Genomic DNA, 71,700 nt, shown 5'->3' with positions numbered 1-71,700 from the left:
TTTTCTCTCTCTTTAAGAAAAGGCTGCAGCTCGTGAGGGGCACGTGATACAGGTTGATTTGGAAAAGATTTCCGCAAGATTTTGAATATTATGGAACAAGATTATTTAAGTTTTTCAATCAAGTTGGGTGTCATGTGAAAAGTTTTTCCTGGATTCTAGAATGGCTTATGTCTTATTGGAAAACGCGCCATTTCTTGTTTAAATTGAACGGTGGATTCCATTTCCTTCCAAACGGGTAGAAATCACGGAATGCTCTTCATATTCCTTGTTCTTCACTGCACTGTCATGTGGTTTTCACGAGGAGATTAAAATCTAGAACGCAGCTCCTTCCTCCTGCCCCTCCTCACCTACCAAGAAAATTCCATCCATTTTAATTTTTTTTTTTGGGAGCAATTTGCATTTCAAAATTCAAGCATGCCTTGTGCTTCGGCCTAGTTGCCCATGCATGAGGATTTTGCAATCAAGGGCAATGATGAAGTGCCCAAGTTTCGCACTTTGATCAAAGTTTTGGACCATGTGTTATCTTGGAGTGCAAATGGATTGAATATAGTTTCTTGGTATATTATATTCTCTCCATTAGGATTATAACATTATAAAATTCAGTTTGTGAACCAATTTGCAAGCTAAATCGCCGATTTAGCTAAAACTTGACGTGGCGTTCTTGCATTGGCTATATAATCGAATCGATTTACCACCAACTTGATTTGAATCGATCAATTCATGCCGATTTTAGTGGCACTAATTTGATTCTAATCGTTTGATTTTTCACTGATTCTAGCAATGCCTATTTTTTGCAGACTCATTCTTACTAGAAGATTTGAATGTGTTTAGCTAGATCAAGATCGAGCTTGATCAATGAATTTCACTAAAGCAACATGGATTAGTGCCTTAATAAACTACAATAAGGTTTTTCAGACATTAGTAATTTACAATCTAAGTAGAAAGCGTCCTCAACATCAATCTAAAGGCGGTAGCATGCATGTGACCGCTTAGATCGTACGAGTGAATCGAAAGTTGGATGTACATTAGATTTCACCTGAAGCGCTCCATCTATCCTTCTGAAGAGAAGTTTGGTTTCAAACTCTAGTTCGAATGAGAGGACCACACCATGGTAATGTGCCTTGGATGATCAACATCTTCGGGTCAGGCGTTGATGAGCACATTGAACTATCCATGTTGCTTAGAGTCCTCACAGCTCAAGCACAACGACGCAATTATCAGGAGCACACTCTACCACTGAGCTAATACTCTGAGGGTTTCGTCTTTGTAGTAAATAAAACACATTCACTAAGTGAAGAAGTCCGGAAATTCATTCAATATAATTTGCTCTTTTTCATGTCAAAGCTGGCGAGCTTTTAATGTAATCGGCAGTCAAAGAATGAAACTTTGTGAATAAGCAATGTAAGTTGGTGTTGAGCATGCAATGCAGGCTTTGTAGAACGCGCTTCCATTAATAAGTGCAGCGCGTATGAGTGGGTAGAGAGATGAAAGAGAATGGTTAAATGGGTGTGTGTGGGCACTAAAGGCTCTGCAGCCTATCATTATGCTCATGTACAAAATTCGACCACATCATTGCCTCCCTGTACAAAGTATAAGAAACCAATGCACATGCATATATATACACACATATAAAATATGCATATGCATTTAAGGTGAAACTTTCACAATTGACTACCTATCTATCCATGTATTTACATATGCCTGCTTCATATTTAAAGAATTATAAATAACCGCATGAATTTAAATACTTAAAAGGTTATTTCGTATTATGTGGGTGACAATAATGAGGAGGATGGATAATTAGGTGGTACAGTCTTAAACGTACCGTAAGGACAACGGTTTAAGTATTCGATCCTCAGCACGAGACACGATGAGAGAGAGAGAGAGAAAGAGGTAGGGTAACAAAAACATCACCTCTCTTTGTCTTTCTCTCTCTAAGGAATCGAAGTACTGGGCACCAACAAACACAGCCTTTCATCTCGGACCATGCGTACAATGAAAGGGTCAACTTAGGGCACAGTGCCTCCCCCCCTCTAATGGTACATCAAATAATTTACTATGTGTCAGATTTGATTCTTTGACAACAAAACCAAGCCAATATCTGCCGTTGTTGACTTCATATACCCCACATATATATATATATATATAATATATATATATATATATATATATATATATATATATATATATATATATATATATATATATATATATATATATATATATATATATATATATATATATGGCCAACCCTATGCTGTTTCTCATGAACTGACCACATGAACGTCATATCCATGTTTAAAACTAAGGAACTTAGACAACAAAAATCATGATATTGACTTGCAGCAGATTTGATGAAGCAGACAGAGAAATTCAAACAGTTATTAAATTTCTCTGTAAAAGAGTGACCAACAAAACAATAACTTTTATATCATTTTCGTGTGTGCAAGCCTTGGGAAAGTTGGCTTCAACAAGAGGATACATGACACCTCAAAGAGGTCGAAACCCTTTTCGTGTAGGGTTTAGAGCTACTTCAAGACCCGAATGAACTTATAATTGCTTCATTTAACTCACGAGTAGTGTTTACCATCATTCGTAGTCTAGAACGATGAGAATAAAACTAATGATCGGCCATTTACCAACCCAGCAACCTGACCGGCTGTGTTACGCCCCTCGTGACATTGGCTTCAACTAGGGGATACAACCCATGGAAAAAGCAAATAATTTTTAAAAGATATATTGAGATAAATAATTTTATTTGACAAAAGAAATTAACATATTCCAACTACAAAAGGAAAAAAAGAATAATAATTGGCTTATCGCTATTACCACGTCTTTAATAAAGACAAGATTTTGCCTGGCTGCCATGTGCATCCCATCACAAGGAAAGGAAAGAGTGAGAATTGAAGACCAAAGGGGTCAGTAGCCCACCAAACCTTCTTAATTTGATATGTCCTATGAGTTGAAAATGCAGGTAAGCTGTCCAGTCGATGCCTTTGGTGGGCCAAAAAATCCCATGACTATAAGTAAGATTGATTTTCAACAAGACATGATTAGATTGAGTAAGACATGATTAGCATCAATTGATTGAATTTTTCTCAATTTTGAGCTGTAAGCGGTGATGCCCAAGGACTCAAGACTTCTTTTTCTTCCTGACTCCAGGGTTTAAAGATTGTTTTTGAATCTATGTGGGAGACGGTATACCCCATCAACTAAAGTGTCACACTCTTCACTATTTGCAGTTCAGGGTAATAGCGCCCTCAGTAATTGAACCGATGACTAAACTTTCACAAGCCTGTTAGTCGTCGTCTGATTGACTCTGCTATACCCTTGACACAATTTTGAACCATAGAGAACAGTTCCAATTAATTAATCACCTCAATGAAAGTAAATGTTTTAATGGTAGATCAACTCTTATATATGTTTATGTGGAGTTTGATAGTTTACATTATTGTCGTGTATGGTCTGAAAATACGAAGTTTTATCAATTCGAAAGTTAGTCATTATGCAACAAATTAAGCGTAAAGCAAGAGGGATGCAAAGGAAAAAAGATTATAAAAATTGCTTCACTTTTTAAGTTTTTACAAGAAATCATTAGTACATAAGTAAACCTCCTTTTATGTGTTTTTTGGATATGTAATCAAATCATCTTAAAAGATGTAGGTAGGGAATTTTGTTTGAACCATCTTTCATCAAAGGTAGAATAGGATCTGTTCGATGACATTTATCATTTCCAACACGTGAAGTGGTTATTTGTAAATCATTTTACTTAAACTCAAGCTGTTCTCCGTGATTTCTCAAATGTCAAGTCATCATTTCTTAATATACAACAATTTGTGCAGTCATTCGTAAATTTCTGAAAAGGGTGCCGCTACAGATCAGTTGGGCAGCCTTGAATTGCTCACTCGCTGTGTAAATGCTAAAGGCAAGAGGAGAGACATATACAATTCGGGCTCTACACAAGAAGCCAAAATGATAAGGCACTTCTCCTTATGATCTTAAAATATGGAATACTCCTTGGAGAACTGAAAATAAATTTTGATTACTGCTATTTTTCTTAAATAATTTTATTGTTATTTCTCTTGCAAGAACAAATGCCCATTGAAATTTTCTCCTCAACAAGTATGAGAAATCCACTATCATCTCTTTTCCTAAAGCTTCATAGTGATAGTTATGAATTATGATAAAAGAAAGACAAGTTCCTCAAAGATTTTGTACAAAGACTAGTGAAAACGATGCTTAGGAAATTCCTACATCGATCTCAAGTCAATTCAAGCTATAAATTATGTGGGGGCAGTCGTATCTTCCTCTGCTGATACCATCAATTATTTTGCAATAATTAGACAAATTTTTTCAATTTTTTTAAAGCGCCAAGATTGAGCAGAGTCAATGTTTGAAGAGGATGTCTCCTTCTTTTCAAGTTCCACTTAGATCATGGCACGCTATTGCCATCTACTGGAGTGCAAGTTTTTAAATAATAGTAGTTGAGAAAAAAAAACAGCATAGTGAAATAATAAAACTATAAGAAGTCGGTCAGGGTAGATGAGAGAGGTAGATCAACAAATTCGTTGCTCTTCTTTATGCATCTTTGTTTAAATTAATATTTTTTTACTTTTCTATTGTCATGACATCTTTATATTTCCATTTATACGTGCTGTTTCTTGTGCTGGCTTCTATTAATACATCTAAAAACATTAAAGAAGTTTTCTGACGAACAGTTTGCAATTCTATCAGGTGATTCAATACCCATAAAAGCGCTGCTTCCAAATCCACTGCCATTGATTAATATCATGATCATTATTATAGTCTCAATGGTAGTTGATTCTTTAATATAGGTATATGTAGATGAACCGTAAACCTGCTTACTGGAAGCTATGAATAGAAAACGAATAAAGAAGAGCAAAGATGAGCTCAATTCAAGGAAAAGTGAGGACGGGAGTAAGATCTCGTGATAATCAAATTATAATGTTAGCAAAAAATTTGGCTTTTTGGCAGTGGATTTTCGGTTTGTCTTACTAGGGGCCGAAGTATCTGCTTTTTTGTAAGAATGTGTCACGCTGACATCCGTGACTCACAGCCATGGCTGCACATTTCATCCTCATTTTCCAACTTAGAAAACTCCATCTGCATGCCGACAACTCATGGCGGTAAAATATTACTGTAAGATACATTTTCTTAGAGAGATTTACTCATAATATTAACTAAATTAGTAAATTATATTCCATTAAATGCATCATAGTCTATTTGCGACATACTATAAGTTTCAATTGCCCATAACTCATGAACATGGATATGCTTTAACGATAATGTATGTTAAAAAATTTACTGCAGTAAACTTTTTTCACGAGTAAAACCTATTAAACACGATTGAGAGCTCATAAGCAGAAGATTTCTGGAATTCCATGAACTCTAAGTCTCCATGTAATTGGACGAATATATATATATATATATATATATATTAGAAAAGATAAAAAAGAAGCTGCTTTATTTTCAAGAAGATGACGTGACCATGACCTTCCCCCCGACAAACGCTACCGGGCAAAAGGGAGACCTCGCTCCTTAGTGCCCTCCAACCTACAAGTCAATAGGGGCTAGACGACCTGCTGACGTGGCACATCGCTCTGGCAAGCATTCTCACTGACCTCCCTCCAAAAGCAGCCTTTCTCTCTCCGCCCCCAACCCTCTCTTCAATAATTATCTCTCTCTCTCTCTCTCTCTCTCTCTCTCTCTCTCTCTATATATATATATATATATATATATATATATATATATATATATATATATATATATATATATATATATGATCATGTATGAGAAAGAAACATTGCTCTTGCTTTTCACAATTTTCGTTTTCACAAAAGTAGAAGATGCAAAAATGCATTCAGTACACAAGGATTGAGAAAATATTTGCTTTATCATACAAATTGTGAAGGAGACAGAAAAAGAAAAAGAAGGAAAAAGTTAACGTGTATCATGAACACAGCCTAGGTAGTCTTGCACTGCCATGGCTACCAACTTTGCTCTTCATGATCTTAGACATGTCGGTCTGCATTTTCCTGCACATTTTCTCCAGCTCCATCACCTTCCACTGCATGCCCTGCAACCGAGCCTTCAGTTTCTCGTTTTCCGTCGACAGATCGAGCTTCTCCGCGAACAGGACGATTTGGTTGCCGGCATCTTTGTCGGGGACTTTGAACTCCTTCGGTTTGAGGGCAGGTGGGGAGCTCGTCATGGGTCTGTGTTGGTGATCGGAGGACTCGAGGAGGGTCTTGAGCTTTGATTGCTGACAGACGACGGCTTGAATTGCAGCTCTCGATGGGATCCTAGAGTTCTGCGCGATATGCTTGCAGACTTCTAGCGAGAGCTTTTCGTGATTCAAAACACTGCACACCTTCATCTTCTCTTCCTCTGATAATCCTGAATGTACCTGTTGTTATCCATCATCAAGAAGAAGAAGAAACTCGATTAAGACTGAATTCATGTTTTCAAGCAAGACTAGGGTCACAAAGCCCATTTACAGCTAGTTTCAATTAAGAAAAAAAAAAGGCAGAATCGGAAGTTTTACCTGAAGATACATATCAAGAGCTCTGTAAATCTCATCATATGATTCTCTTGCAGAATCCGGCAAGGCCCTCACTAGAGCAGCAAACTTTGAAGGCTTCAAGCAAGAATCAGGGGCTACTTCTGCAATGTATTTGTCCATTAAGAACCCCACCTTCTTCAGCTCGGCAGGGGAAACCTCATCTCCCCCAAGAAAGGATTTCAGAAATCGCAAAACCAAATTCACATCATAAAGAGATCCCATGCCAGTTGGTGCAGGAAGCAGTAGGTTATCCAACGATGCCTGGTCAAGCCGTGAACCAATCATGGCCACCAACTTGTCCCTACAACTCTTGTCCATTGCTAAACCAGAAGTCATTCTAAGAATAGCAAATAGTCCCTTAGAGGAAACAGAGCTCTTCTCAAGCAAAGACAACAGATTTACTACAGTCTCTGTAGCCTCCAATTTCTCAGTGGGCGTTGAAGAGGCGAGCTGGGACTTTAAGTAACCGAACAGAAACCTACTGAGGATGAGATGATCAAATTTATGGTTAACCATGGCGATGACCATTTTCCCAATAATTTTCGAGTTGAAAACATGCAAATCTTCGAACCACCAAACTCGACCACTGTTCTTTGAGAGTTCACTACTTTTTGTGTCGCAAGACAAACGAACTGAGCTCTCAGGTGAAGAATTAGAAGGACTCGATTCACTGTTTGAGGTGATTTTCAACAGCATGGAGTCGATGATCTTCTGCAGGATTCCTGATGAAGTTGCTGCAGGGATAAGCTCTTGGCATTGCTTCAGTGCCACCAAGTTCTCTGCCCAATTCCAGTAAGCCACTCCTCGAAGGGATCGTTCCGTCTGCTCAATTAAGTTGTTCGAATGCACCTCTTCCTTCATCTCCATGAAAGTTGCTGCCCAGTGAAGAAGGCACACGTTGGAAGGAATCATGTGCATTTTCCCCTTGTTGTAGCAGAACCTTGCCAATAGCTCAAACGCCTCTGAACCCCCCGGAAAATCATGTAGAATAATTTTCAGAGGCCGAGTGCAAATGCTGGCGACAGGCACCGATGATTTCTGGAATAGTTGACATAATTTTCCGGAGAAAGATGACAGGATTCTCTGCAAATATAGAGACCAAAAAACTCTGTATCAGTTATACAACAAGATGAATACCTTATGCCATGCTCTCCTTGTCGATAAAGACAGGTTCAGTCATGAAAATACAAGGAGTGGGAGGAACAACAATGTTCTTAAATAACAGCGGAACTCGCAAACAGAATGAAGATTGGCGATTGAAAAAGTTTGATGCAAAAAAGATTCTGACCATTTCAAGTAAGCGGTGAACACAGGGAACGTTCTTGAAATCATTTTCCTTATCAAAAGAGTAGGATTGAAGATAACTAAAAGACAATCCACAATAAATTGTGAAAACGAAATTCACTATGACAGAATAATCTAAAGTTGGAAGCTAACAAAGAAGAATAAGGAGATGACACAGGAGCTCTTGGCAAAACAGAGTAAAATGACAGAAGGCCACATTCAAGAGTCCTGCAGAAAATGGCAAACCAACAAAAGGTGATGTCTAGCCAATTTAATCCCCCACCGAAAAGATGAATGAAACATTAAGAGGTGCAACATTTAATCCTCATCAATTCAGAAATAAAACAAAAGGAGAAAATCCCAACCAAACTCAGAACTCCGCAGTAATTGGCAAAAAGAAACGGACAACAGGCTCCTCGACAAAAGAATAAACCAGAAACAAAATGAAGCAGAATGATCATTACTTCCCTTCCTTTTCAGGACGTGTGAAGATCATTCAGGAATGAAATTGGAAACCCCAACCGGTCTAATTTATAAACCTTTAACACCAATAAAAAGAAAGGCTTTAAATCACTCGGTCGTCTCCAACCAAGAGAAGAAAAGCCAAAAGTACCCACTTTGCAAATCTTCAGAACAAATAACAAAGCTTTTCAAAGAAACCAGTTTCAGATTATAAAACCAAACCAAAAGCAGAATTCATCGAAAAGAAGCGAGAAGGAAAAGGAAACAGGTTTGCTTGTTTGAAGAATAAACCTTTTCAATCACGGCAAGGGGAGAAAATGATAAAAACGAGTTGATAAATATCAAAAAACATAAAGGAAGATGGCAATTTGAATGAGAAAATCGGCACAACTCAAGAATCAGTTCATAAACCTCGCCAAAGAGAAGCAGCAGCAGCAGAAGAAGAAGAAGAAGAAGAAGAAGAAGAAACCAACCAACGCAACCAGACAAGACCAAATATCCCGCACTCAAAGGTAGGTAGAACTAGAGAAAAAAGAAAAACTTTACCTTGTCTACAAAGAACCTGCTCTCTCCATTAACATCCACCTCCAAATCACACACGACATCCATACTCCTCAACTTTCCACTCCTCTCCTCTCATCCACTCCACCTAATCGTGAATCCCGGCAAAAGATAAGAACAGACCTCAAAAGCCTGACAAGAATCAGAACAAGTTTCTATGTTCTGCCCTCCAACAACCGCCACCACCATGAATGAACAGAAGGACAAGAAGAAGGAGAAGAAAAAACTTGCTCAGTAAGGTCAGCATCGTCTGCTACTCTGAAACACGTCGAAGACACTGGCAGAGAAGCAACATTCCAAAGAAACAAAACAGCAGAGCTTGCAGGTTCCACCTCACTACCCCACTTTGGCAGAGACATATACATGAGCCCTATTCTGTATAACGAAAATCTGACATGTTCCTGTTGATTTTTCCTTCTCCTCCACTTCCTTTCCACTACGAGTCTATGATGTCTTGCCCAAATTCACTCAGAAGAGAGAGGAGGTCGTACTTCTCCATATAGTCGCTTCTTTTTCTCTTTTGTCTGCCTCCTCCTTGCCCTTTACCATGCTTTGCCGCATCCCATTTTATACGATGATTGCACTGTAGCAGATTTCGCGCACCCCCAAAAGAAAAAAGATAGAAAAATAGATTAAAAAAGGGAGAAAACGAACTCTCTTTTCCCCAGTTTTCTGTGTTTGCAAAATTTTTGCCTTTTCCTTTTTATCATGTTCCATAACCATTCATTCATGATTCTCATTTTCATTCATTAATTCCCTCCAGCTTTCTTGACGCAAGTCTTTTTCTAGCCCCTGTACCTCAAAACTCCCCGTTTACCCTTCTCTGGAAAATTCCAACTATGTCCTCTGCTCATGTGAACACTGCACTTCCCTGGCCTCTCTTTGTTCATACTTCATTCCCGTCTTAACAAGATAAATTTAAAATTTTCCAAGAGATCAGAGGTCAGCAGTTACCACGTTAGAATAAGTTTTAGGGTCCGCTTTAAGGGGTGTTTAGATGGCAGTTGAAATTAGGTTCGTGAAAATTTTAATTTTACTAAGATTGTGTCTTCAGAAAGACATCAATAACCTGATCTCCTAAAAAATTGTTTTGGATTTACCAAGTTCTAGAAACTGATTAGAAAAACAGTTTACCCTCTCTTCCGGGCGATGGGTTTTATAAACTCTCCGCTCATCCAAAACCCAAAAAAAGATTAAAAGAGAACGGTTTTATGCAAAATCTGTTTTTATAAAATAATGTTTTGTAAGGATGTCATGTACAGACGACCTTGGTCGTCACATGATCAAATAATAGATGAAAAGCATTGGCTGTTGCATGTTCAGGAAAGTTCTACAATACCAATAACCCTCTTTAAGTTTTTTTAAAAAATCCAGGATTACTTTTAAGAAATGCAAAATTATATGTTTCAAAATAATAGTTGTCACATTCTTGAAGAAAAGTAAGCGCCTATAAGAAGAATTTAATAATCGATGCTTATAAGTATTTACTGTATTTTCGAAATTAATGCAATAAATTAAAGATGCTTTTTTAAATAATAACCAAGATTTGTGCCTTTAACAGATCGCTTTTATTGCAGCTTGAGTCAATATTAAAAGAAAGGAGGGCGAATTTCGTAAACTGAGAGTTGATTATTATAAGCTCTGCTAACCACAGAAGGCATCATTTAATGCATGAAAATTATCAAAAACCGAAATCATTCTCTCATCACAATTCATTTATTTCGGTCCCTCTCATCATTAATTTATTTATTCTTTTTCTTTTTCCTATTTTATAATATATCCAGCTACTTTCCTCATCCAAATCTCCAATTATGTTAAAACGAAGCACCAATGCCACCATATTGCTCTTTCTTGTTCTTTTCAGTTAGATGTTATCTATATGCTTAACTAAATCGATTTTTGTCAAGTCAGACGGGGTCAACTAGGATTGAGTCTGAAGTTTAAAGTTGATTGTTGCCTTCAAGTGGATTTGAATCTCCAATAAATTCTCAAATGAAAGTTGCAAATCTCCAGTTCGTTTTCTTCATCTCTCCCTTGGCCTACTAAATCTGACTAAAGGGATTGATATTCATTTTGATGCCAAATTTTAATAAACTGACCATTTTTTTTAGTGAGCAATATGAATATGAATATCTCATCATTCAAATGACCTTGATAGACTATTGTTCATAAAGTTTAGGACTGCGTTATTGCCTAATATGCTACTAATATATAACAACAACGCGAACGCTAGTTCCACCTTAATGGTACAAAGGAATGATACCCATGTCATTCCACGAATGACTTGCTACCTATGAATCACTGGTTCTAGTCCGTGCTTATCCTTCTCGGGGCAACTCACTTATCCTTCTCGGGGCAACCCATCTGGTTTTAGATGCATGTCATTGGAATATGAATCACTGGCTCTAGCCATTGCCGATCCTTCTTGGGACAACCCGTTTCTTTTTTGGTATGACACTCACGGCATCTGGTTGGTTCTAGATGCATGTCATTCGAACCAATGACTGGCTGCCTATAAATTACTAGTTATAGTCAGTGCCGATCCTTCTTGGGACAACCCGTTTCTTTTTCGATGTGACACTCATGGCATATGGTTCTAGATGCCTGCCTAGTTAGTGATCAGCTTCTACTTGACGCATCTAATACTCGTGATTCTTCTTGCAAACAGGTCAATTTATAGTTTAGTGAGGGCTGGCTACCTAACTCACGCTTCACAATAAAAAAGAGGAAAAAGTTGCAGTTCAATTTCAACCATGTATCAACTTGACCTTTATTGGAGATTTTAGCAGGCACAAATATGATCCGGAAGGTACCTTTTTATCTGTTAAAAATTATAAAAAATCAGCTAAAATTAAAGAACTTTAATTTGTTCTCATGTTATGATAATCATTGAATTTGGAGACGTACGTCTCAAAAACATGACATCTTGAATCTCCCATCTTTGGTTGCTTGTGTACCAACCATAATTGGATATCCTGGACGAATCTGATGAGATTATTGATAGATATATAATATAACTGTATTATTTTTATGATATATTTCGTGAAATACACTTTCCGTAAATGAACTAATATTCTTCATTTGTGTTAACAAAATACATGTTCCCCTTTCTTTTGTGATATCTACTTAACAAGGGAGCTCAATAAAGAGGACGTTAAGAAAGAACCAAAGTCAGGTTCGTTGTAGGTTTGACTCCTTTAGACCTTAAACGTGTTAAGTTCATCCTCGGACAAGCAAAGTCTGGAGTAAAATGGAAGCTGAATACAACATAACAACATATACAATCAGTTTTTTTTAACATATAATCATATTTGAGCAAAAGGCAGGGACAGACCAATTGCCCCAGGATTCGTGCTTTTGTGCTCCGTGTGGCTGGTGTGGGCCACTGCCCATGCCAGCCCTTGATATCATGTATTGTGGACTAAGCTGGAGCTATATTCATCCAGTACAGCTACATATGGTGCCAACACTAGATCTAAGTCAAGCATTCATCCTCTTAAATGAAAGATCGGTTAGTGCCCATCAACAAAAAATTTCTGGCTCTGCCACTACCTGGTACCACCCCTATCTACTTCAACTTAAACATTAGTGATCCTTTCTTTTCAATATAAGGCGTCGAGGCCCTGACACTTGAACCAGAGACTGACAACTCGAACACTTGAATTGGAGACTAACTGCCTATTAGCCTCTGACCAAAGCTATTATATGAACCCCCTTAATTAGATTCTTTGAATTCACATTGGAATAATGACATTCCTTGACCAGTGAGTGCATTTTTCATGTCGTGCTATAGTTTGGTAAGGAAGCTTGCCTAAGGGATGAAATTTAGGGTGAAACTTTTTTCTTTGGGCAGCGCAAGAAGCTCAAACATGGCATATTTCTAGTGAAATCTAAAGGCTGGTAAGCAACCCAACAAGAAAATTGAGGACGAGGTCAACATTGTTTCTTTTACAATCTCTTGATGCCAATGTCAAAGGAGTTGGCAAGGTGGCGCTGGCAAATGATCCATCACAACTAAGTTCTCGTTGTCATTATCACTCTAGATGTGCTCAGGCCAAATTTAAGTGGACCTCTCTTCATGGCTCCAACATCAAAGGAATTGGTATGGTGGTGCAGACAAATGATCCCTCATAATCAAGTTTTCATTGTCATTATCACCCTCACAAGCCAAATTTAAGTAGACCTCTCTTAATGGACACGAAGCAGTGCTCTTACTAGGGGTTTAATACCAGGTTTCTCACCCCCGGTACTTTGATTTGTATATTAGTGGCCTTCCTTTTGTAGCACAAGTAGTTAACACCCGAAGATTTGATGGCCACCTACCAACCTCCCCTCGCCCTGTCCATTGCACCAATTTTCTCGGAGACATGTAAGCTCAAACTTGACTCACATATTTTTTCAAGCTCATTACTCCAAAAATGATCTGTCCAATGTTTGCATCGAATGTAAAAACATATGCCATTGACGGGCTTAGACAAGAGTTAGCTAATAAAGTTGTTCAATCTTATTTTTAAATTAAAAAGATGGAAAAGGCATAACATATATGAAGATTTCACAAGGGTGGCGCTTCATAGGGTCCGGAGGGCTCAATTCCTTATAGTGTGAACATGCCAAATCCGTGGGTCATGCCGCACCGAAGGACGTGCCACCACATGATCATTGCACCAATCATCCATTCTTTTCCAAGGCCACGTACCTTTACGTCCTTGGCGCCTACTTAATAACTTTACAGCTCAAATTAAAATTGAATCTGAAAAATCGTGCAATGTGGGTTGGAACAAGGGACACCTTGCATGAGCTTTGCAAGGGACAATTCATCCAAAGGTGAACTTTATCCAAGCAATCAAACCTACCCTTGAGTAATTGAAGGAAGCTAAAAATACGCTTTCCTTGGCAGTTGCCTTTGACTGGTAGTTGGTGTGCCTAGCTAGCCCATCTTGACTAACAGAAGAATTCCTCATGCTCCGAATCCGCCATCAACATCTCATCTGAAATCAATGTTGAAGAAGAGATGAGAATGATGGCGGGGATGAAACGATAAAATAATGAGGTCTCTCTTGAGAAGGCATTATCGCATTCTCGTATGAATAATGCAGTCGAAGCGTTGAGATCGGAGTCCGTCCGATCTGCACTCATCTTCACACCATTTCCTGAGTTTCTTAATGGAAAGGTGGAGTGTAGATCTAGTAAACGCTCATCTTGCTTCCCCATCTGCGTCTTGGATCCAGCTCTCAAGCATATCATTTGGACGTGCATGCCAATCGCATGAAAAGGTAAATCTGAAGCCGTAAGTTGGTGTTCCCAGGCAATCGATACGCCCTGCCCTTGAAACTTGAGAAAGTGGATTGCGAACTTGATCAATTTTCTAAAGTTGTGTCGAATATTGAGCATGAGTTCAACCCTTTACGTAAGAGATTGGTAGTTACCAATCCCTTAATACTTCAGACTTCACAGGAATATTCTATGACGTCAATTCTAAGGAGATCATATGATTGACATTAAGTTAAAACTCGGAAGTTAAGCTGTATTTCGAAGAGACTAAGATACTCTTCAAATGATGCAAAGGGTTTTGATTAAGGAAACTCATTTGTTTCTGATGGTATTTCAATCTCTTCAAAATATCATTTTTTTTCAATTTAATCTCATTCAAAATCAATTACTATATATATATATATATATGAAGTTTCTTCTGACCAAGCTTGACTGGAGCAACCCAGTAATTATATATATATAGACACGATAGAGAAAGTCTGTAGTAGCATAATTGCAGGCTCATTATGCATCGTACGCAGCATTTGAGTGCCTGAGTTTCCCCCAGCTTGCTGATTTGCAGCAGCACTGAGAAGTTTCCTGCTTGACACTCTGTAAAAGTTCAATTGGTTTCTGCCACACAGCTAAGTTCCACAAGCGTAAAGGAAGAATGTCACTGTGCCAACTAAGAGTTCAGAAAGAATGCTGCTGGCAATTGGGTCCTACAGCAATACGGAAGACTCTACAATTAATCTTAATTTGGGTTGGTTGGATGTAGAACAGCTAAGTAGATCATGATCCTGAACCAAAAATGCCATTATTTGCAAAACCCGCATCCTCAATCTGATCCGTCTACTTGTATATGTGCTCTCTTAGTAATGTTTTAAGTGGGTTACCATTACGCAAATTGGAAAACAGCAAAGATGACACACTGAGGCAGCGAAAGAACCCCATATACCCTAAGAGGACTAGAGATTGAGTGGAAGCTTCGGCTCTCTGCAAGGTGGTTGATCGTCCCTGTTTACCGAGAATTAACTTGCTCGATAATTTGATACATTATAACGAGACCAAAGTCACCATCTTTCAGTGGGTAGTTGGATGAGGTTGAAGGGCCCTTATGGTGGGCGTAGTTGGGTGCAGTCTGTGTTTGATTGAGTGCTGATTTGGAAGTTGGACCAACCAAGATGATTAAGAAAGTTCTCACCTACCAACTTCTTTTCCTAATGTCCAATGATGAATTGAAGTGTGTAGGTTGGACCATAACACAATCGAACCACTTATTCCTTAAGGACATAAACTGGTCGAACAGGAAGGTATGATCATCACCAGAGAATACTGACGCTTTTCTTCCTTTAAAAGGTTGTCAGTCCATAGTCATTAAGTGGAAGTTTTATGCCACCGGAGAAATGTTGACTGTCGCCACAGAAGAATGTAATAAAAGGTCTGCTGGGAAACACACACACACACACACTCTGCATGCTCACTCACGCAAACAGTTAGCTGGACGGTAAAAAAGAAGTCGTTTGGACATGTTTTCTTCACCAAACCAACTGGGTAGCAAGGCGGTTCACATTCAAAGGGTTTAGGTTTGAATTCCATGTTTTTTGTTATTCTTATGAACGGCAAACTATGAATTCGAGTTGAAAAAAATATTGTAGGTCCACCCAGACCCTGAGGGAAGACAAAACCTTGAAGGCGTGATGGTATGGCATGCATTAGGAGTTTTATGCTAAATGCAGTTTCTCTTAAGTATACATTAAAAAAAGTTGTAGGAAAGTTTTTTGGAGCTATAAGGGGTTCTGCTTTTGCTTACCGAAAAAACACATATAATCAAGAAAAATTTTTCAAGGTTGCAATTTTCCAAGATAAATTAATCATATGATTGCTTTACATGCCTAGGTTAAGTAAGCAAAAAGCATGCAAAACCATATAAAAAATGGGTGCGAGGGTCTTAGCTTATATATTCTAATGGGTGGCAAACCTTGATCTGTTTTCTCTTCAAAACAAAATGAGACAATTCACGCTTAATTTATTCCGGCTTTAGTTGGCGTTAAATTTAACATAAATGATCAAGATGCCCTCGATCAAAAGGTATTTGTTTTTTGCCTTTTTTCATGTTTTTTTTTTACATTTTTTAATTTCCAGATTTTTTATTTTCAAAATTTTCACATTTTATTCTTAATTTTTAAGCTTTTTAAAAGTTTAACGAGTTTTCCCAAAAAAGAAAATTGCCGTATTAAACCTGAATACCCCTTTTTATACTTGAAAACAATATTTGTGACAATGGTGAAAATGGTGGAAACTGTTTCACTGGCACTTTTACATGCCAGTCATATATCTTGTAACGACATACTTAGTTTTGAGCCACAAACTAATGCCTGTGCTTGTACATCATTCACACCATTTCTGTTTAAGAAATAGTTCAAAGCAGGAATGCTGCCAGACGTCTATTTTTGCCTCATTAACGAGGTGAACTACTCCTTCGAGCACTGCCATGCTCCGGAAGCACCAAATTCTCCAAATGACGATGTTGAAACAAAGTATCAAGCACAAAGAACATATATAATTATAACAGGTTTGTTGGAATAAAGACGCAACCTTCCTCGATAATGTGTTCCAAAAACAGAATGTTCTTCTTGTATGCCTTCATGCCTTATCCTGAAGTTATCGATTCAACATGAAGGCAACTGATTAGCGATAAATGAAGTAAAGTCTGGGCTATGATCCGTCAGACACCACTTAATCCCCGAAACACCTCAGTGTTATTTAACATTGAGCAAGTTTTGATCCATGGATAGTTAATTGGCGTGTCCTTCTGAAATTGATCTCCCTCGTCTCATTGTGCCGCAGCACCATGAGCTTCCATTTCACTTGAAAATTTAATCACTGTGAAGTCAGGATAACGCCTCTCCTTTTTTCTGAAACTTGCGTTCCCACTTCTGCCTAGTTCTCACTTTACTCAGTGCAGGAAACGTTGGTCACCTTCTTGTATGGAAATCTAAACGATCTGCCGTATTAACCACATGAAATTAAGCAAAAAATGAGAACTTATTTATTATAGTTATCTTGGTTAGTACAATGGCAATTGATAAAGGGATATTTATCTGCCAACCAGTTGTGGCTGGTTGCCAACGCCAGCCCACTAAATTTGCTTTATTTGCATGGTGATTTTTTTTTTTTTTGTTAACATAAGTGCAACTTAAAGGTTGAAACTTACAATAATAATATCCTTAGCTAGAAATTTATGGCTCCACCACTGCTACCAACATGGCCATATTTGGCTGATATTCTAAATCGGATGTGTGGACCAGCTTGTCCTTTCGTTTCCCCTCATTCCTTGGCCATTAGCCAACGGTGGAGCTCCTTCCCGGGAAGGCAAAAGCAGAAAACAGGGGGCAAACTGAACTGCCATGAAGGAGGGCCTGTTTTCTTAATGCTGCTATTGACGGATGAAATTAGTCCGTCTGAACTGGGGAAAGTATTCCTTTCCCTTTGAATCAAACAAGTTCTTAGAGTTAGTGATCGAACTTTTGCTTAGGAAGTTCAAGGACAAAAGGGAAAAGATACAGTAATGCTATTTACCTAGACTTAGTGAAAGCAACAAACTTTTTCTTTTTTGGTTTGCTGCTTTGTTACATGGAGAAATGATGAAGACTGAACGTTAAGGAAGCTGATATTTATTCAACACCTTGACATGCTCAGGTGGTCATGTTCAGCAAAGCAAGGGCCAGGCAAAGAAAACTTTGAAAGTTATAGTGCTAGGACTAGTAATTAACTTGGGGTAGAAATGACCCATTTTCTTTTCCCCATACTGTAAGTTCAACAATTAGTACCTTTTAGAGCAATGTATTTACACCCTCCAATAGCAAAAGGATTCAGCTTTCAAGAACAGCCCCAAGCAGAAGCAAATACAGCATTGTGTCCTTTCCATGTGAGCACCCAAATATCGTCTTCCTTCTTCATTCCCCACCCACTAGCATGCTCACCCAACAAGCACTTCACTTCTGCAAGAGTTTCCTCACCAAAGGGCACACTGTGGAAGTGAGCTCTTCTCATCCTTTCCACAAGCTCCCCGCTTGGCTCCAACCTCTCAATCCTCTGCAACCCTTCAAAGGCTATGATGTTCTCTATCTTGTACCCAATGTCAGCCTCATAATCCAGCCTTTGAGTGCTGTCTCTTGGTAAAAACGTCTCGAGGGCATCAAAAAGTATCCAAAGGTAATTGAAACAAGCAGAAATTCTAGAGGAGAGGCCAAGAGACCCCAGGTTAGAATCCTCATCTACCACGGTAACAATCTTGGGGTTTAACCCTCTGATTAGCTCCAAAAACCTATCTCTTGCAGATTGGTTATTTGTGGACAAGGGGTCCCCAACTTCATCTGGCAGATAATGCAGGAAATTCTGACAATTCACCACCAAAATCTCATCAGCAGCAAGCCCAAGGGCACAAACACTTATGTTGTTTATGATCGATTCATGGTATGGCTCAGTTCCTACTTCAGTGATACTGTCTCCAATGGGGATCACCCTGAACGCAAAAGGGACGTTCCTGGACTTGGCAAAGTTCGCTAGACGCTGGCCTACCTGCTCACATGACACGTTAAGCCAAGGGGGCACCTTGGGCCGGACGGACGGCACCGACAGCCGGACGAAGGGGGCAGCTCCCGGCTTCCTCGATAGCTCATCAATGAGAGTGGGCCACTGCATGCAGTGGGTGATGCTGAAATCCAGTATGTGAACCCTTGGGTGCCCTTGAATTGCGTTTGAGATTGCACTGTTAGAGGCAGAGAAGCCAAACCTATGCCAGGGGAGGAGGTCCACGTAGCCGGCTAGCTCGGTCACGGACATGGGCCTGCCCAAGAAGCTCAGATGCACGCCGCCTACCGAGCACCGCTGGAGGTTCATGGCTACGGGGCAGACCCTGGAGGCCCTGGTGATAAGGGCCCTGAGGAACCAGGAAGTGAGTCTCTGGTTGGGGTCGCCATGGGAGGAGGCAATGTTGTTGAGCACCCACATGATCTGCTGGGCCAGGGTGGAGTCCTTCTTCTCGAGGGCAGCCCCGCAGTGGAGGAGAAGCTTCTCTATGCAGTTGGCATCCAAGCTCCTCCCAAGACATCCCTTGAACAGGGAGGGCCCCTGCTCCCTGATGCCCGCCTGCAAAAGCGCAGGTGCCGCGCTTGCTGGAATGGATGACACACTTCTTCTTGGCCTCACTTCTGCCCTCATCTTAGAGAGAGAGAAAGGGAAATATGCAACAAGGAGTGCTGTTGAGTATCTTTGGCTAAATAGATCGTAACCATGGGAAGATTTAGGATACGTGTTAAATGGTTATTTGGCAGTAAAAATAACAGAGCTGGTGTTTTTATATAGAGAGCAAGAGAAGAAGATCTGGTTTAGTATAGGAATTGAGTCATATAGAAATTGATTCATATGCTGCATTTATCTTTGGCTTGTAGATGGTAGCCATGGGGAGCCTTAGGATACGTGTTAAATGGTTTTTGGGCAGTAAAAATAACAGAGCTGGTGTTTTTAGAGAGAGAGAAAAGAATCAGGTTTAGTATGGGAAATTATTCATATGCTGCATTTAGAAGTTCATTCTTTCTGTAAAGCACAGAGACTTAAATGTACACCAATTCTGCCATTAGCCACCCATTCCTTTGTTGAGTTCATGCATGGTCCCAGCCTCCAGGTGATTCCATAAAATATCAAAATTTCACATGCATACTCGTACACCTCTTTGCCTTTGGCTTCTTCTGTAAAGCCACCATGCCAAAGGACAGGGTTCCACCTTTCATCACTTGTGGGTGCTTTCTTAAGGCGAAAACATCGCTTGAGGTGAAATATGAGGAGGAATTTCCCTCACTGGATGAGACAAAGTTTGCTCCTTTCGTTCATTAATGGACGTCCTTTCCCGTTCCAACAGCAGTTGAAAAATGTCCCGTCTCCATAAGAACGTTGGCAGGTCCTCAGAAGCTTTGACATCGTGACCCTCGTGACAATGGGTCCCATACGCGTCGGTTATGACAGGGACCTCTTCATCTCATGACTTCTTTTTCTCCCTTTCACTGGCCGGCGGCGAAATCCGGCCTTAACAGCTTAACCGAAAGGCCTTCGTCTCCGTGAAAGAGAAAAATGAAACAACGAAACTTACATTGTATTAACTAAACTGCAAGCTTATTGCTAAATTGATCAAAAGGTACTGCAGTCTGTTTCTGAATTCATTTTAATAACTGATAACAAATGGTCGTGGTCGTCTCTTACATTGTTGATTGTTGGAGAGGCGACTGTACATATGGCAGATTGGCAGTACAACCAACAGAAGCGGGTCCAATGTTTTTAAGATTGAAAAAGAAAAATAATCAAATATATAGAGACAGAGAGAGCCGGCACTACACCAAATTGTACACAACAAAACGTTTTGCTTAGGCTTAAACTAGAAAAGAAATCTTTCTTTTCGAGCATCTGAACTTGGCTACAACAACTCTCCCCTTCCAGCCCAACAGAAGGGAAATCGTGGAACTCCATTCCAAGGAAATCCAGCAATCGTGGTTCAAATGCAGAAGACCAATTAATGATTCCTTCTTATAGCGATTGATATTTAGGGCATCATCCCAGGTATCCCTTCGAAAGGGCAACGAAGCAGTCCTTGGTGAGATGCGACGAACCAGTTCTTTCTTAAGGAAGAAGGCCTTGTTTAGAGGTTGGAGGGGATGGGAAGATAAATGGCCAACCAGTTTGATCAGCGGTTGAAGGATGCGTTTACAGAGCTGGTGAGTTGCCTGCCAAACTTCACGATTTTGAGTCTTTCGCTCTCTCTCTCTCTCTCTCTCTCTCTCTCTCTCTCTCTCACTGGGATAAAAGTAGAATGTAGAAGATGGGTTTGAATGAATGCCATTCATTTCTTCATTCTTTGTTTGGGAAGCTGCTTGTTATCAGCCATTCAATGGGTGCATATTGTTGTTGTTGCTTCTGGGTGAGACTGAGATTGCACATGGCACTTCCTGTATGTGTGCAATTAATGTTTTAAAAAATGTAGCTTGTTATTGTCTTGAAAAAGCAGCAAGTATTATCTACGTGTGGATATCAAAATTAAATATTGACCATATAAAAGCTATCTAAATATCTGGACAGCTTTTACTTAGATTCTGTCTCCCTTCTCCCTCTCTCTCTTTTGTGTGTGTGAGTAGAGATATATGTATGTGTGTGTATGTAACAAGTCTATCCGAGTTGGCTGCTCTTATTACTCTGTGAAGTCCAAAGATGCAGGGGAAGTGCTCCATATTTTTGTTTTTTTCCAACTGGATGGTCTAATACTCTGTTCACATCAAACCAGTATGTGGAGTATGGGGATGATTGCAGATGATAATGGTAGAGAGCAAGAACTTGTCTTGGGCTTAGATTATAGAAAAGTAAGACTCTATCGTTTGCAGTGATACCTTTACATGGGAAACTGGCTTTAAGGTGATCCTGCGGTAGCAATTTATATTACTGGTCAAGCTAACATTGGCTGTGATATAGGTCTCTGAAACAACGAAGTCGACCTTTTGGGGTGTTTAAATACCTATACATGACAAAAATCACAAAACCAAATGAGAATAGAGACTCAAGAAACCTTTTGAAGTTCATGTGGCTTCTGTTTTCACGTGAAATTTTCTGTTTGTTTCAATGTTACCTGCTAGTGTTCTCCTTGGAAAACCCTGGAGTATACTCTAAGAATTTAAACCTCCTCCAAGCTGTCTTAATTGGGAGCCATATCAATTTTATTAACTGGAGACGATAGCTGCCCTTTTCTCCAAAAGAATGGCATGCCAATGAAACTGAAATTTCAGAAGTTTCTGTTTAAGTTACAAAGACATGGCTTCAAAGTTCAATGTTTACAGTGATACCGTTTATTTCGATAGTAGCATGAAACATGGACTTCAATTGTTTCTTCCTTTACTGAGTGGTCCGCCTCGTCAGGTGACACAGACGATGACGATTTCTCTTTATTATGCAGAGGATATCATCGGTCAGATGAGATAACTGTTGAGATTAAAGGGAGTGCTTCCTAGGTTCAGACAGCCCAGATTCTGATTCAAGTAAGTGAGCTCATATATATATATATATATATATATATAGAGAGAGAGAGAGAGAGACGTCCCTGACTCCCTGCCCTTGGTTGGAGAAGTTCAGAACAGAGGTGTATACATGGTTGGTGAAGTTCACAGCATCACTTGTATATCATAACCATGAGTAGTTTGTTGGTGTCGGAGTTTGCAAGTTGAACGCTGTTCCATGACCTTGACCTGTAAACAGGTGCCGGAGATTGACACAACTTAAGTTTGAGGAAGAACACAAGTTATGCCTTGCCCTGTGAGAATAGGTGACGGAGATTGGCGAGTCCTAACCCTGCTTTATACTTTGAAAACTAATTTGTTTTTTTCTAATAAGACAATTAGACCAGCCAAAGGGAAAAAAACACGAACTTGGATCAAGTCTAGGTCTGAAAGCAAACATAATAATGTCGTATTTTTATGAAAATATCTATAAATGTGTATTTTCATGACAATTCAACTATAAGACGAACAAAGAAGTTTGTATATGCAAGTACTACAGAAACTGTTTAATTGGCAGTTTTATTTTTTTATATGTTTTTAAAATTTAAAAAATTCTATTTAAATAATTTAATTTGCTTCTATATTCAAAACATAAGAAAGCAGGTGGGGTGCCTAGACCATGGCCCCACCCTGACCAATGAAAAAAAAAATACATTGAAAAAAATATAATTTTTTAATTGCACTATGTATTTTTTTGATTTGAATTCAATTTAGCCCTACTCAAATTCAAAGGTTGGACTGTCGGCCCGCCCCTGTAAGAAAGTACACTGAGTAGTGCGACAAATGCGATCCCACTAATGACGTCAATTGCAACAATGGACCGACAAGAAAGAATGGAAGATTAACATCACTACTAAATCTATCTCCCACATCATCCTAATATTTAATCATCTTCCCTGAAGTCATTCAGAATCGTAACACTTAATTATCTTATATGAAGTCATTCAGGAGAAAGAGATGTCTCTCCTTGTATGTTATACCAGAGTGGCACAAGACCAAATTTAAGGGAACAACTTTAACAAAAGAACAGGCATGTCACTTTAGATGGTGGCGGCGTCAAAAATCTAATGTCTTTGGAGTCGGGAAAAATTCAGTGGGGGTTTACATAATTTTTAATTGGTGTGCAATTGTGACCCTTCAATAAAGTCCATACTCCCGGAAGTCGGATGATTATTAGATGGCAAAAATTTTAAAGTGTGGTTAAAAAGATCATAAATCCTGATTAAAACAACGAAAAACTATTATCGCATTGTAAAACTATTATCGTTGGGTGGCGTGTCATAGTATTAACAAATAGTGTTGACCTTGAAATTATGGGTGTCATTATTTTGTTTTATTATTTTTATTCTTTTATATATATATATATATATATAAAAGGAGATATCGTATAACATGTGCTCATTGCTCGTTTGACAGCCTTTACATTTAAAACACACACTTTTTCTTTTGTGTGACTTTTTAAATATGCTTTACTTATATTTAAAGCCACCATGTATTAACCGTTAAATTTTTACGAAGAAGTGATTTTTTTGGGTACAAAAGTAAAACCACATTAATTAACTATAGCACGAAGTCCAGTTACAACAATCAGATCGATGCAAATGATTAGTAAAAATGATCACTTTATTGCTAACTAAACTTAAACTAAACTAAATCGAAAGATACTTACACCCAACTCACATCCGCATTTTTATATTGGAAATGTGAGAAAAATTAAAGCGGGTGGCAAGTGGCAAGAGCAGAATAAGACGGGGCAGCCATCAAGTTGTTAAAATTTGACGGCTTTTTGCAAAGAACTTTTCTGAGGGCAACTCGCGTCAGAATATTGCATTATTGTCGGTCGAAGCATTTAAATGTGACGATGACGTTCATTTTTCATTTTTTATGATAAAGTTGCAAGTGTGCCTAAAGTGCAATGTACTAAGCAAAACCTGTGCTTCCAATAATGGAAATACCTTGTCATTATATCTTAAAATGATGAATGTCAAGCTAATTTAATTATTTTATTTAGTGTTCGAGTTGAAAAGAAGATCGAAACTTTCACCCAACCTTTCATTTTCAAGATACAGGACTTACGTCGATACTTCGAGATGCTGCTTCCACCATGCTTCAACTTGTTCATAAAAGACCTCTCGTTTGCAGGATAGAGAGTTGACCCTCAAAGAATTGAAAAGTAGATAGGTCATCTGCTAGCTCCTACTCAATCCCGTACACCGTCAATTCCCAATGACATAATATCTTAACCATAAGGTACTTATTTTAGGAGGTGTTAGATTTATCTTGAACTACTTTGTTTTAAAGATTCTCCTAATGTGATACATGTGTTCAAAATTAAAGCCTCCTTCATCTAATCTTATATCAAACTTTTTTGCCTTTGAAAAAAGTAAAATGGGGATTCAAGTTACATCTTAGAAAGGGATTTTAAAACAATTTTATGTGAAAAGAAAATAATAGATATCCAGAGGACGTGGGGAAGGAAATGAAGAATAATTCAGACTGTCACATAGACATGCCAAATTGGTCCAATATCACTGTCAATACAGCAATATTGGTACTTAGATCACATCGTGATACCTTTCGTTTTGGGTTTGGGACAGATCCAATCTAAAACACATTAAATCCTTTCTCGTTAACAAAAAGTGCATGAATTTTTCATGGGATTATGGTGCGAGTATATATATATCTTTCATATGATATTTTAATAACCAAGTACAAGATTATAACCTTTGGAAATTCAGGTCTTATTCATAATAAATAAATCAGGTCGATTTTGATCTACATTGGGTTTGGTGGAAGGGAGGAGAGTCATCATTTTCATCTCCTGCCAAGAAGGACCCCCTTGTTAGGCAGCTTCCTGTAAATTCCGGAGCCTCCAGTTTTGTCGTTTACGAAAACTACAAATGCAGGGCAATGGTTATCTATTTCCCAAAGGGTACTTTTGTCATGTCAGAAAATTCTTTGACCTGCTTTTTTTTTTTTTTTTTTTTTCCTTTTTTTCTTTATTTTGTCTTTGATAAATGCCCTTCACTTGCCACAAATCTACCAATCTCCTACAACGGTCGGTTTGATTGACCAAGAACAATAGCGGCTCGTTTAATTGTTCCTTATAAGATGGAGCCAGAAATTAAAATAATATGTTTAAAATTTGTATAGGTGCCAAACAAATATTTTTTAAAATTTTTACATTTTAAAAAATTTAAAATTATAAGTATAGTTTTATTTTGCAAAATTTAAGATTAAGACAATGACTTTTAACTCCTATTGGTTTTTTTTTATGTTTTACCGAAAGATAAGGCTGGACGAGGGCAGCTTAGACATTTCAAGTCACAGGAGACCATATAGGCCACCGGAAGCTGCAAAGTCCCCCACCCCAAGCTGAAACATGCCATCCGGCGAGCGGGGAACGGCCCATTCCCATTCCCATTCTATTCGGCCATTAGGTTCCCGCACTGTGCCTCCTTCTCCTGCTGACAGGAACACGTCCCGTCGGAGACATCCCCGGGGGCCACCGGCGTGGCCAACTCCGTGGTGGTTCCGGCGTCGCCGGGGCTTGTCACGTGGCACACTATAAGAATGGCGACCGTCGGAGTTCAGTGGCGCGCGGACACCGCCGGATGCGAGCGGAGGAGCCGTGGCGTCCGTCTCTCCAGGCGATCTAGGAGGACCGGGTGGTTCTCGTCCCAGAGGTAAAAAACTAAGTACTTAGTTTAAGACAATATTAAAAGGAGTCATACCCGTAGAACAGAAGCGCCTATCTCCTAATTTCCTTTCTTCTTCTTAGTTATATGCGTCGAGAGATGGCGTTTTCACGGTGTTTTCTCTTGGGTTTATTTCGTACGCATGAATGATCCAGCATGGTACTTCAATTTCAGCCTCCTATTCTTACACCGTATGCTTTTGTCTTATGCGTATCTACCTTTCAGTTTTAGCTTGCTTTGACTATATACATATATATAAAGTGCATCGTGATTTTTTCTTTTCAAGGGATGTTTCACTGTAGTTTTCTTTTAATCGGAAACATGTAGAAGAAAAAGTTTTTTTTTTTTTTTTTTTTAAAAAAAAGGAAAGCTAACCTTGAGGTTTTGGGCCAGCGCCGTGCTGCCGGTGACCTCGCTGGTTGCCGGAGGTGGCCAGCAATTGCCACTACATTTGCCGGCAGGACCGACACCCTTAAAATCGAAATAATGGTGAAAAAAAAAGACAAAGAGAGAGAAAACTTACTGCGCTGTCACACTCGAAGTCATCTGAGATCTTGCGGACGGCCGGCGATGGCCCAATGGCGGAGCCAGAAAAGTTTTCTGGAGGGGGCACTCATTCATAGATTTTCACGTACGAAGGGGCACTCACATATAGGACAAAGCAAATATTTGCATATATTAATGTAAAAATAAACAAACATTCAGGGATGTTTGGCGAAGCTTTGATCTCCTCATTCGTCAAGCGCGATTCAGATCGCCAAACAAAAATCCTTCATAAATTAGACAAATTTGAAAACTGAGATTCACTACTGGAAAAATCATATATGCTAAGTGCTATTAGATTCACCGCTTTCTCTTAAGTTCCTACAAATAGTTAAGAAAAGAAACAAAGAAGCATAGCAGGAGGCAGGAACAGCAAAGGCAGAGGAGACGGAAGCAAAGAGCTGCGCCGAAACAGAGAGATTAATTTAGTGAAAGCGGGCTGGAGGCAGAGGAAAGTGGTGGGGCGTGACCCAAGTGGAACGTATCGGGTTCTATCGAACTCGTCCTCGTGAAAGAGTAGAAGCAAAGCATGTGTTGTCGAGCACAGAGAACACATCAGAAGACAGAAATTAACATGACATGTCTTTTCAGATGCAGAGTCGAGATCTTTTTCTTTTTCTCTTATGAAAGTAATCGTAGATTCATAAATAAATAAGTAGCGAACTCAGAAAATTTTTGATTGTAGGGCACTAATATATACTGATTCAAATTTTAGATCATGGAAATTAAAGATCTTATAGTCGAGATTCGAGAGGCACGAACATGTAACAAACTAAATCAAGTGACTGTTCTAATATGTAAATGAACTAAATGCTTGGCTCCTTCACTGTCATAAATGGTGTTCATGTTTTCTTAGTTAACCTGTATTGTAAATCTAAAATTTGAAATAGATCTTGAAAATCAAATTAAGCACGATTAAGGCAAAAGCATATTGAAAAAAAAAATAGACTAAGTAATGCGTAAACGAATATAAAAAAAATCATATAAAGAGCAAAAAATAATTAGAACAATTGAACAAACATAAAATAAAACTAGTGAAATTCAAACACATATATGAATCTATATATATCTATCTTGGGCTGGCGTAGGCAAGCGCCCACGCTGGCTCCGCCACTGCGATGGCCTGATTGGTTGGGCCATAGAATTCTCGGTTTGAAGAGAAAGCTCGAGAGAAATTGAGGGGAGAGAGACAGCGAATGAAAATAAAGGGTCGGGCGTCAAAACGGGCTTCAACAAATGCTTTAAGAGAAAATTTCAAATCCACCCCATGGTTTCTTGTATTTTCATAAATATAGTTACAAATCATAAGATGTTAAGTCCGTCTTGTTCTCAATATTTTATTTGCCGAAAGATGCTCTCGACAGTAGTTTTGCAATTTTAGAAACCTTGCATGTTCAAAAAATTTGAAAAAGTTTTCCAGAGCCTGTAAAATCCGTTCCCTTTCTTTTCCCTGAAAAAATTCACAAATAGAACCTGCAATAGGTTTTCAGCAAAACCCAAGTTTTTAACTTTCATTTTATTACCAAAACAGGGCTCCCTAGTCCAAAATTGCTTTCACCTTGCAAAGCTATTGAAATTCAACTATGAGAGCTTACATTAGGTTTACCACATATTGACCAATTAAAGAATGATTGTTATGCTTCCTTAATTTTTCGTGATTGCGGAAAAGTGATTCTCGAGTCAAACTCAACCCGTTTTCAATTAAACTAAAGACAGATCTGAATCCATTTTGTTTTGACATCATATAAATTAATAATTGTAAATGGTTGTTGATTTGGAGCAGGCTATATGTTATTGGACTCCAAGACCCCAAAACCTCTTATGGAGTTGTAAATAGATTTAGATGTAATTTTTAACTTATATATATATATATTAGCTGTTGAAAAAAAAACTAAGATATGGGTTCAATTGGTTTGGACATATATTTTCAGTGCCTAAGTATATTCAGATTAGATTTGGGTTTAGACCAAACTTATTTTGGAAATATATTTGGGTGTTATAAAATATATTTTTGATATGGATATGACTTATTTGAAATATATACTTTATATATTTAAAAAGAGGTTTGGATTTAGATCCAAATTGTTTAGAAAAAAAAGAGAAGAATATATGTATATACATGTTATTATGAATGGATTTCGATACAGTTTAATATTATTTTAAAAGTAATAATTCTTCAAAAATCTAAACGTGCTTTTATGAGTTATTGGTTTTGGACTTGGTGTTTGAAGAGCTTTGGATCTCATACAAATTTTGATTTTCACTTATTTAAAAGCACAATTTAGTTGTCATAAATAGATTTTGACATAGCTCCAATTGGTTTTAGCACTGGAAATATATTTGAATTTGGATATGGGTCGTTTTATGAAACCTAGTTACTATAAACAATTATGGATATGGATTTGGTCCGTTTTGATGTACATATCTTATTTATACAGTTGCAACTTATTTAAATTTTATATGTTTGGATGTACGTAAATTTTGGTATGTTCATTACTGCAAACAGATTCGGATCTGAATTGTTTTTAGATATATGTGTGTGTGTGTGTGTGTGTTGAAACCAAATTTAGATATGATTTGCTTTGAAAATTTACAATTGTGTATGATAATTATTGTAAACAGATTTGGAATTGATATTTCTTGAAAATAGATCCATCTTAGAAAATGTAAGCCAATTTTGGATTTGGGATATCTATTTTGAAAATGCATGTGTTTAAATGGATCTAGACCCGAACTGAGTTTCACCTATATAGTCAAACTACGTGAGTTCATCAAAAAAACAATACTGTGAGAATAATTAAACATGCTACAATCAAATCAGTAATTATGGATATGGATCTCATACCTCTTCATTGAGTTTGTTTGTGTGATTATATTTGGATCTGGTCTATTTGCACTTTGTTTGTTGCCAATGCGTAAGAATCTGGAATGGACTTGTTAAACATGTATCTTTATGCTATATATATATATATATATATCCCACTTGTTTAAAGATGTGTATTGGATGCACATGTACGTGAATGTGACTTCACCAGCTAAAGTCATACGATAGTCATGTCATACTATTTTATTTGCTTCAATTAAGTATATGCATTTACGCGCTTAATGATTTTGAAAATTCTATTGTATGAAAAAAAGTTACTCCTACATGCTTTGATCTTAATAATTTTTGAATTTTTGAAAAAAAAAATTTGCCGACAAAAATAGAAATAAATTTAAACTAAGAAAGGGAGGTGATAGGGATCAGGTGGTGGTCAGAAGTAAGAGTGAGGTGATGATGAAAATTGCAAACAGCATTCTCAATTTTGTTTGAAAACTCTCACATTACAAGTTTTCTAGAAAAAAATCATAGTAAGTGAGAAACGATTTGGTCGGTTTGGGAGGAGCAAGAATATATGCAACACACAAGTTCAAGGCGACACATATTGAGATTTAAGAGAGGAAAAAAAAAAAGAGAAAGGAGCCGGGTTTCGCCATCTCAATCCAAGATTAAAGAATGTTCGTAAAGTGGTCTTTCAAATTCAAAGTAAAATGATCATATGAATCTTCCGTTGGCCACAGTCAGCTTCTGTATTTGTATGTAGATGATCGACTTGTTTGTGCTAAACACTTACATGCTACAGTTTATGGTTCACAGGCACCCTGCTTCTTCTACCGCAATGAGCACGCCACCATTTGCACTGCCTCCGTTCGTGTTCTAAATCCGCCATTGGTTCTTCGACGACCCGCCTGATGCAGCATCATCGGAAGCCAGTTTCAACAAGATAATCTAGAAGCCTGTCTCGACTATTTCTTCTGTGGTAACCGGACTTGTAAATCTTGATTGTTTTTAGTGGTTAACCCAGTGCTCCAAGTCGGTGTTTTCCGACGTTCAAAATACTGATTCAAAAGATTCTCTTATTATTTCTTAGCAAAAGAAGTGCTAGTAACAATTCATCATCGGTTGAAAATCTACGTTAAAACTTACTTCAATGTTGAGAAATCACGTGGAGAAAGATTCACATAGAATGGAGAGAAGAATGCAGCAGCTTTTAGTTCAAACCGGCATGCTGCATCTCAAAAAAAGCACCAACTGCTCCGCTAGCATTTTTCAAGCAGCAAACTATATTCCTCAATGATTGCATCCCCCACTACCACGTCCCTCTCAATCACTGTGTTAAATATTTCCTCAACATCTTCAGCTCTTCCACATTTCATATACCCTGATACCATAGTAGTGGAACAGGCAACAATTTCCCCAGGCACATCTCAAACAACTGATGGCCGATGGTCATACTCAATCTCCCTGTTCTTAGCATACATGTCAACCTGCACAGTGATAGGAACATGATCACAATCCTACCTACCTACACCTGAGTATCCGGCAGTGAACTTGCCTTCCAAGATTCAGGTTCCTCCGACCTGAATAGAGCCTCAGGATGCACGAATATGTAAACCCAACAAACAACCAAAGAGATTCCCACGTTTGGTACTGAGTTGCATACTTTTTTCCAAGTGACCTGTCTGAGAAAAACAGCAGTCACCGCATGCCATGAACTAACAACTCTTCCAGGCATTTCGTCAAATAACTGACGTGCAGAAACCTGATAGCTGATTTCAGATACAAGACAAGGAGCTTCATGGACACCAAACCGTTGCACTGGTGACATGCTTTTAAACTGAACAAATGAAGGACTCCATATGATGGTGCATGGAATCAATGAAATCCTGAAGAATGGTGCATAGTGCATACATCAAATTTGGGCATTGGTGAAATGATGGTGGAATCTGCAACTTTGATGCATAATAAAAGGTGCAGTGTTAACAGAATCAGTGAGGAACCTATTGTTCAATAAGAGATGTGCCCTCATGACCTATTTGAGCAAAAGTTTCATGTTCTTGGAAGAGACATCGTATTCTTCATTTTTCTTCCTATATCTAAAAAGTGTGTGATGTGAAGATTCAATCTAGTCAAATAATAGAGTTACGTTGAACTTGAAAGGATGATTAACTGTTGACAAACTTAAGGGAATAAAATTGTAAGCTAAGTAAAAAAGAAGCAATCAAGATTAGAGACGAATAGATACATTTAGGAGCACGGGATTGACTATGTGGAAAAGAGTGATGGTGTATCAAATATGATGTCATTCTGAAATCGAAGTGCATGCTAATGGGTGTCAACTTGCTGCAGTCACTAGTCCAACAAACTAAAGAAGCCCATGTCCTATGCTCCAGAAAGTGAGTCCCTGCATGTAGCTCATACTTAACAAAAAAACACCCACACAATATTCAACATGAAAACAGTTCAATAGAACCATGTGTTGGTAGTTACAGCTGCACTTGACTACACAAATAGACATTTCAGTGTGACATATATAACAGGAAACATATGATTGAGTAATGTCTTCCACTTCAAATAGAAAAGTATGTGGCACGTAGCTCGATCAAGTAACATAACTGTCACAATTCACGATAATAAATCCAAAATATAACAAAAGATATCCATCATATATTAACTTAAGCTACACAATCCCCGTCACAAAAAAAAAATATGGTGTAGCAAAAAAACCCCTCAACCTAAAATATAAGAACTGTTCATGGAATGACAATCAAGCATCCACCAGCAACACAATTTCTTGCAGAAGCAAGAAGTCCAAATTAGTGAGCCCTGTTGTGCATAATCCTACTAAAGTTGTGCTTCAATCATATGCTTCAATTGCTAAGGAACTAGCTAGGAAGAACTGGACTCCCATGATTGATACAACTTACTTACGCAATCAAACCTTCTCAATTTTGACTGCAGGTGTGCGTATGGCAGAAGAGGCCCCAATTCCAAATCATGTTCCTCCTGACTCCTGCACAAGAACATGAAGGCCCCAAAATCCCCAACCTGTTATCAATCCTCTGCAGTACCCAAAACCAAAAGTACAAAAAAGCGGCACACACATTTGATCTATGCCAAGCTAAACATGGAAGAAGGCATGGAACAAAAGAGGCATGCTGCAGAAGCCATGAAATTGCAAAACATTTCACCAAATCAAGGAAAAACAAAAAACCCCCACAGCAGAGACTTCACTGCATAAAGAGACGCAGGGAGAAAAAAATCAGTACAGTCGCTACATATTGAACTCCAAGCAGAGAGAAAAGAAACTCCAAGAAATGGCGGAAGCAAAAGAAAGAGAGAGACGGAAGTAGAGAGAACTTAGCTGCCTGTTCTCTGCTAAGAGAAGCGTGTGATGCTGCTGCAGTCAGTGAACAAGGGCAAAGGCATGCAGCTAACGGGCCCAAAGATTTGCTCAAATCCTTTATTTCACTTAATGATGAAATCCAATGTTTATTGGCTTTATGGGTCTCATGTGAAAGGGATTTCAGATCAGCCTTGGGTCTTACAATTTGGAGCTCTGAAACACCCCAATGGCTAGCATTAGATTCAAGAATTATACGTTATAGGGTTAGAATGGAATCTCGGATTTGGATTCAAACTCGATTGCAAAGCCGGATACCAAATCCAAATGCTAAAACCGAATACCAAATCTCAATCTGATTAAAAGAATTGGATTTTGATTCCGACTAAATAGATTCACATTTAATCCATTAATCGGATATATTTGAGCCTAACAGCCAAACCTATAGTCCATAACTCCATATATAGCTGTGATTTTGGTTCGGGAAAAAATAAACAGGAATATCTGAACGATGGATTTGAGATTCTATGATATCCGATCCATTTATATGGGCGTAGCGCCAAATATCGATTACGGCTAGTGGGAAATAAGCTTCAAATTTAAGGGCAGAACGGGTAGCGTGCAAATCTAAAAACCCTAGATAGCGGCCCCCATTCTTCTTCAGCCGGGGTAGGAGGTGATTTCCAGCTCTCGAGTTTCTCTGCGGTTGCAGTGTGGTCGGCTACCGAAGGTTGTTTCCGGAGAGGTATGGCAGCTTTCGCTTTAGAATCTGTCGATGTATTTAGAGCAAGCCCGGTCTTCCCGCCGGAAAACATATTCTCCGGCGACATGTGGCGGATGCCCATCTCGTGAGGGCGAGCGGGACAAAGAAAAATGCCTCTTCTCCTTCACGTCCTGTCTGCTTTTCATTTTGTTCTATTCGCTTTTGTTTCCTTTGTTGACCCCGGAAATGAATTTTTCCTTCTTCGCTTAATTTTTGTCTCGTGTTTTTGGATTGTGACTTGAGTAGCTGATTTACCTCATTGATGTAGCACCATGACTTTCCTCTATTCTCATTTTGATGTTTTCCTTGATTGAAATGGGAAGCCTTTGTGAGGAGGCCTGAGATTGGCGCGCGTTGGTTGTCTCCGTAGTATGGGAGTGGCGTTTCCTTTTTTGCAGTTATTAAGCCTTATCATATTACTTATCGTCATTATTAGCATTAGAGTAAGAGAACAAAACGTTGGTCACTTTTATCTCGGAGTAGTATGACAGGAGGAGCTGCTTTGATGGTTTAGGTCCCTTGTACTTTTTAGGATTGCGTAGAGAAATTGATTCTTATAGTTGTGCTTATCCAATGCTGTGAAAGCTCATACCCGCAGACCATCTCGATTTTTGTTCTCAAAACTGAATTTTAGATTGTCGACTCTATCTAGCTGTAGAGATTCTAGAGAAAGCATTGAAGCCAATAACTTTGCTTGTTCTTTTGTACTGGAGAATAATATAATAAAAATCATCATTCAAACCCGGTGATAAAACCGTCTTTTCACTTCTTATATGGTTTATACATTTTTATCTGTCTTGAAATACATTCCCTACTTGGTCACCCGAAATTTCTGTAGCTATTGCTAACAGAATCTTTTTAAGAACCACCCTGAAGGTGTCCAACCTCCTTTTCATGTTGAAGAGGCAACTACAATTTGCCAACATGAATTAGTCACATTGTATAACAAATTTATTTCCTTCTGGAAGAATTTACTATTAATTGAGGCAGCTTCGTCAGTTCTTTTATGGGATTCAGGTGGGCCAGATTCAGTATGGGGACTTTTCATTTTTTTGGCTGCTCCGTGTTGAATCTCTATCTGCCTCTCGTGTATTTAGCTTAGCTGACCTTAAACCAGCCTGTTTATATACCTTATGATATTTTTCCTTAAGTGATGGTGTTATGACTTATGTTTCCATATGTACTTCAGCTTGCTGTATGATTTCTGAATTAGCAATCTCGCTCTGCATCTCCACCGTCATGGGAGGAATTGCAATTGTATTATCCCGTTTTCTGTTACTTCAATGGTGCTTCTATTCATATGCTTGTTTACCAAACTTCTACTACACGAACAGGATGTTGTATTTATACTTCCGAGAGCATGAACTTTATAATTGGCCTTCTGATGCTAAATTGGTGCTGTATGGTATAGCTTAACTTTACCGAGAAAATGAGCCCATAAGTCATCTTATTTATTTATTAAATTTGATGTGCTACAGTATGGTGCATTTTCTGTATCTCAATTGTTTTATATCTTTGTTTTTAGAACATATACATCACAGCCCGCACATTTTTCTGGCTTCCTTCTACATCGACCAAAGTACCTGTTATTCATTTATTGTCTAGGCCTGACATTTGCTTTTTATGACAGGTAAGTAATGGTTAAGCATAACAATGTTGTGCCCAATGGGCATTTTAAGAAACACTGGCAAAATTATGTAAGGACATGGTTCAACCAACCAGCTCGGAAAGCAAGACGCCGTATTGGTACCACCTCTTCTTATGTCTCTCTCTTTTGCTATCCTGCAAATGTTTTGCAGGTGTGTTTAGTTTTTGTAGGGCATAGGTTCAGCTGTTTGGCATTTATTGACCACATATCGGTTTTTTGTTTCTTTGTCTTTGTATGAGTTTTTAATGTTCTTGTTCTGTTTCTGCAGCTCGGCAAAAAAAAGCTGTAAGAATATTTCCTAGGCCAACTTCTGGACATCTCCGTCCCGTTGTTCATTGTCAAACATTGAAGTATAATATGAAGCTCAGGGCTGGAAGGGGATTCTCTCTCGAAGAGCTCAAGGTTTATCTCTTATTTGCTGCCCATCCTTGCTGTTTGCGAACTAGTGTTATCAAATTGAATTAGATGCTATTGCTGTTGAATCTAGTTTCACTCGTAGATTGTGTGTCCATTTTCCACCTTAACTATGTAAGGGCATTTGGTGAGGATTCTTTACAAGGACATGGAGGAGTCTCTTCCCATGACAATTGTTGCTACATTGGTCCTTCTGTTTTTGCTACAAGTGGGTGGATTGGGAGGAGAGTTAGGAATTGGCTTGCGTTTTATGAGGTGTTCGTTGTTGTTCTCATAAACCAGACTAGTTTCATGAGAACCTTCTACTTGTCTCCTCTGAACTCTAAGTCTCTAACTTAGTTCCTGTAAGCATTCTAAAATAGCTTGTACATTTACATTTCTATGTGAACTCAATGTGTTGGCTGTTTATTTGTGACATGGTTTTCCCTTTCTAGAATATATGGAATTCACGCGCAAAATAGGGCCTGCTGAGCGTGTGCAGTGGTTGAGACTTGAGAATACGTATCATGTCTAAGAGCATATTGTCGAAAAGTTACCAAAAGAAATTGCGATTTTCCCCCACCAATTATTGTTGTTGATTCCTTTCTGCAGGCAGCTGGCATCTCAAAGAAACTGGCCCCTACAATTGGCATTGCTGTGGATCATCGCCGCAGGAACCGTTCTTTGGAGGGTCTCCAGGCGAATGTCCAGAGGCTGAAAACCTACAAGGCCAAGTTGGTCATCTTCCCAAGGCGTGCCCGTCATTCTAAGGTCAGTGAATTGTTGAACAATGGTAGGTTTGGGTTAATTTAGTGCTAGTTTTGGGTGTCTCACTGTCCTTGCCTCAGGCTGGTGATTCAACGCCGGAAGAACTGGCGACTGCAACACAATCCCAGGGTGACTACATGCCCATTGAGAGGGAGAAGCCGGCAATTGATTTTGTCAAGGTCACTGATGAAATGAAGTCATTCAAGGCTTACAACAAGCTTCGTCTGGAGCGGATGAACAAACGCCATGCTGGTGCAAGGTTGAAGAAGGCTGCTGAAGCGGAAAAAGATGAGAAGAAATAAGCAGGAGAAGCTCAGTTTCCCTTTTGGTGCAGATGTTTCCGGGTCTTGCTCCAAATTCATGATATGCAATTTTGATTCATACTTCTTCAATTCCTGAGAACTGGAGGGTGCATGATGAAGAACATGGTTTTCGTGTTTTCCTTTTAGCTGTTTTTGGGGTCGTCTTTAGTGATCGGATGATTCTCATTTACGATGGATGAGGAACTAGTGATAAACCAATTTAGTTATATCTTCAAGCATTATTTGTCTTTCTGCAGACGGATTGTTCCATTCCCACGTGTTCATGACAGGATCAAATCTTGTTTTCGTAAAGTCTGATCGGAAAATTTTGCAACAATTTCACTTCCCTGAATTGCAGGAATCCCAAAAGTTGATCGCCAGTGATGAAAGAGTGAACCGTGAACTCGCATAAAAGCTAAATATCGTGATGCCTTTGGGGTTACCCACATACCAACGAAATGTGAACTTTCCAGGTCATTTTTTTCCTTCTTGAAAAATGATGTGAATCGTCTGCGCTATTCCGGTTATTGAAAAATCTTGCGATTAAAGACAGTTTTTACAAGAGCTACAGTTGATCTCTGTAATTGTTCTGGCGACTCATGAAGTGAATAGGCATAAAAAGGGCAGATTATATAATCTTATCATGAAAAAGACCAAGAGAGAGATGTTATGCCAAAATAAATCATAAGATCTTCCACCGAATTTAACTATGTTGCCACTCTTTCCATGTCAATGACCCAGGTCTTATCCTAGCAATGCTTCAATTTCAACCTGCTGCGTTCAGCTACACCTGGTGCACATAGGCCACTAACATGCAAGAATCGCATCTGTAAACAGTCCCGTCTGTGTTGTCCGCATCCGTTGGTAGTTAGCTATCGGTGCACCAATATGAAAGAAAGGAATGATCAGTTAATGCGATCCAATCTAGGAACGTCATTGTTTCTACCCATACCCATGATATAGTTTGAAAGAAAAGGAACCAAGATTCCTAGTGACGATCAAAGCATGAACACAGTAAAACAGAGAAAGAAAAAAAAAAGTACCTTTTTATGGCCATTTGCATGATCAATATCGAGCACCAATAACCCTGTTGTTGGCAGAAGCTCAAATACTAACTCCTCTAGAACATAACGTGGTCTGAGCACCCAACTTTCACACAATCTAAAACAACCTTAACGATCCAACTATTTCATCTCACGGTTTCCAAATTCATTCCATATGGAGGAAACCAGCCTCTTTGCCATAGATGTGGCTTTTTACAAAGCCAGTGTTTGGCTTGCTGTCCTTGGCCAAGTGAGACTGAGGAAAAGGCCTGATCTTGTTGGATCCACTGCTTCTTAAGATGATGCTACCTTCAATTCCAATGCTTTATATCCAAAAGCTAGTCAGTAGATTGCAGGGTTAGATCACAAGCTCTAATTGCCATCTCCTAGGTCACAGCCACTCCCGACTGCTGAAACCTCATTTCCAAGCCTTAGGGTGCCAAGAAGCAAACTGCCACATTCGAGCAGATGGCTCAGCTCAGCTGGATAACTCCCAAAAGATTTCTATTTCTCTTAAATCAGCTTTGCTGAAGAAGAAGAACACGTATTCTATCATTAGCCAGTGAGTATGACTAACAAACTCCTAAACCATCTTTTACCAAATAAAAGTTCATGATTTGAGTCAATTGCTCATGCTAGTACACCTGAATACTGTGACATTAACTCCTATCCCACATGAAAAGTCTGCAGACCCTCCTCTGTCTCCACCCAACTACAACCAGCATTCTTGGAGACACCAGAATCCTTCATCAATTCCCTCACAATGTGTACTCCCTCCCATCTTCCAGCAGCTGCATATGCATTCGATAAAGCAACATAAGCTCCAGGCTTACAACTGTTTAATTTAAAGAGCTCCTTGGCTGCGATAGCTGCCATAGCTACATCACCATGTAACCTACTTGCACCCAATAATGCCCCCCATACATCTTCATTTGGTAGTATTGGCATCAACTCAATGAACTTCACTGCTTCATCTAAGGAGCCTGTGCGTCCGATAAGATCAACCATGCACGCATAATGTTCCACTCTAGGAGAAAGACCATAGTCACGTTTCATGCTACTAAAGATTTCCCAACCTTCATCAACTAGCCCGCCATGTCCACATGCAGAAAGAACACTGAGGAAGGTAACATAATTCGGGATGACCTTCAACATTTTCATATTCTGAAACAAGTGAAGCGACTCGTCAACGTTTCCATTCTTCCCATAGCCATCAATCATAGCTGTCCAAGTAATAACATTCCTGTGATGCATTCTATCGAATACCTTCCTGGAATCCTCAATCCTTCCACATTTGGCATACATATCGACAAGTGCACTACCAGATCGAACATCTACCCACAAATGATTCTTGATTACATGTGCATGGATTTGTTGCCCTTGTTCCAAAGCTGATAAACTGATGCAGGCTCCAATCAGACTTGCAAAGGTTGACACAGTTGGACAAAGGCCGGCTTGCTGCATCTCAATAAAAGCAATAAGTGCTCTGCTGGCATTATCAACTAGCAAACTGTATCCCTCAATCATTGCATTCCACACTACCACGTCCCTCTCAGTCACCGCGTTAAATATTTCCTCAGCATCGTTAACTCTTCCACATTTCATATACCCTGATATCATAGCAGTGGAGCAGACGATATTTTTCTCAGACACATCATCAAACAACCGACGGGCATACTCAATCTTCCCATTCTTAGCGTACATGTCAACCAGGCCAGTAATAAGAACACGATCACAATCCACCTTACACCTGAGTATCCGACAATGAACTTGCCTTCCAATGCCCAAATTCCTCAAACCTGCAGAGAGCCTCAGAATGCACGAGTATGTGAACCCATCAAACAACTCAAGAGATTCCCGCATTTGGTAAACGAGTTCCAAGCTTTTGTCCAAGTTACGCTGCTTGAAATAAGCAGCAATCATCGCATTCCATGAACTAACAGCTCTTCGAGGCATTTCCTCGAACAACTGATGTGCACAACCCAGATAGCCAGATTTCAGATATAGTAAAACGAGCTTCGTGCACAATGCGCTGTTCCATTGGAGACCTGCTTTTAGAACGAAGGAATGAAGGAATATTCCATGTGATGGTGCATCAGAATAGATGAAATCCTGAAGAATGGAGCATACATCAGTTGAACTTCTGGCTAAATGATGGTGGAATCTGCAACGTTGGTGCACAACGAAAGATGCAGTCTCAATAGAATCAGTGAGGAACCCTTTGTTCAATAAGAGATGCAGTTTCCTGACAAGCGATTTGAGCAAAAATCTCATGTTCTTGGCAGAAGTATCATATTCTTAGTCTCCCTTCCCGTTAGGCCCCGTTTGAAGGCCACAAAATAGAATCCGCGGATAGAAGTCTATGGAATAAAATCCATGGATTTAAATCCAAAAAATAAGATTCCAGCCCTGGTTTTTTTAACATGCATGTGATGGGCATGAAATAAAATCCACAGTTTGATGAGTGAGGGAAAAAGGTTCATAGATAAATTGTTGCCGTTGATAAATACTTCTGTCCCACAACGTTGTGCAATCTCATTCCCCTTGAGGTGGAAACTCACGTACAAAAAGATATATATTGAAACTCACATTCACCTCCATGCGTTAAAATGTTGCAGAATACTGAAGACAGTTAAACTGCATAAAGAGACATGCAATACGTATATGTCATACTTGGGATTTGCCCATGGCCGGTACATATCAAACATAAACCAGATGCAAACATCAAGTTCTTGACGATGACCAGCACTCCACGATATCAAAAAACCATAGGAAGAACACCTTCTTGATCAGCAAACAGATAGAAAATGGTGCCCCTTTAGGCAAGGTGGGCTTAAGTTTATCGAACAAGACAAGAGCCGACGAATCGTAGACTACAGATAGAATTTGATTGTCCTCACATGCGCGCGCGCGCGCGCCCTCCGCGGCATGATGGGCTGAGGATAAACTCTAAGAGCGCGAATTTATTCCCCTACTCTACTGTACTTCTCTTGCTCATCAACGGGGCTTTAAAAGTCGGTGAAGTGAAGATATCAGGTATGTATTTTTTGGATTTGACTTTAATTGGCTTTATCCGATTGAGAGGTTGGTTGAACTGTTGGCTCGTCGTTGAAAAAAATCCGGACTCCGCCTCTGCTTCGATTCAAACTCAATTCCAAAACCACATACCAAATCTGAATCCGACGAATCTTGTTTAAGTTTAAACAGATTCAAATTTGAGCCATTAATCAAACAGAGTTGGCGCAGTGACTGCTAACCGATGATGTTCAGTAGCATGGTTCAGCCAGTCTGGAGATGGGCATCGCACTAATCTTGGACTGACTCAAGGAATCCACCGTCATGTCAATCTGGAGATATCCTTTTTTTTTTTTTTTTGGTAAACTCTGTCCCTAAATGAAGCTAGATTATCATAAAACTTGATTATGTGACTACATCTGTTATCCAGTATAATATCCCTCCGCAGGTTTTCAGCTTTTCATTGGCAAGGTTTTGCAACTTCTTATAGTAGAGAAAGATTTGGACAATTTTTATTTAAGTTTTTTTTTCATTTATTATTCATTAAATTTCTTATAATAATGATAGTAATTTTTTGCCCTTTTCCTTTATTCACTAATGAGAGCTTTTCCTACCCATCATCAAAGCTTTTGATATAGGCCTCCAAGTATGCCCCGCCCATACAATCTGCTTGCTTCTGTCTAACAATTGAAATATTAAAACAGATCACGTACCAAACAGAGAAAATTTCCATCTTATAGAATATTGTTTCATCCCAAAAAAGGGAGAAAAACAATTTAAAGAATTACGCAAGTTACTACGACAAGCTTCTCCAATCACCACAGGGAGAAGCAAAAATACAGAGAATTTCCATCAGATACTTCCCATCAACTACGTTTCTTTCACCTAGAGTACAACAGGATTCAAGGTTTCAAAAACAGCTAGCCCCCCCAGAGCACCGGAAGAAGACAACAATGCCGTCCTCTGTTCATCATTAATCCTCAATACCATGCTGATGCTGATACCAAACTTCTGTTTTTCCAGCCAAGAAGCACCGCCTCATCTTTCTCCAAAAGGTTGTAATGCTCTGAATAGGTCTTCAACAGAGACCTAACCACGGAGTTCACCAAGGGGCTCAGTGGAAATGGCTTGAAACCTGCCATGGTCAGCCTGGACCTCCACTTTCCCAGCAGCTCGTGTCTCTCCACTCTTTCCATACCTTCACAAGCAATTATATTAACAATATCACGGGCCAAACAGTGCTGCTCAACATTGATCCTGTCCTTACTGTCCCTCGGCAAGGTGACATCGATCGATTCGAACATGGCGGAATAGTAATCCAGGGTCTCCATGAACCTTGTAAAAAATGGCGCCGTGTTGGTGTTCGATTCCTGCTCGACCAGAGTCATCACCTTCGGTGACAAAGCCCGGACCAATCTCAGGAGGCCGTCGCGGGGGTTGTTCACATCAACACTCTCATCGGGAGTGTGGTGAAGCTGGAGAGCAAAGTTGACGGCAAGTGCTTCTCCTGGTTGTATGTGGAGCATCTCTGCGTTGATTTCTGGCCCGAACTCTGACACTGCGTGGAAGACTAGCGGTATCTGATATTTCTCTGAAATGGCCGTCAGCCTTCTCCCCACGGCCTCCAGGCCTTCACCACGAGCATACTTTGATACGGGATCGTCAATTCCTGTGATTCTCACATGTGGCGGCCCACTTGGTCTTCCAGCTAATGCCTGTAAAAGGGTGACCCACTGAGTCCCCTGTGCAATCTGGAAATCTATTATATGAACTCGATCTTCATTTCTGAATGCTTCAGCTATGGCGCCATTGGCAGCCATGTATCCGAATTTGAGATATGGGCATACTTCGTTCATGGTGTGCATGTAAGAGAGCAGGTCTTCGCTCTCCGGCTCTTTACGCCTCAATGTCCGGTAGATGTTCGAACCAGATGCTTCCTTGCGAGCTACCAAGCCTTCAACCATGTAGGCGCCTAACCGCTGGATTGGTTCGCCATTGATAGAGACACCACTTCTAGCCTCTGCTATCAGCTTGTCAAAATCACAATATGGGTTTTGAAGTGCCTCTGCGCATTGTATCAGTAACTGCCTGACATCCCCCTGCGGTGTCTCATGCAAATGTGGATTCTGGACTGCGCTTAGCTCGGCCGCTTGGTCTGTTCTTCTGTGTTTTTTCATGGTAGGAGCCTCTGCAGCAATCTTTGGTGAGCCATGTGGAAATTCCCCATCAAGAGCTTCCCTTGTTCGCTTTGACTTGTCAGGTACTTTGTTCTCGCAATGGAAACCACTCCCATGGCCGTCTTCATCGGCGTCAGGACCCATCAGAACTGTCTCTAGCTCCTGTAATTTGTGTCTCATACTGAAACTGCAACCTACATCAACATCACGCGAAAATGGATTCCCTCCAAACTGACCCTGTAATGTCTCTTTACTACTCGGTGGTGAGTACCTCTGGAAGCCGTCTGAATTGTAGGAAGAGCTCATGACTGACAAGTTCTCAGTAGAGCTGTGCTGCTCTTGGCTGCTGCTCATAGCAGAAAAGCAATCGCCATCAAATGGAGCTGAGAAAGGCGAGTCAGGCGAGCTTCCGAGAGTAACTTTCATGGACTCAAACGTCCAGTTTCTGAGGGAAAACGAGTCATCATAAAAAGGATCTCCTGTTTCAGAAATTGGCATGCCAAATCTGAGGAATTCTTCTGAATCCATGTTAACTGAAACCGGTTCGATCAGGGATCAGGGGCAATTGAGATTGCTCATGTGAAGAAAGATTCCCTCCAAAAGATCCAACCCAATGACCTATTCCCACCTTTTATTTGGAAAAGGTTGAATAGATCCTTGGCCAACCAAGGCAGACAACTCACAGATTGCTTTCCTAGTCGTCTCTGCACAACAAAAAACCGTGTTTGTCATTCATTAGGATAACACAAACGGGATATATGTTAAATAAAAGTAAGAACGCTATTCAAGTAAAGTGAAGATAGGAAGGAAGCAAAAACGATCTGAACACTCCAACAATGTTAAGCTCAAAAACATCAGTCCAAAAAATTAGCTTTAATGGGGAAAAAAGTTTGCTCTTCACAGATGCAAAAGTAGTAATCTCTTTTCTTTTCAATAGACACCAACAGTAAGATTGCACAAACAGAAAGCAAGAGACTATTTATAGACATGACGGTAGGTGGCTGTTCTTGTATCTTTTATTCAACCAAGCAAGTGGATCCTTCCTCAAGGATCGTAAGCTCGATTATCAATGGATGGCTTTTGCAGCTTAGAAAGAGCAGTTGACCTCTGTACGTCATTCAACTAATATCTGAGCTTAACCTTGTATACAATGAAACCAGAACTGAATCAAGTTATTTCAACGCAGCTCTTATAGCACCAGAACAGTGTTCAAACCTGTATAACAGTCGTGTAACGGCAAGAGAAAAGATGCACCAAAACATAACTCGTCAGATGCAATTACTTGATCTAAATACGGTGAGACTCTCTAACTGAGTAACATGCTTAACATGATGCACATCTTGATGCCATAATCCCATTTTTACTTGCGATGATGATGAAACTTAGCGTTCTTCCTTTCTCCTTTTGTTAGAACCATTCTTTCAGATTCCCTACTGTCTATTAGCCTTGAGTCCTGATGATAACATACCTCCAATATTTACAGCGAAAACTGCGAAAGGAACATAATTGATGAAGAGAAATTTGGGAAAGGTAGGACATACTGGAACCTATGAAACGACAACACCCAATTTAATGTGGAAAAGAACTGTAAAAGGCAACTAAAGCACACATACTAAATAATTTACAGAACAGCATATATAGCCGTAAATCCTGCTTGATTTTTTCCCCTTTTTGACTGAAGTTTTATTGTTTTAATGAAGTCCTAGGAAAATCAATCCCATCATCAAAAGATAAAAAATTTGATCGATGGAACATATGCAAAATGGGTATCCACTGTACTTCAAATTAAGAATTGGAGGATTCAACTTGGTGTTGGGTCGGATAAACCACTCCACCAAAGAAGATTCGTCTGAACTTTTCTAAGGATCATGTTGGGATTCAACCACCTGCTGGATAGTAACTTCGTATCAGGTAAAGCAACCGACGAAGAAGCTTTGATTCTGAACATGGAGAACTGGAGCTGAACAGCAATTTTACTGCCGATAAGTTACTTGTCTCCCTAAGCTAGCAAAAATGTATTTGCAGCCAATGACGGCTAATCAAAACTAGTTGATCAACACGAGATGTTACAATTATATAACGAAATTACCGATTACGATCACAAGAAGAACAAAAAGTAAGTTATTTTCAACCTTTCAGTTCATCCTGGTCCTGAATCATACATGAATTGTGATCTAAAATATACAGGAAAGTGAAAAGCACCCTGTTAAGTTGGTAAATCTTCATGTTTCAAAGATAAAGTAATTCTACTTCAAGCAAGAGGGGGAAAAGATTGGGTGAAATCATAGAGGGTAACATGGTCATTCCCATTTCATATTTAATTCTAACATCAGCACATGCATCAGGGTTCAAACTTCAAACTGAAGGTGGTAGAGAAATGGGGCCATGTCCATTCAAGTCAGAAAAGCTATGTCCCATGCAGAGTCAATTTTTTTAAAAAAAAAAAAAAAAAAAAAAAACTTTGCTGTATTTTTTTGAGAAGAAAGAGTTTGGCAGGGCATTTGCCAGTGCGCTTGCTAGTACTCTACTGCAGCTGCCGCTGCAACCTGCATCAATTCCATATTTCAGGACGAGCAAAACCAGGGCTCCAGTTAGAAAACCCACACAAACATTGGTGATTAATGACCTCACAAATCACGAACTAAGAAATGAAGATCACCAGCAAAATCATGATCCTCAAAGAGGAGAAAGTAACGCAGACCACAGTACTCACACATAACAGCAAGAAGAATCAAAGGGACTCAACGGAAAGGCAGAAAGACTTCCACTCGAACTGCTTCCCGTCACACTCCCCAGTTGGAAAAGAAGGGGCAAACAAAGAGCCCGACGCAGAACAAAAAACAGAACAGTTCACAGAGACGTCGACACGCAAACGGGAGCGAAAAAAACCAACTATGGGGACATGAAGAGAGAGAGACAGAGAAAACGAAGAATCCCATTCAGCATCAGCGAACTGAACTCGCTAACGAATGAACGACCACACAATTTTTTTTTCTTCCTTTCCTAAGAGAAACACGGCGACAGGAAGTCGAGAACTTATGAAATCCTCACCAGGAATTACCGAAGTCTTCTTCCTTTCAAATTTCGCCTCTTCTTCCTTCTTTCTCCTCGGGAGGGAACTGAAGCGGGAGAAGGGAGAGAGCTCGGCTTGCGCCTTTGATAGCCGCGACCTCACCGGAGACTTAATAACGACGTTGCCCCGCAGGTCACGTCGACGTCAAGGGCAGAGAAAAAAGTGAGAGAGCGGTGGTCCAAGTGGGATCCGATTGGATGTCCGGTCCACGCCTTTGACGGGACGGACCGGCCAGCGAGAGGATGACGGCGCCCCTCGAATTCACAACGCCTCCTCGCGCTCCCGAGATCCCGAACCGTATCGGATTTATAAACATCCGACTCTCGATCAACGAAAAGGGCGTGAGAGTTCGCGGTCCTGTTTGGGTGCAGCAGCAACAGACTGCCACCGTCAGCCGGATGACGGCAGCATTCTTCGTCAGCTTTTACGTGGATCCTGTCTGGTTCGAAATAACAAAAAATTTTAAAAGTTTAAATTTATTATTTACCTGAATTTAATATCACAAGAGAGCAAAAATCGAAATTCAATTTTAATTCTGGAAAATGAAATGAAAAATTCACCGACCAGCAAATATATATATATATATAGTAGTCCAATGATTAAAAAAATAAAATTAATATTAAATGGCAAAAATGTTTGGACGGTGTCTCCACTAAGCCTTCATCCAATTCCAACTAATTTGATTTGGATCTTAGATCTGACTAGCATAACAGACTTTTTACCCAAACATGAAAGTCCAAGTCTACCATGTTACCTTTCATCATTTGTATTTGAAACGGAAGCTTTAGAAATGTTACCTTTCATCATTTGTATTTGAAACGGAAGCTTTAGAAATTGACGATCACCTGAGTGCGGTGCAGGTGTGGGTATCAGAACTGTACATTTCAAAAAATTTAGGTCTGACGGTACGGTGAGAGTATTTTATTATTAGTATTATTTTTTATTTATTATATATATAACAAAATAAACATGTATATATTATTATTACAATTTAGTTATTAATATATATAACATACTTAAATAATTGTCTTAAATAGAAAAATATCATAACAATATATATATTATATAAGTAATTTAGTAATATGACTTTTTAATTGAGTTCGAGTGTGAGTCGGAGCCGCACCCATGTCTGGTGCGCACCCGATTCGATGTTGACTCGAGTGCGACATCAAAATAAATGAGTCTGGTCACTTAGATTGGATCCACACCGCGAGGTGGGGTATAGACGTTTGATTTGGAACTTGACCCGACCGGGAGGGTGCTCTCGACCTTTCCCAATATAAACCCCACGGCCCTCATGAGGGCAGAGGAAAGCGGCGCCTATTAGTTCACTCCTGATCCTCACCTTCCCTAAACTAAATGCATGTGAGTTAACATCTTGCAACAATGCTATTATAAACTTCAAATAAATAAAACAAAGCAATTCTTTATTCACGTCACATCAGGGTGCTTGGATTTCCAAAATTGGGGTATCAACAATAACATACCTGAGATCCAAGTATAAATACCTTATGATATATATATATATATATATATATATATATATAGCACGTTGATACAACGGGATCGAGTAGAAGCCGACAGGCGGCTAGTCTTTGAGTCTGATGGCCAACTCTTTGTGCTCTAAATTAAAGGCCAGGGCAGGCCAACTTTGAACTCGCCGTTAAAAAGGGCGTTTTGGTAGATTGAATGCTACTCTCATATAAAGATGTGTGAGATCAAGATACTAGTTTGTCACCATTTAGAGTTGGAAAGAATAACAGTAGTAAAACTTGGCCAGTTATGATATATCTGTTTAAATAAAACCTAAAAAACTAGTATAAACAGAGAAAAATCATTTAATAAAAATGTGGGCAGTGTACGTTCAGACTCGAAACCTGGTGGCGCTGGTTGATGGATGATGAATGAGATCCATCAGAGTCAGACAGTGGCTCGCACCCACCTGGACATGCGTCAGCTTCTGGGAGATAGGCTCCAGGTGACTGACTATGTTCCGGCGGACAACTTCCGGTCAGAGTCCAGTGTGGGCGCCGGCTCGTACACACCTGGACATGTCAGTAACTTCCTCCCACGTGCCCGCCCCGAAGGCCTGCGACTCTCCTGCTTCCTTCTCGGCGCCGGTCAAAGATTCTGCTTGACTTTGAAAAAACATGGTAAGAACGGCGAGAACGCGACTTCTCCGGCTTCGTAAACGAACGGCACATGGCGACCTGTGAGGTGTCGCAGGTGTCAATCACATTCAACTGAATCATCCACCGCCCTATGCTTGGTCTCATATCTTATTAGGTTCGCACACGAGCTGAGTTGAGATTTGAATTCGAGTTAATGATACAATATCGAGCTTAAACTTGACTTATTTAGTTTGGATTCGAGTTGATGATACAATATCGAGCTCAAACTTGATTTGTTTAACTCGTTCTTGTTAAACATATTTGGTTTCTTTTAACTTGTTTAACTCATTTAATTTGGTTTCTTTTAACTTGTTTAACTCATTTAATTGTTTACTCGATTGGTTAACTATTCTGATACTATAATTCAGCATTTCGAGTCAAGTTTAAACATTAACTTATTTATAAATAAGGCAAGTTTTAACATGCTTGAGCTGCTGAGCTCGAGCTGACTCGACTCGTTGTGCAGCTTTAGATGTTAGTAGTATGCATGGTTTAGATGACCAACACGATGATGATGAGGTTTTGAATATTCAAGCGTATGAAAGCTTTTGTTATACGACTTAGCATTCAACAGCATCATGATAACGTTCTTCGGAAAAGAGCATACTTGATGAAGACATTTTTGTATGGTTTGATTTGGAAAATTCGCTTGACAATTATTGTAGTGCTCACAGTGTGGACAAACCAATTACGACTTAGGTTTAGGCATGCCGTCCAGGTGGAGAAAAATCAAACTACATATGGCATACGTTAGGCGCGGGAAATTTTGAAGTTGTGATTAATAATTTGATTGATAAATAATGCTGATTATGTTCTCTTGAAATTTCCTAATTTGTTAAATTGAATAAACATGTTTTAAAAAATATTATAGTTCTCACCGCCCAAGTTAAACGAAAGCCCCTCCTCCTCGGCCTCTCGAATTTAAGACTACATCAAGGCATGCAGCGTGAGGCCCCCAATGCATGTCAGGTAGTATATTAGTTCTAGCTTGTTAGCAAAAAGGAGACTGACATGCATGCTTCTCGCTTTCTACCAGCTGTTGCACCAAACCCTCTCAAACAAAAGTCTTGGAATTCATTTGAACTCATCCAATAAGAAGAAGAGACATTCATGGCTGAGCCTACATCCTTGAACATATGCTCTTGTGAAAGATTCAAACTATTATGTTGAAGTTTATCATGCATTAAGGGCTCGTTTGGCAAGCTTTTACCGTCTTATGAATCTGCCCAAAAGATTGAAGTAGATTTGTGGGACCAAACGTACTCTAAGAATTGTTGCAATGAAATGCTTTAGCTATGAAATTGATCACATCGACATATTACTTTAGTAGTTGATCAGTTTGTGAATCGAATAGTCAAAGCACCAGTGAATTTGCCGAAAACGTATTAATAAAAATTATTTTTCCTAAAACACGAATAAAAATGTGCTAAAATAATTTTAAAATGACAAATTCCTATAACACGTTAAAAGTCGATGCGTTTCTCAGCCGTATCACCGATTCGATTTGAAAAGCCATTTCTTGCGTCATTGAGATCTTGGTAGTGTTTGGTACACGACGACATTGTTGTCTTTCTTTAGGAAACTTATTGTGATCAACAGTGAGATTAAGGACGAAGACTGCAACTTGTTTCTATTGACCGGTGAATGAAGACATGAGGTTTTTCAGATTTGTATTGAGTTCCGGATGACCAAATGGCGTTGGATCAACTGCATTTCAGAATCAATATTATAGAGACTTGACATCTCAGATTGATTGATTGATTTTACTTTCTGATAGCAAGAAACCTGACTGACTCAGTTTTATCACATCCCCCCATTTTCCCACGACTTTCAAAGGCAAAATGACAAAGCCTGACTGGACCATAATGCATCGTCGTCAGTCATTGGCTCTATTGCAATCGCTTTTCATTCTAGGCAACTATGCAAAGAAAGAAAACTTTTCAAAATTGTTTTCATTTTCAAGATTTAGAAATGTTTGGAAAAATTTGTAACACCTTCAAAATTTAGTCTCCTATTGAAGATTGTAAGAGATCTTATGTCATTAATGAGATGATTGTCCTTATTCATGATATTTTTTAGGTTGCATAGTATTTTTCTTGTGTATCGAATGAGGCCTAAACATTAATGGAAATTTATGGGACACTCACAAAATGCACTTCTTGCCGCACGATCCCTTAAAAGTTGTTTGACACGAGATTGTTACTGTTCAGTGATTCTGCCTCGAAATTTGGGGTAGATCATGAAACACTATGTTTTCGGAGTCCATGAAATTACCCTGATTTTTAGGGCAGTTTTAATGGACGGTAATAAGTTTCAGTGATTATGTGTCAAATCTTCGGGTAAATTTATGGAACATTGTATGTTATAAGACAAGATTTTATGCCATTAATTGTATTTGCATGTAGAACAAGCGACCCCCACAGCTAAGATGGGTCCAAGTTGTCACCATTGGAACGTGATATTCGTTCGCTGCACAAGACCGTTTCAGGTGTTGAAATCTGTGTGTGAAAAGGTATTCACGAATTGGAAAGTTTTGTTTTAATAGAGGAAGAAGAAAAGAACAAATTCTGAGCCCTCATAACTATTGGCTGTGTTTTCTGGAGTGTATTCTACCAAACTTCTTCCTTATTCTAATTAGTCATCATTGCGTAAGACTTGACTGATGGAGTAGTAAGTATGGACCGCTCCTAATTTCACATTTATAATCTTAAAAAAAGGTTGATGGGAAACATTTATTAAGCCAATCATTTTTTAAATTTAATTATATCTTTATAATAAGTAAAATTGAATGGCTAATTTGATGATTTTGAGAAATCCCCATCTTTCGTTAAATTAACTTAAAGTAAAACATGTTTTTTTTTTACCAAATTAGATCTTGTAAACGTATTAGGGTGTTTTCATTTTGTTTAAAACATTTTTTTAACAAAAAAGTTAAACGGTCATATATATATATATAAGCTACATCATTAAATTTTTCTCTTTGAGAGCATGTACACTAGAACTATCCAGTAACATTCTTAGGCTCGGTTTTTCGTGGGAAAGGTAGTTTTGGTCTTACACGCAGATGACTGAGTCACTAGATCACGGATTGTCGAGTTTTAGAATAACAATGATGTAAATTACTACATCTGAATCAGGCAAGTTCGAACGAGTCGGGCTGAGTCAGGGGCGAGTCAGACCAAGTTAAGAGTGAGTCGAGGGGTGAGCGAGGCCAGTGTCAGCTTGTGGCCAGGTTTTTTAGCGATTAATAATCAACTTGATCATCACCTCGTTCTTTAAGCTCGAAAAGAGCCCAGCTCCACTTACCATGTTCAAGCTGGTCGCTTTCAGTTTGATTAGAGGCTCTTGGAAAAAAAAAAATATTCATATATATGTTTCTTTATGTACACATGTTTCATAAGATGATTGCATGTCATGTGCGCTGTCAGGAGAGCTATCAAACGTCCAAAAATTCCTGAGTTCCCGTTGTGCTTATGTACACCTTTGAGAAGAAAGGAAGTTCCTAAGATGAAAGTGAAAGCATTTTCGGGTGGTGGCTGGTCGGGCTGACCCAGAAGTTACCTGGGCAGTGAGTTCTGTTCAAATTGAGCACATGCTAAGACTTGCAAAGAAGAAAACAAAAGAAGAAAAGTGCTGGAAAGCCCAAGCCAGGCGCAGCTGGACAAGTAGATTGTATGCTGCTGTGAACACGAACAAGCCGACAGTCCGGTTGGGTCCCCACACGAATATGACGAAGCTTCAGGCACACCCCCAGAGGGGGCGGCCGATGGAGGAGAGACGTGTGCCAACAAGTGACCAGATGATTCAAAGGCCCCACGGCAATGGCGATCGCATGCCACCGCTCGTCCTTTGGATGCACAAACGCAAAGCATTGGTACAGCGAAATCTGGGGTGGAACAGAAAACTTTTTGTCAAGGGCGGGTCAAACGGTTCAACGAACTTATTCAGAGTAGAGCCAAACTAAATCTAAATAAATAAAAAAAACATTATGCAACTAAAAGTTTTTAAAAAATGTAATTTTTTTTTTAATTAGCTAAGGTGGGACCACGGCTTAAGCGACCCTTCCCTCCCCTCATGAGCGAAAGGTCTGGAGGGGAAAGAAATACCCAAAAAAGTGTGTGAAAGATCAAGTGCATGTACACAACAGCCAGCCAGTAACGACCATACATGAACTCCTGACTGCTTTAACAAATAAAATAGTCTGTGGCCCAAGACCTTCAACTTCAAGCCTCTAATGGTATAATGTCTATCTATCATATCTCCATGTTTTTAAGAACGATTTTGGTGCACGAAAAGGTATAACTTAGCTGATTATGTAAGTAGAATTATGTAATCATCATTTTTGTTCTAGTGGGCACCATGTTAAGACCCATGTTTACATACTAGTGAAGTACATTGGGTCTATACATATAAAACCCCGAACCAAGCAAAAGGGAACATTTGGTTCCTAATTCAGACCGGGCACCTAAGCATTTACAAAATGCGAATCTCGTGGAGTTCCAATAAAAAATTTACTAAAGGAGCATGAAATATTTGTGACAAGTGTAAAAGATCATTCATAGCACGAGGTCCAACTACCACCTAAATAACATGACCGAAGACTTTGATTTCGTGTAAAGGTTTTTTTTGTCGATGTCATGTTAAGAAGAAGATACCAAGTTTTTGAGAAGGCATTCATTGAAAGAAGCATATTTTTGTTGTGTTATCGAGTACACCAGAAACGGATTCTTTCCTCTTTGTTTCTCTCTCTATATCTATGAAAAATTAATGTTTTCATATGCCATATAGTTGTTTAAAAGTTATATAGTAGAAAAGTTATTGTTGCCGTCGTATGTGCTGGATAGTCGTTGGATGACTAAAATTTTAAAACTTATCGCTAGGAAGACCATAAATTGACATAAGGCCACAAAAAATTATAGTTGCGTTGTAATCACCCCAAATTTTTTTGAAGGACTATGATGTTTTATCCAAGTGCGAAATTCAAATTTAGGCACAAGATTTCCAAAATACAACTTTCATATCCAAATTAAACCCAAAATACTACTCTTAGATCCAAATTAAATCCAAAATACTACTTTCAGATCCAAATTAAATCCAAAATACTACTCTCAGATCCAAATTAAATCCAAAATAGAACTTTCAGATCCAAATTAAATCCAAAATACTACTTTTAGATCCAAAACCCAAGTTTAGATCCAAATCAATCATTTAAGACTAATTTGCCCTTCCTTTTGACCAAAAACTTCCTTTTAGAATGTGATTTTAGTCTTTTTGGGCAAACAAGACCGATTTGCCCATCCTTTTGACCAAAAAACTCCTTTTGGAGGGTGATTTTAGTCTTTTTGGGCAAACAAGATCGATTTGCCCCTCCTTTTGACCAAAAACCTTCTTTTAGAGGGTGATTTTAGTCTTTTTTAAACAAGACCGATTTGCCCCTTCTTTTGATCAAAAAACCTCCTTTTAGATGGTGATTTTAATCTTTTTTAAACAAGACCGATTTGCCCCTCCTTTTGACCAAAAAACCTCCTTTTAGAGGGTGATTTTAGTTTTTTTTAAATAAGACCGATTTGCCCCTGTTTTTGACCAAAAAACCTCCTTTTAGAGGGTGATTTTAGTCTTTTTTTAAACAAGACCGATTTACCCCTGTTTTTTACCAAAAAACATACTTTTAGATGGTGATTTTAGTCTTTTTGGTAAACAAGACCAATTTGCCCCTCCTTTTGACCAAAAACCATCTTTTTAGAGGGTAATTTTAGTCTTTTTGGGTGAACAAGACTCATTTGCCATTCCTTTTGGCAAAAAAAAATCTCCTTTTGGAGGGTGATTTTAGTCTTTTTAGGTCAAAAAAATTTAAATTTTGGGTTTTATCTCCAAAATCCTCTATAAATACCCCCTCATATCCTCCCTCTTAGGCAAGATTGGTCCTTCGGAGAAACTCTAGTGTATTCTCACTTGAAGACTTAGAGTTTCTCTTGAGTTCTCTCTCTCTCTCCCTCTTCCTCTTTTCATTTCCTTCTCCAACTTAGAGCAAGCACTTTTGGAGCTTCATTCAAAGGGGATCTTCAAGTGAAGGTGTTCATCTTCCTTAAGTCATTTCCCATTAGAGGTATGTAATCTTCATCCCTCTCATTTCTCTCTTCTTTCTTTTCATTAATGTTATTATTATGTTATTTCTTTTTCTTAAACATAGTCTTGTTGTTGTTTTCATTTTCTCTTCTCATCTTCATCTCCCCATGGCCAAAGGAGATAGCACTCAACCTCTTTTTAGAGACAAGAGGCTATGCTCAAATGCACCGGGAGCATGAGAAGATGAGATGATATTTTATTTTATGATTAAATCATGCTCTTTCAAGTATTCTTGTTGTTCTTGTTCTTTCTCTATATTAATATCTTTTTGCTCTTTCTTCTCTTCAATATATTCTTGTTGTTGTTATTTTTTTTCTTAATGAATATATTTTTGTTGTTATTGTTATTTCATTTCTTCAATATAGTCTTGTCATTGTTATTTTATTTTTTTTCTTTTCTTCCTCTTCCCATGACCAAAGGAGATAGCCCTCAATCTCTTTTTAGAGACAAGAGGCTATGCTCAAGTGCATTGGGAGCGTGAAAAGATGAGAGGATCTTTCATTTCATGATTGAATCATGTTTTCTCTTTTATTAAATATAACATTGTTTCTCTTTCTACATTTTCTCTTCATCTTCATCTCCCCACGGCTAAAAAAGGTAGCTCTCAATCTCTTTTTAGAGACAAGAGGCTATACTCAAAGTGCACCGGGAGCATGGAAAGATGAGATGAACTTTCATTTTAATCACGTTTTTTCTTTTCATGAATACATTCTTATTGTTCTTTTGTTTCCTCTTATTTTCCTCTCTTCCTCATTTCTCCATGGCCAAAAGAGATAGCTCTCAATTTCTATTTTAGAGTCAAGAGGCTATACTCAAGTGCACCGGGAACATGAGAAGATTAGGTGGTATAACAATCAATAGTTACATCATGTCTTCCCTCCTAATTGAACTTTGCTTTTTCCATCATTCTCTTTTTTTCTTTCATTCCTTGAATGTTATCTATAAATTATGCACGCAAGGTTGCTTGGTTCTTCACTTACATGTGAATGTATGGCGGGAATGAGAGTGTGGTTTGGGGACTCTTTATTTTCATATTAATTTTTGAGGTTGGGACGTGTCCAACCCGGGATAAACCCTCACGAAAATGTACATGTTAATATGCATTTTCATGTCATTTTGCACTAGTTTCCTTCTTAATCATCACATTAGGAACCCTAACGAGTGCCTCGTTACGTTGCTTGTTTTCTTTCATACCCGACGGTGGAAGAAATATATCCCTTACAACAAACTAAATAATAATATTCTATGCTTATATAAATCATATTTTCCAAAACATTTTCAAAAAGAACCTTCTAACATGGCCTTAGGGACTTAGCTTAGACTCTTGTATGAGTCCAAGCTCCCCTCCGGCCCACATTAAATTTGAAGTTGGTAATTTTAAATTGTTCCTTGATTTTTCTAATCTTGTGAAGGTATGGATGTATACACATGTTATATACATTTATGCCAACATGATGACCCCCATATTTCTCTCTCTATGCTTTCACTTTCTATTTTATAAATTTTCATATGTGCATGAATACGTATGTACATGTGCTCCATCTCCTCTCTTTCAAATATTTATTCCTCTTTTCAAGACAAATATCTTCTCTTATAACATTTCTCATACCCATATATGTGTATGATATTTTTTCTTTTCCTCTAAAATCTCTATTTCTCTTCGAATCAATACATCTTTTTCTCTTAAACTTTCATATATGTGTATATGTGATGGTATGTACACATGTATGCATGTCTTTCTTTATATCTCTCTTTCCTTTCATAAGAGTGTTTTATCTCTTGTATTATTTTTAACATTCTCATCTCATGAACTTTCTATTTACCAACTTCAATAAGACCACAAACCAAGTAATGACCCAATATTGGAATCATGCTTGATGGTCTACAATCTCTATCCCTTTTCAAAAACTTTTCCTTCTTATATACAATAATTATAATAACGAAATCTTAGATGTATGTTGTGGTAGGAATGACATTAGATGAATGTTGTGGTATGAATGTTTTACATTTTTTTTAATCATATAGGGTAAATGCATCTATGCATTCTCACCAACTTTATTTCACTTATGATCACAAGCACCTCTCCAAAGGATCTTAAGCAAGAAGGGATGGAGCTCTAACTAGGTGGTAACCGAATTAGAGCAAAATCTCAAACCTACTTAAAGTCTTAAGAGAACAGTAAAGTGATTTCACAATGTTTTCACAAGTTTTTCAAATGATATTTACTAGTTTCACTTTTTCCTCAAAACATTTCACATTTTCAAGCAATTCTTCAAGCAAAAGTTTGAAACTCCAAACTTTCAATATTTTCTACACCGCATATAGAATCAAAAAGATGTTTAAGTTAAAACGAAATGCATCAATGATAAACATAGTCCTTGGGTTGATTACCCCCGGTAAAGGCGCCGGGAACGGTCGATCCTCGTACCGATGGGCGAGCCCCTTTCTTTCCTCTTTCAAAACAAAAACCTTATTTTTCTGGAGCACTCCAAAACCAATGAAAATTTTGGGATGCAAACAGATGGCGACCGTGATGGGACCCGTCATCGTTTGGCTATGATTATTGATGCATTTTCACTAATTTGAACATCTCTTGTATTGCCAATGATAAAGCATGTCCCCTATTTTGGCCTCGACCCCATTGGCATTTCATTGCATTGTTTGATGATTGTGAATGTTTTCTTGCACATAGGACTAATTGAGAAGGATCAATCATGTTCACACATATTTATGATCACATACCACCCTTCTCAATTTAGGAGTTGTTTGAAAGCCATGTTTGCTCTTCTATTTTAATCTTCAAACTTAGGCAACATTGCATTAGAAACAACTCAATTTATATGATTTCTCATATTTCAAAATTCTTCATACCTATTTGTCCCGGTCATCATGTTGCCGGGCTTGGTCTTTGGCGGTAGCACAAGACTAAGCCTTACAACTAGACCACACCTTGGGCGGGAACGCCCCCTCGTTAGTACCATAAGTGGTAATTTATGGTATATCGACGAGTGATCAAGAAGAAGTTGATAAACTCTACCCTTAGTTGCCTAAGGAAGAATCTATGCTCGTACTAAGCCATTTGGCTAAGGTATATAAGCATAACTTGATATCGGATTATCGTGACACAAAATTATCTCAATTAGGTTCCTATACCCAATTTTCTAAAAAAAAAAGAAAATTATTTCATGATAGATGTTGATGTGCGTGAAACCTTATGTGATGATTTGCAACCTCATTCCACACATCTACCTCATATTGTCTTTGTCAACCTAGTCAATGTTTTCCACTAATTCAATTTTTATCTTTTAGAGTCATCATTCAAGATGTATTCTTTCCAATGTGGTGTCACATTCCCTTATGATCACATCCTCTTTAGGGAAGGTCCCGAACGGTCCACCTACATTTCTCTTGAGTCTCAACCTTTGGCTCCCGAATGGTATCGGACTTGGCATCCCACCTTCTCTCGGATGTTTCCTTCTTACTTTGAAGAATGTGGGATAGAGACAGTGGCAGCTGGAGGAATGCAGTCAGTTAATGGAAATTTGGTACATGTAATCGCCGAGCGTTGGAACCCATGGACCTCCTCTTTTTTGTTCCCATGGGGAGAAATGACAATATTACTAGATGAATTTGCCGAAATACTAGACCTCCCTACCCCAACTTGTGACCCAAATGATCTATTGGAAAAACAATTCCTTATGAACCCAACCAAGGTCAATGCAAATGACCTCATTGCTCACTTTACTGGACGGAAAACTTGGCCTTTAGTAGAAAACCATGAAAATCAAAGCATCAACATGAAAAATTTGTATGAAGAATTTGGAACCTATGTTGAACCTTCTACCCTACCTCGAAAAGGCATAGGGAGAATTAAACATTGTATGATGCTCTGCACAGTAGGAGTGACCCTTTTTACCAATGGAAGTGACCTTTTAGATGTCCGTATTGCCCAACTTTTTCGAGTATGGGGGCATAGAGGGACCCGACACTTGTCAGTAGCAATGACAGCCTTAGCCTTTCTTTACCGAGGACTCACCCACTTTACCATTGGAGATATCGACTTCATAGAAGGATGCACATATGCTTTACAATTGTGGTTCCTCAAGCATGCGGGACCCCAAGCCAGTCTATTCAGAAACACTGATGGATCATTGACAACCTTGGAGCAATACCGTCGTTTGATCGAGCAATTGAATGAAGGAGAGATCATTTGGGATTATTGTGATCGTCGGCAGAGCCTACCCCGATACACTCACCATCATCATGGGCGTACCACACTCTTGGGCCCTTACTTCATAGTTGATTATTGTGCTGATAGATGTATGAGACAGTTCTCTCAAAGGCAGAAGATGGTCTCTATGCATGCACCAATTGGAGCTATTCCCGAATTTGACCTTAGTTCTCCTCAATGGACAACATTGTTTGCAGTAGCTCGACAAGAATGGAAGACACAAATATCATACAAGAATGGAAGATACAAATATCATACACTTGGTTCATAGGCCCAGTGGTGAAGAAGGAATATGCTGAGTGGTGGGATGCCAACTGACCACCATCCATCCTTCCCTAAAAAGTTTTATGTTGTCAACTTTGTATTTCTTCTGTCGTTGTCATCTTTATTAGTATCTTTGGATGTAACTTTTAAAAACTTGTAATGCAATATGAACCTTCATTTTGTCATCATTTCCGTCCAATAACTCTATTTTCTTATGTCATAAGGTGAATACTTGAAAGCCAACAAGATGGTTGAAACTAGATCGCAAGCTAAGCAGACTCCTCAAAACGAGGCTTCATCCTCTGAACTCCGTCCAGAAACACTTGGCCTCCCAGCAATCGAGCCAGAAGCTTACTATATGTTCCGTTTGTTCATGGAGCGATTCATGAAAGAGCAAAAAGAGCAAAAGGCTTTGATGGTTACTCCAGAGCCGGACAATGAAAAGACTGCCAAGCAAAAAAAAAGAAGAAAAACAAGTCTTTTGTTGAAAATCAGGATGAAGACCATTTGGGTTCAGATTCGACAACTAGTAAGGAAGAAAAACCCGAACTGTTTTCTCTCAAAAAGAAAAAGACAACAAAGAAAAATAAAAAGGGAAAAGATGTTATGATAGAAAACAGCTCACCCAGTCCTATCACCACTGAAAGTTCGGAAGAGAAGCCCAAAAGGAAGAGAAAACCTATCAAGAAAGTAAAAAAGACAAAGAAATACATCACTAACAGCAGCTCAGATAGTGAGAGTTCTGAAGAAAAAGTAAAGGAGATCAAGGGCAAGAAGAAAAAGACCAAGCCAGAATTGGTCGAATCAAGTGATGATGAAAGTCCGACTAAGCGCAGATTATACGAAATGGAGAAAAGAATGAACAATCTTGAGCTTAGGGGGAAGGGGAAACGTTCATACTCATGTGAGGACTACTACCTTGGCATTGAAGGAGACGAAGACGTGAAAGGCTTGCCCAGAGAATTCATCAGATATGATGGAACCACTTGTCCACACGTTCATCTTTCAACCTTTTTCAATGATTGCTACAAAATTCGGACAAATAACAGAGCTTTGTTCCGATATTTTCCAAGAAGTCTTGAAGGCATTGTCGCACAATGGTATAAAGAAAATATCAATGCAATCGAGCTGAAGGAGTTTGACAAGTTGATTAACATGTTTGTTGAAAGATTCGAACAAAATGCTCCCATGGCTCCAACCCTCAGTACCATTTGCAGTATTCGTCAGAAACAGGGAGAAAAAGCTCGAGAATTCATCCAAAAATGGAAAATGCAATGCAATAAGATGAAGGAGCCCATTTCTGAGACACAAGCCTTGTCACTCATTAGGAAAAATCTTGCCCAACCCTTAAAAAGTCTCATCCGCAATGCCCCGATCAAAACCTTTGCTGAGTTGATTGAACAAGCAAACTCGATAGAAGAAGGAATTGAGGAAGGAGATTTTGATGGAATTATTGCTCCTAAGTACAAAGAAGATGGAAAGAAAGAAGGAAGGACACAGTTGCCCGCACACTTCATAGCCATTGCTGGCATTAGAAAGGACCATGGCAATAACTACAAGCATGTCAAGGACGTCAGTTTCAAAAAGAACACGCAGTTTCTCAAAGGCGACGATGAAAGGAAAAACAAACACCCAGGTTGGAGCTACGACCGGAAATTCACTCCTCTGAGCCAGTCTCGGGAGAAGATCCTGGAATACCTTCTCGCCAAAGGAACTATCGTCTTGCCAAAAGTATCAGAGCCTCCAAAAATGATGGGAAGAAATAAAGAAAAACTGTGCAAGTTTCATCGTACCCCTGGTCATGACACTGAGGATTGTTTTGTCCTCAAAAATATTATTCAAGACTTCATCAACAAAGATCTCAAGATTTGTGATGATAACACCCCTGAGATACTAAGGAATCTATTCCCTGACCACAGAAAGGCGGCAGTGGCCATGATCACTACAGGCACTCCACTTCCGTACCATCCACAAGAGCACATTCGACCTTCTCAGAAAAAGACCTCTCAAAATGGGGATATTTCCATGAAGATGCTCTTTACATCGTTGTTCAGGTCAATGGGATGACAGTGCCACATGTTTTGATTGATGGAGGAAGTGGTTTGAATATTTGTCCTGATCTCACGGCTAAAACATTGGGGTTTCGTGAAAACAAATATCGTTCTGATAATACCAAGATCTACGGATACGATGGCCGAGGCATGAACAGCAAAGGTACCCTCGACATGAATGTGATCATTGAAAATACTAGCCATTGTATTGTATTTCATGTGGTAGATGTACCACCATCATACAACCTGCTTTTGGGACGACCTTGGATCCGTCAAGTACGAGGGATCCCATCCACTCTTCATCAATGCCTGAAATGGAATTTTGGTCAATCAGTCATCACTGTCCGTGCTGAGGATCCGGTCAAGAGGTTGATGCAACCTATGCTCCCTAGGCCAATTGATCCGGTAGATGTACCGAGCATAAGAACAACAAAGGACAGACCTTTGGAAGAATGGATGCAGAACATGGAGATAGAGGAACCATCTGGGAATGCTTATACTATTTCAAGCAATCGTGAAAATCACCAAGAACACCTATTGTATGTTCATTTCATGAAAAACCCCAAGGGTTTTCAGTTGCTTCTGAAAGGTGGCTACCGTCCATTCACTGGCCTTGGGAAAAATGAAGATGGCATCTTGCAACCGATTAGCATCTCTTTTCAGATGAACATGAGAGGACTGGGATATCATGAAGGAATTTGAAGAAGATCTTGGGGGCTAATAGTATTCACTTTTGTTTCAAAATCCTCCCATGAATTTTGTAATTTTGAACATCTTTTTGTCTCGTCTCATGAGAGAACCCATTCTATGAACTAAGAACCTTTTTTTATATATACAAATGCAAGTAATTTTTTGTTGTCAATTTCGTCTAACTCTTTCATTTACCCTCTTTACAGGATGTCGGAACTCAATATGTCTCAGTTTATTCTTTTTCCACGAAAGTCCCCCCAGAAAGTATTTATCGAACAAGCAGTCGGTGAAATGGAACCTATGGCAATACCCGAGTCAGAATTACCAGAATTCACTCAGATTCAAAAACAAGAACATCCCTCATCTTTGGTGAATGATCCAATTGAAGAAATTAATATTGGAACCAGTGAAGATCCTAAAATTCTTCAAATTGGCACCAGTTTGTCAGTGAATGAGAAGAAAAGATTGGTGGACTTTCTTATAAGTAACCAAGAAGCTTTTGCTTGGACTTATGAAGATATGCCAGGCTTAGACCCCCAATTGGTCGAACATCATTTGCCCTTAAATCCTAATTGCAAGCCGATTAAGCAAAAATTGCGCAAGCTTGACCCTCGACTAGAAGGCCCTGTAAAAGAAGGACTAGAGGACTTGCTAAAGGCAAAATTCATTCGTGCCATCGATTACCCCGAATGGTTGGCGAACATCGTGGTGGTCCCCAAGAAAAATGACAAAGTTAGGTTGTGCATCGACTTTCGAGACTTGAACAAAGCCACACCGAAGGATGATTATCTCCTTCCAAACATTGATCTATTGGTAGATAGTACTGCAGGCCATGCAATGTTTTCTTTCATGGATAGATATTCGGGATATAATCAAATCAAATTAGCAGTCAAAGATCAACCTAAGACCGCTTTTACTACACCCTGAGGTACTTTTTGTTACACGGTAATGCCATTTGGGTTGAAGAATGCTGGAGCAACCTATCAAAGAGCTATGGCCGCCATCTTCCATGACCAGATGCATAAAATCATGGATGCATATATCGATGACATATTGATCAAATCCAAGACAAGAGAAGATCACATTGAAACTCTTGCCCAAGTATTCGAGAGGCTTTTACAGTACAAGCTTCGCCTGAATCCTCAAAAATGTGTGTTCGGGGTTGAGTCAGGCAAACTGTTGGGTTTCATGGTCAGTAAGAAGGGAATTGAAATGGATTTTACAAAAGCTAAGGCAATAATCGATATGCCACCACCTACCAATATCAAGGAGTTGCGAAGCTTGCAAGGACAAATCCAATCCATCAGACGATTCATTTCCAATCTGGCCATGAGATGCGAGCCATTCAACCAGCTACTGAGGAAATGTGTCAAGTTTGAATGGGGTTTTGAATGCCAACAGTCATTCGAAAGGATCAAGAAATACCTTCTAAATCCACCAATTCTAAAACCACCAACGTTGGGTAGACCACTGCTGCTTTACATCACAGTGAATGAGTCAGCATGTGGCGGCTTTTTAGCACAATATGAGGAAGGAAGTCACATTGAATATGAAATCTATTACATTAGCAAGACTTTTGTTCAGTACGAAAAGAAGTACTCTTCAATAGAGAAAACTTGTCTGGCATTGGTTTGGATGTGTCAGAAGTTGAGACATTATTTATTAGCTTGTGAGGTCAAGATACTCTCCAAACTAAATCCTCTCAAGTACATCTTGGAACAACCATTCCTTAATGGGCGTATCGCAAAATGGCAAGTTCTGTTGATGCAATATGATCTTGAATATGTGTCTCAAAAGTCAATCAAAAGACAAACAATTGCGGATCAGTTAGCAGACTTCCCTCAGTACGAAGAAATCAGAACAAATGATGAGTTTCCAGATGAACATGTACTAAGATTGGAAACGGTTCCGACATGGAAGATGTACTTTGACAGGTCCAGAAATGTGATGGGAGCAGGCATAGGCATCTTACTCATCACTCCAGAAAGCGAAATGATCTCATACTCTTTGAAGCTTGATTTTCCATGTACCCATAACATGGCTGAATATGAAGCCCTCATACAAGGACTTCGTTCTTTATTGGGTTTTCAAGTGAAAAGAGTGAATGCCTTCGGCGACTCTCAGCTTATTATAAATCAAGTGAATGGAGAATGGCAAGTCAAAGATGAAAAGTTGGTTCCATATCAAGAAATTGCTACCTCCTTAATCTGTCAATTCGAAGAAGTACAATTGGCTCACGTAAAGAGAGAAGGTAACCCTATTGCAGATGGCCTCGCGAGCTTAGGATCGACCATCACTTTTCGAACCAATGAAGCAATCCGTTCTTTTGAGATTGGAAGATTAGAACACCCTGCTTTTGAAACGATGGCGCATGTTCATCATATCCAAGGGGGGAATACGCCTTGGTACCATGACATCAAAAGGTACATTGAAAGCAGAGAATTCCCGACTGAAATGTCTAAAAATGAACAAAAAGCAATACAATGTATGTCAGCAAGGTACTTTATCCTAGCAGGGGTATTATACAGACGTGCATTTAGCACTGAATACTCTCGGTGCCTTGATGAAGATGAGGCAAAGAAAGTAATCGAAGAATCACATCGAGGAGATTGTGGAGGCCATGTTGGTTACCAAACCCTCACCAAACAAATAATTCGAGCAGGGTATTATTGGCCTACCATGCAAAAAGATTGTCACCAATTTGTCAAAAGATGCAAAGAATGTCAACTGCATGCTCTAGTAATTCATGCCCCAGCCTCTCACTTGCATTCTGTGACATCTCCTTGGCTGTTTTCAATGTGGGCCTTTGACGTAGTCGGACCGATATCCCTTGCAGCTTCTAACGGCCATAAGTATTTTCTTGCTGCAACGGATTATTTTACCAAGTGGGTAGAAGTTGTCACACTCAGAACAGTGGAAGGACGTCATGTAGTGTCCTTCATTCACAAAAATCTTCTTTGCAGATTTAGAGTCCCTCATGATATAGTATCAGACAACGGAACTCATTTCAAGAATGAAAAGATGAGGCAATTGTGCAGCAAGTACCACATCACGCATCATTTTTCAGCTCCTTATTATCCCCAAGGCAATGGACAAGCAGAGGCTACCAACAAGATCTTGATCCGCATCTTGGAACGGACAGTAGAAACTGGAAGAGATTGGCATGAAAAAATGCACAACGCTCTATGGGCATATCGCACCACTATGAGAACTCCAACAAATGCCACTCCAGCAGAGCTAGTCTATGGAACAGAAGTGGTTCTACCATTACATGTGTTGAAACCTGCTTTGAAGTTCGCTTCTCTCATAGAGCTCCCTCTTACTCAATATCAACAAAAAAGGCTAATGCAACTCGATTTGCCAGATGAAAAGAGGCTAAAAGCGGCTGAACATGCTGAAGCTTATCGCCAAAGGGTAGCGAGACAATTTGCCAAGTCAGTTATCGAGAGACAGTTCAAAGTGAATGATTCGGTCCTACGATCTGCAGTGTACCTGAGAGGACGACCACGAGGCAAGTGGGCACCAAATTGGGAAGGCCCATATGTCATTAAGGAAGCTTTGCCCCACAATTCATACCGACTAATTGATGCTGATGGGGTGGAACTTGCCGATCCTGTTAATGCCCTTCACCTCAAGAAATTTTATGCCTAGTTCTCTTGTATTCATTTTCCAATCAATGTCAAACATTTGTGTTTTCACATCGACTATTCAATCTAGATTTTTTCCAGTTGTAAAACATGACAATTACACTGGGGCATTTTTATTTTTATTTTTATTTTATCGCTCAGGGCTGGAGAGCAACCCGTGCAGGTAAAGGATTAAACCTGCAATATGAGGGCAACCCATGCAGGCAAGGGGTTAAACCTGCAATGATAGTCAAAGCAACCCATGCAGGCAAAGAGGTTAAACCTGTGCTACAAGCCAAAGCAACCCACATAGTTAAAGGGTTCAACTTGTTATGCAAGTCAAGGCAACCCATTCAGGGGGTTAAACCTGAATTTGAAATCGGCAAACCCATGCAGGCAAGGGGTTAAACCTGTAATTTAAGCTCAAACAACCCATTCAGGTAAGGGGTAAAGCCTGAAACATCTCTACTAAAATGTCTTATTTGAAAAATTTGTGGCGTTTATCTTTGTCACTAAGCACGGCTAACACCGGCTTATTAACAAAGAGGGGCATCTGTAATCACCCCAAATTTTTCTGAAGGACTATGATGTTTTATCCAAGTGCGAAATTCAAATTTAGGCACAAGATTTCCAAAATACAACTTTCATATCCAAATTAAACCCAAAATACTACTCTTAGATCCAAATTAAATCCAAAATACTACTTTCAGATCCAAATTAAATCCAAAATACTACTCTCAGATCCAAATTAAATCCAAAATAGAACTTTCAGATCCAAATTAAATCCAAAATACTATTTTTAGATCCAAATCAATCATTTAAGACTAATTTGCCCTTCCTTTTGACCAAAAACCTCCTTTTAGAAGGTGATTTTAGTCTTTTTGGACAAACAAGACCGATTTGCCCATCCTTTTGACCAAAAACCTCCTTTTGGAGGGTGATTTTAGTCTTTTTGGGCAAACAAGATCGATTTGCCCCTCCTTTTGACCAAAAACCTTCTTTTAGAGGATGATTTTAGTCTTTTTTAAACAAGACCGATTTGCCCCTCCTTTGAATAAAAAAACCTCCTTTTAGAGGGTGATTTTAGTCTTTTTTAAACAAGACCGATTTGCCCCTTCTTTTGACCGAAAAACCTCCTTTTAGAGGGTGATTTTAGTCTTTTTTAAACAAGACCGATTTGCCCCTCCTTTTGACCAAAAAACATCCTTTTAAAGGGTGATTTTAGTCTTTTTGGTAAACAAGACCAATTTGCCCCTCCTTTTGACCAAAAACCATCTTTGTAGATAGTAATTTTAGTCTTTTTGGGTGAACAAGACTCATTTGCCCTTCCTTTTGGCAAAAAAAAATCTCCTTTTGGAGGGTGATTTTAGTCTTTTTAGGTCAAAAAAATTCAAATTTTGGGTTTTAACTCCAAAATCCTCTATAAATACCCTCTCATATCCTCCCTCTTGGGCAATATTGGTCCTTGGGAGAAACTCTAGTGTATTCTCACTTGAAGACTTAGAGTTTCTCTTGAGTTTTCTCTCTCTCTCCCTCTTCCTCTTTTCATTTCCTTCTCTAACTTAGAGCAAGCACTTTTGGAGCTTCATTCAAAGGGGATCTTCAAATGAAGGTGTTCATCTTCCTTAAGTCATTTCCCATTAGAGGTATGTAATCTTCATCCCTCTCATTTCTCTCTTCTTTCTTTTCATTAATGTTCTTATTATTATGTTATTTCTTTTTCTTAAACATAGTCTTGTTGTTGTTTTCATTTTCTTTTCTCATCTTCATCTCCCCATGGCCAAAGGAGATAGCACTCAACCTCTTTTTAGAGACAAGAGGCTATGCTCAAATGAACCGGGAGCATGAGAAGATGAGATGATATTTTATTTTATGATTAAATCATGCTCTTTCAAGTATTCTTGTTGTTTTTGTTCTTTCTCTATATTAATATCTTCTTGCTCTTTCTTCTCTTCAATATATTCTTGTTGTTGTTATTTTTTTTCTTAATGAATATATTTTTATTTTTATTGTTATTTCATTTCTTCAATATAGTCTTGTCATTGTTATTTTATTTTTTTTCTTTTCTTCCTCTTCCCATGACCAAAGGAGATAGCCCTCAATCTCTTTTTAGAGACAAGAGGCTATGCTCAAGTGCATTGGGAGCGTGAAAAGATGAGAGGATCTTTCATTTCATGATTGAATCATGTTTTCTCTTTTATTAAATATAACATTGTTTCTCTTTCTACATTTTCTCTTCATCTTCATCTCCCCACGGCTAAAAAAGGTAGCTCTCAATCTCTTTTTAGAGACATGAGGCTATACTCAAAGTGCACCGGGAGCATGGAAAGATGAGATGAACTTTCATTTTAATCATGTTCTTTCTTTTCATGAATACATTCTTATTGTTCTTTTGTTTCCTCTTATTTTCCTCTCTTCCTCATTTCTCCATGGCCAAAAGAGATAGCTCTCAATTTCTATTTTAGAGTCAAGAGGCTATACTCAAGTGCACCGGGAACATGAGAAGATTAGGTGGTATAACAATCCATAGTTACATCATGTCTTCCCTCCTAATTGAACTTTGCTTTTTCCATCATTCTCTTTCTTTCTTTCATTCCTTGAATGTTATCTATAAATTATGCACGCAAGGTTGCTTGGTTCTTCACTTACATGTGAATGTATGGCGGGAATGAGAGTGTGGTTTGGGGACTCTTTATTTTCATATTAATTTTTGAGGTTGGGACTTGTCCAACCCGGGATAAACCCTCACGAAAATGTACATGTTAATATGCATTTTCATGTCATTTTGCACTAGTTTCCTTCTTAATCATCACATTAGGAACCCTAACGAGTGCCTCGTTACGTTGCTTGTTTTCTTTCATACCCGACGGTGGAAGAAATATATCCCTTACAACAAACTAAATAATAATATTCTATGCTTATATAAATCATATTTTCCAAAACATTTTCAAAAAGAACCTTCTAACATGGCCTTAGGGACTTAGCTTAGACTCTTGTATGAGTCCAAGCTCCCCTCCGGCCCACATTAAATTTGAAGTTGGTAATTTTAAATTGTTCCTTGATTTTTCTAATCTTGTGAAGGTATGGATGTATACACATGTTATATACATTTATGCCAACATGATGACCCCCATATTTCTCTCTCTATGCTTTCACTTTCTATTTTATAAATTTTCATATGTGCATGAATACGTATGTACATGTGCTCCATCTCCTCTCTTTCAAATATTTATTCCTCTTTTCAAGACAAATATCTTCTCTTATAACATTTCTCATACCCATATATGCGTATGATATTTTTTCTTTTCCTCTAAAATCTCTATTTCTCTTCGAATCAATACATCTTTTTCTCTTAAACTTTCATATATGTGTATATGTGATGGTATGTACACATGTATGCATGTCTTTCTTTATATCTCTCTTTCCTTTCATAAGAGTGTTTTATCTCTTGTATTCTTTTTAACATTCTCATCTCATGAACTTTCTATTTACCAACTTCAATAAGACCACAAACCAAGTAATGACCCAATATTGGAATCATGCTTGATGGTCTACAATCTCTATCCCTTTTCAAAAACTTTTCCTTCTTATATACAATAATTATAATGACGAAATCTTAGATGTATGTTGTGGTAGGAATGACATTAGATGAATGTTGTGGTATGAATGTTTTACATTTTTTTCAATCATATAGGGTAAATGCATCTATGCATTCTCACCAACTTTATTTCACTTATGATCACAAGCACCTCTCCAAAGGATCTTAAGCAAGAAGGGATGGAGCTCTAACTAGGTGGTAACCGAATTAGAGCAAAATCTCAAACCTACTTAAAGTCTTAAGAGAACACTAAAGTGATTTCAAAATGTTTTCACAAGTTTTTCAAATGATATTTACTATTTTCACTTTTTCCTCAAAACATTTCACATTTTCAAGCAATTCTTCAAGAACCTTTTCAAAAGTTTGAAACTCCAAACCTTCAATATTTTCTACACCGCATATAGAATCAAAAAGATGTTTAAGTTAAAACGAAATGCATCAATGATAAACATAGTCCTTGGGTTGATTACCCCCCGGTAAAGGCGCCGGGAACGGTCGATCCTCGTACCGATGGGCTAGCCCCTTTCTTTCCTCTTTCAAAACAAAAACCTTATTTTTCTGGAGCACTCCAAAACCAATGAAAATTTTGAGATGCAAACATGCGTCATAAACCATGGCTAATACCAATTTAGAGACTGTTTTTTAACAATAATTTCTGAAATTTTAACCATCTAGCAACATCTAGTCACATACAACAACACTGTGATCAAAGATAGTTCTTTTAAATGTATTTTCACATTTTTATATCAGTAAAGTGTGTATGCGTTTGTAAATTATTTTATAAACGAAAGCGGTTACGTGTAAAAATGTCAAAACCCAAACAACTATTTGTAAGTTTCTCAAAATCAAATTTTCCAACAACTCAAATAAAAGGTCAAGAAAGAAAATTTGTTTTCAAGATTTGAATGAAATTGCTGCAAATGAACACATAACTAGAAAATATGAGAAGCTGATTATTATTTGAAAGCCCATATTTTTCTTCATGGTTGCTCAGGGAAAACAGCTTTCAACGCAAAAAAAAATTCCTAGTGCCTTACCTTTATGACTTCAATGCATCATGGCACATATAAACATGCAGTACACCTTTCAAATCGAGTGTCGTAGTAACCACAGTTGGCACCCAACACATTGAAACATGACAGTAAATTTTTCAATAAAATTATTTCTAGTATCAACAATCGAATAGACAAATTATAACAGTTCAAATAAAAGGTTATGGTGTGTTTTAATGGTTTATGTAGTCTAATTATATTTTTACTTACAATTTGCATGCATTAAGTCTTTAAGTTTTTTTCATTGGAAAATATCTAAAGTTCTGGGGGTTATAGCATGTGTTGATAGGAAAACCTAGGTTTCCATGCAATGACTTCAAAATCCTCGGCTTTTCAAATACAAAGGGTGAGTTTTAAATCTCAGATCCAAGGAAATCTCCATTCTGCAATAGCTGAAATCTACATTGTATCGAATTGTGGAGTCCAACTTCTACCCCTATCGTGAATTTCAAATCCACACTTTAATGTAAAAAAGTGCGGATTTGAAATTGGGTGTTTGGGTGTAGGGGTGAACACGAGCCGAGTCGAACTCAGCTCGACTAATGAAACCGTGAGCTCGACTCGGCTCGAACTCGAGAATAGCTTGATGGAAGCAGCTTGAACTTGACTCGGCAATTACGTGTTGAGCTCGAGCTCGACAAGATTAAGGCTCGACAAACTTGTTTTAATAGAATTGATTTTCATGGTTACGTCTCGAGTTCGAGCTTGACTAGATTAAGGTTCGATAAACTCGTAAACTTGTTTTAATATATCGACTTGATTAAGGCTTGACCAACTCGATTAAAGCTCGAGCTCGACCCGACAGTTACCGGTTGAGATTGAACTCAACTCGATTATTTGAACGAGTCAACTTGTGAACTCGAACTCGACTTGTTAAGCAAATGATTCAACTTGAATTCGCTTACGAGCCGAACTTTAATGAGCCGAGCTAGTAGCTTGACTCATTGTTCACCCCCATGTGGGGGATTGTGGTGTTTGGATTTGAAACATGCAGTTTTCAAATCCACAGTACTCTAAGATCCGCATTAATCAAGCACAATCTTAAGTTTCAAGCCACATGTACTGAAGCTACTTTCAACTAAGGGACACTAACTTCTTCATTCTCTTAGACCCGAGATGGATATAATCCATGTATCAGATCCAAATAGTATTTCAAACCTGATCTAAAACAAGTCAGGCTTCAAAATTTGAAGTTCGTGTCTGACATCTACTGAACCGTCGTCTTCCCACTGCCAGACCCTGTCACCTTCCCTCCCTTAACTAATATCTAACGGGGCTTTTACTTTGAAACAAGTTTGAATCTAAAGATTCAAATTATCATGATTCGGACAAGGATATCTAAAATCTCCATTGCCCCCTCTTAATGATAAACGAAGAGATACCAACCGGTTCAGCATAATTGGACGTCAGTTTTGAACCCAAGAACATGAATTTTCTTACCAAATTTTAATTTATTTATATGTAAAATTGAAAGAATTATATATTTTATGTCTTTGAATAATCCAATTAAGGAAGACCCGATTAGTTGGATATAGGGGTGAACACGAGTTGAGTCAAGTCCGAGTTCAGTGAGCCGAGTTCAGTGAGCTCGAGCTCAGTTCACTAATAAAACCTCGAGCTCGATTTGGCTCGAACTCGATAATAACTCGATGGGAACGCTTGATCTCGACTTGGTAGTTACGTTTTGAGCTCAAGAGCAACTCAATTAAGTGCTCAACAAACTCGGTTGAATAGAATTGATATTCATCCTTATGTTCAAACTTGGCTCAATTAAGGCTCGACAAATTCGTAAACTAGTTTGAGTATATCAACTTGAATAAGGCTCGACAAACTCGATTAAAGCTTGACCTTGACTCGGCAGTTACATGTTGAGCTCGAACTCAATTAGATTATTTGAACGGGTCAACTAATGAACTTGAGCTCAACTGGTTAAGCAGTTTGAACTCGTTCAGGAGCTGAACTTTTACGAGTCACCTTATCCAACGTTAGTTGGATACGGAAACTGCTGCAGCAAAGAAAATAAATAAAGTGGTGCCGTATCTATCGCGTACTTTTTCAAATATTACAT

The 71,700-nt window shown here is 38.8% G+C and overlaps 6 protein-coding genes across 6 annotated transcripts; 1 reads left to right on the top strand and 5 right to left on the bottom strand.

Annotated features, from left to right (window-relative positions):
* Nucleotides 1-5,830: 5,830 nt before the first annotated feature.
* On the bottom strand, nt 5,831-9,543 carry LOC116264917 (BTB/POZ domain-containing protein At3g22104-like). Its single transcript, XM_031645377.2, has 3 exons — nt 8,876-9,543; nt 6,566-7,666; nt 5,831-6,427 (listed from the first exon to the last, which is right to left on the bottom strand). The coding sequence occupies exons 1-3, from the start codon at nt 8,936-8,938 to the stop codon at nt 5,972-5,974; spliced, it is 1,620 nt and encodes a 539-aa protein (XP_031501237.1). The 5' UTR covers nt 8,939-9,543; the 3' UTR covers nt 5,831-5,971.
* Nucleotides 9,544-17,728: 8,185 nt separating this feature from the next.
* On the bottom strand, nt 17,729-19,661 carry LOC116263967 (scarecrow-like protein 32). The gene has a single exon (XM_031643818.2). The coding sequence runs from the start codon at nt 19,364-19,366 to the stop codon at nt 18,023-18,025; it is 1,344 nt and encodes a 447-aa protein (XP_031499678.1). The 5' UTR covers nt 19,367-19,661; the 3' UTR covers nt 17,729-18,022.
* Nucleotides 19,662-29,945: 10,284 nt separating this feature from the next.
* On the bottom strand, nt 29,946-33,486 carry LOC116263668 (uncharacterized). The gene is made up of 7 exons (XM_031643398.2): nt 33,254-33,486; nt 32,659-32,874; nt 32,226-32,311; nt 31,544-31,702; nt 30,854-30,980; nt 30,445-30,785; nt 29,946-30,356 (listed from the first exon to the last, which is right to left on the bottom strand). Exons 1-6 carry the CDS (start codon nt 33,484-33,486, stop codon nt 30,671-30,673), a joined length of 936 nt encoding a protein of 311 aa, XP_031499258.1. The 3' UTR covers nt 29,946-30,356; nt 30,445-30,670.
* Nucleotides 33,239-36,771, top strand: LOC116265038 (60S ribosomal protein L13-1-like). The gene is made up of 5 exons (XM_031645558.2): nt 33,239-33,386; nt 35,035-35,150; nt 35,321-35,454; nt 36,058-36,216; nt 36,294-36,771. Exons 2-5 carry the CDS (start codon nt 35,042-35,044, stop codon nt 36,513-36,515), a joined length of 624 nt encoding a protein of 207 aa, XP_031501418.1. The 5' UTR covers nt 33,239-33,386; nt 35,035-35,041; the 3' UTR covers nt 36,516-36,771.
* Nucleotides 36,772-37,092: 321 nt separating this feature from the next.
* LOC116263868 (pentatricopeptide repeat-containing protein At1g28690, mitochondrial) lies at nt 37,093-40,571 on the bottom strand. The gene is made up of 2 exons (XM_031643674.2): nt 37,559-40,571; nt 37,093-37,387 (listed from the first exon to the last, which is right to left on the bottom strand). Exon 1 carries the CDS (start codon nt 39,830-39,832, stop codon nt 38,225-38,227), a length of 1,608 nt encoding a protein of 535 aa, XP_031499534.1. The 5' UTR covers nt 39,833-40,571; the 3' UTR covers nt 37,093-37,387; nt 37,559-38,224.
* A 754-nt stretch (nt 40,572-41,325) lies between these two features.
* LOC116263914 (scarecrow-like protein 21) lies at nt 41,326-45,908 on the bottom strand. Its single transcript, XM_031643738.2, has 2 exons — nt 45,802-45,908; nt 41,326-43,454 (listed from the first exon to the last, which is right to left on the bottom strand). The coding sequence occupies exon 2, from the start codon at nt 43,276-43,278 to the stop codon at nt 41,554-41,556; it is 1,725 nt and encodes a 574-aa protein (XP_031499598.1). The 5' UTR covers nt 43,279-43,454; nt 45,802-45,908; the 3' UTR covers nt 41,326-41,553.
* Nucleotides 45,909-71,700: the final 25,792 nt, after the last annotated feature.

Source organism: Nymphaea colorata, chromosome 11 (genome assembly GCF_008831285.2).
Source record: "Nymphaea colorata isolate Beijing-Zhang1983 chromosome 11, ASM883128v2, whole genome shotgun sequence".
In the NCBI taxonomy this organism is placed as follows: domain Eukaryota; kingdom Viridiplantae; phylum Streptophyta; class Magnoliopsida; order Nymphaeales; family Nymphaeaceae; genus Nymphaea; species Nymphaea colorata.
Note: the sequence above shows the minus strand (reverse complement) of the source record. Positions and strands in the feature narration are given on the sequence as shown.

Coding starts and splice junctions, on each gene's coding strand:
- LOC116264917 (XM_031645377.2), bottom strand. CDS start 8,938: ATGGATGTCGTGTGTGATTTGGAGGTGGATGTTAATGGAGAGAGCAGG. Junction 7,667..8,875: donor GCAGGTTCTTTGTAGACAAG/GTAAAGTTTTTC, acceptor CTATATTTGCAG/AGAATCCTGTCATCTTTCTC. Junction 6,428..6,565: donor CTCTTGATATGTATCTTCAG/GTAAAACTTCCG, acceptor GGATAACAACAG/GTACATTCAGGATTATCAGA.
- LOC116263967 (XM_031643818.2), bottom strand. CDS start 19,366: ATGAGGGCAGAAGTGAGGCCAAGAAGAAGTGTGTCATCCATTCCAGCA.
- LOC116263668 (XM_031643398.2), bottom strand. CDS start 33,486: ATGGGCATCCGCCACATGTCGCCGGAGAATATGTTTTCCGGCGGGAAG. Junction 32,312..32,658: donor AGCAGAGAACAGGCAGCTAA/GTTCTCTCTACT, acceptor GTTCTTGTGCAG/GAGTCAGGAGGAACATGATT. Junction 31,703..32,225: donor GAGAAGGTTTGATTGCGTAA/GTAAGTTGTATC, acceptor AGCTACATGCAG/GGACTCACTTTCTGGAGCAT.
- LOC116265038 (XM_031645558.2), top strand. CDS start 35,042: ATGGTTAAGCATAACAATGTTGTGCCCAATGGGCATTTTAAGAAACAC. Junction 35,151..35,320: donor GAAAGCAAGACGCCGTATTG/GTACCACCTCTT, acceptor CTGTTTCTGCAG/CTCGGCAAAAAAAAGCTGTA. Junction 35,455..36,057: donor TCTCTCTCGAAGAGCTCAAG/GTTTATCTCTTA, acceptor TCCTTTCTGCAG/GCAGCTGGCATCTCAAAGAA.
- LOC116263868 (XM_031643674.2), bottom strand. CDS start 39,832: ATGAGATTTTTGCTCAAATCGCTTGTCAGGAAACTGCATCTCTTATTG.
- LOC116263914 (XM_031643738.2), bottom strand. CDS start 43,278: ATGGATTCAGAAGAATTCCTCAGATTTGGCATGCCAATTTCTGAAACA.